The 72,089-nt window shown below is 38.2% G+C and overlaps 2 protein-coding genes across 2 annotated transcripts; both read right to left on the bottom strand.

Annotated features, from left to right (window-relative positions):
- Positions 1 to 4,925: 4,925 nt before the first annotated feature.
- On the bottom strand, positions 4,926 to 9,819 carry ZNF281 (zinc finger protein 281). Its single transcript, XM_059854434.1, has one exon. It carries the CDS (start codon positions 9,721 to 9,723, stop codon positions 7,111 to 7,113), a length of 2,613 nt encoding a protein of 870 aa, XP_059710417.1. The 5' UTR covers positions 9,724 to 9,819; the 3' UTR covers positions 4,926 to 7,110.
- Positions 9,820 to 46,131: 36,312 nt separating this feature from the next.
- KIF14 (kinesin family member 14) lies at positions 46,132 to 70,839 on the bottom strand. Its single transcript, XM_059854433.1, has 30 exons — positions 70,779 to 70,839; positions 67,835 to 69,015; positions 67,237 to 67,491; positions 65,751 to 65,838; positions 65,141 to 65,239; positions 64,143 to 64,195; positions 63,756 to 63,786; positions 63,408 to 63,515; positions 62,154 to 62,270; positions 61,443 to 61,561; positions 60,956 to 61,128; positions 60,467 to 60,614; positions 60,306 to 60,369; positions 59,912 to 60,096; positions 59,094 to 59,196; positions 58,717 to 58,877; positions 57,813 to 57,960; positions 57,027 to 57,179; positions 56,314 to 56,440; positions 55,599 to 55,692; positions 54,956 to 55,094; positions 54,445 to 54,548; positions 53,919 to 54,013; positions 52,971 to 53,192; positions 52,640 to 52,824; positions 51,897 to 52,055; positions 51,235 to 51,354; positions 50,298 to 50,372; positions 49,474 to 49,612; positions 46,132 to 49,352 (listed from the first exon to the last, which is right to left on the bottom strand). The coding sequence occupies exons 2-30, from the start codon at positions 68,926 to 68,928 to the stop codon at positions 48,991 to 48,993; spliced, it is 4,920 nt and encodes a 1,639-aa protein (XP_059710416.1). The 5' UTR covers positions 68,929 to 69,015; positions 70,779 to 70,839; the 3' UTR covers positions 46,132 to 48,990.
- Positions 70,840 to 72,089: the final 1,250 nt, after the last annotated feature.

Genomic DNA, 72,089 nt, shown 5'->3' with positions numbered 1-72,089 from the left:
CCTTTACCAGTCATATGGCCAGTCAAGTAGACTTTCCTTCCTTTCCCAACTCCTTGCCACAAATTGTTCCAGCAGCAGTGTCTATATTGAGAAAGAAGTCAGTGTTATTCCTAGATTTTTGCAAACTGACAAGTTACAACATTTTCTAGTCTTTTGATTTTGTTCACTGATGGGAGAAGGGGGATCCTCTGTTTTATTTGTGTCCTTTCTGGCGGAGAAATAATAAAAAAAAGAACAGCTCTGAGAAGCTTGTGTCAGCTTCATTGTCAAGACAAAGGTCACTGCATTCCTATTCACGATGACCTACAACTGTACCCATTTAAAGACTTCATTATGCTATATTAGAGGCACCTCTTTCTCAGAGATTTTAATTTAGCTTCATTGTGAGAAGAACAAAACATGTAAGCATCAGAATATGGTGTTAAAAATTGTAAAAACTAATGATTTCAGCAGTCTTACTCCCTTTTCCATCGACTCTTAAGATAACACGTGTGAAGTATGATTTCTACAACCACATAAAACAAAATATGAAAATACTTCTACTCTAAAGTGTCTCTCAACTCCAAAATAAATAATCAAATTCAGTATCTCTGCACAAAAATTGCCATCTCTCCAAAAATCCGATTTCCAAGAACACAAAAAGACTAATTAGTTTAACTCTCATGTCCCCAGACTAATATTAAATGACTGGAAGAAGTTTTAATTAAGAATGCTCATGAAGTAAATTTTTTAATCACCTACACATTTCATACAGACTTAACTCTACACTAAGATTATCAAGTGTAAATGTTTAGTTATAAGGCTTGTTGGACCAAGTACATGAACGTGATACAATATGAACTACCTTTCACAGATTTTAAGTTAAACAGGTTAAATAGTTTAAGTGTCACATCTCCATTGATCACTGCTGAATAACACCTGGGGTTATTCAGCCCTATGGCCAAGCCTGAGCTAGCAGACTTTTGGCACAGATCTCTGCATTTCAGTTTCACAAAGTGAATCAGTACTTGGAAACAGCAGGCCTTCCAAAACCCTCAGTGCTGTAAGAAACAGAGCTGGCTGCGCTGTCTCTCCCACTTCCCAGCCCCTGGCCTGAGCCCAGCTGCACAAGGCAGGCCACATCCTCTCTGCCAAGACCCTGGGAGTGCCTTCTGCCCCTGGAGAGAGCGTGGGGCCAGGAGCTGCCACAAGTAAATGTGTTACCACCACCCTGACCGAATTCCAAGCAGATAGCTAACACAACTTGAATGCCCTCTGTGGCTGAAGAAGCTAGTCCTCATTAGTCTCACTTTCCAGTGTTACCAAGCAACTTCCAAGAGAATGTATTTTTCATTCTAGAGATAATTTTCTTTAAGAGGTAAGAAGATCCATTGACATATTTTACCCGCTAGAATTTAAAGCACCTCAGCAAATCATGCAAGATATTTTATTACACATCTATATATTTCCTCATTACTGGAAAGCAAATTAAAGTGATTCTAAACCTTGTCACTCATCAAATGGCACGTGGATTTCTTTGTAAATTCTTCTCTACACAGGTCTCAGCCCAATCTTATTCCCACTCATCTCAGAATATAATACCATCTGGAAACATTCCCACCTGCGAGGTATTGTTCCCCCCTTCAGAAAAAAAACATATTCAGAATCTTTGAGCAGCCTGATCCATCCTCAATATGATTTCTGGCCATATGCCAGCACCCACATACATCATATACCAGTCAAGTCTCCAACCTATCCAGTGGGAACACAGTACATGCACAGAGAGAAGTACACACTGTAAGGAGAAATCTGGGATGAAAAAACAACCAGTGTTTTGGCCTTCGCGACAAAAATCAAAATGAAATATTTTGCCAATAGCACAAAGTAAATGAGCCTTCTGAACAAGACACAGGAATATTCTGAAGGGTAATAACCTAGTTTTATATTAAGCAGGTTTTAGCATCAAAGATGGCACATGAGCTTCTACAGAATACCTGTATGTTCCAGATATCTGCTTATTGCAGATCCTGCATAATGACCACTACATGCCTCATTAGCTCACAGAATGTTTTGCTAACTGTAGCACTAAGTAAGAGACTATTTAAGATACATTTCAGGTAAGACAGAACGTATTAAAATAATAAAAAAATATATTCTTAAATCACTTCTTAATTCTTTCTTCATTTTAATCTGGCTACACAATATTTTTGCAAATTTCAGGCCAGGACAGCTTTCTAGTGTGGCAGCATCCCATTACTAAGGAGATCCTTGGGTTTCAGATAGAGATAATGGATTACCAGATCCATTATCCAATTAATAAAATCAAAATATTGAAAAGGATCAATATGAAAATAAAGCAGTACATTATACACAAAAATTTACATTACTGTAAAGATTATGAGGCATTATAAGTTAAAAAAAGCCAGAGCTGAACTTCTGTTGATTTCGCAATTCGCCCCATCTCGAATGTACAGGAGACTGATTACACGATGACAGAGAATTTCTTCCAAGCAACACTGCCTTGCTGTTTGTATCCACATTGAGCAGGATAACACTCAGAGCATGAAGCAGGACTCTGCAGGATGAGGCTGTGCAAGAAATGTGCTTCAAACAACCCAGATTAAAAGTTTATGAAAGCTGTTCATTCGCTAAGCAGGGTATACATCCTGTGTTTCGAATTATGTGCACAATAGTAAGCCATATTTTCCTAGGTGTTTGTACAAACAAAACAATTGCACAAAAATCACCTGAGAAGAACACTAAAAGTGAACATTGCAGTTTATATACACAGCAAGAAAAGATTCCAGTCTGACAATAAACAACACATTAGAAAAAAGATTGCCACGTGGGCTAACGTACCAAATGACTGAAACAGCCTGATGCATTGTCCTGGAGGGATCATCTTTGAGATACAGCTACCAAACTTTCACATTTCTGAACATTAAAACATTTTTCAGAAAGTTATCAGGTTTCACAAGCAGTGATTCAACAAGGGACATCCATCAACACAGTCTAAAGTCCTAGCTTACTGGGGGGGTGATACTGATTTGGTTTTGAAGAAGCATGGGATGAAAACACCAGTGGAACAAGAAAGTTTTCTTCCTTAATCTAATTTTAGGAAATACATCGGCAATTTTTGCAGAAGTTTCCCAGAGAAAGATAGAGCATGAGACAGACAGACTGGAAAATTACAGCTCAAATGTTTAAAAAGCTGGTAGTCAGCAGGGGCTGTAAACAGGATCTTTGATTTTAAAGTGACCTGATTCTCTTCAACCACTAGAGCATCGAGCTGGTAACTTACACATTCTCACATGTATCTTACCGGGTGTTACAAACATTCCTACAGCCACAACAGCAGCCTCACATGAAAAAGACAGATTTCTAGTTGGTGGGAAAAAAAACAGCAGAAGCATTATTCAGACAAACACACTGTTATCAAGCACGTAATGCTGGGGGCGAGGGGAAGACCAAACAATTGAAACAACAAAAAACCACTAATAGAATACATTGAATTATTCCAGTAGCTTCTCAAGGTCTCCATGAGGCATCAAGCTGCTTTTCTTCATCAGTAGTCCATAAACCTGAAATTGCATACCCTTCACACCATTCTGTTTTTACTTTTTTTTTTAATTCTCCTTTCATTTCAGTTTCTTACTTAATATTTCTCCCACAAGTCTGTATACATTTGAAGTAATTCAGGAACTACAAAAATTTTAGTTAGCTGTTCTAGATCATATGCAAGCAGGTCAGACATGCACTTTCAGTGGCTTGGGACACAGAGGTGTAATCACAATCCAAAGTATCATAGTGCACTAGGTTCCAAGGCATTAATGTTAGGAGAACTATCCTAAGAGGAAGTGTAACAGTTTATGCACCATTTTCTATCATTACATCTATGAATTCTTTACAGTTCTGTTATTGGTAGGCAGCAGGCTATCATCCCCTTTCCGTAACTCCTTTAAAAACAGCAACCTAAACCTTGAAAGAAAGTGGAAAAGAATTCAAGAGCCATTTTGCTTTCCCTTCTCCTTCTCTCATTGACACATCCCTAATTAAAGTTCACATGGGTTAACTGCTACTATGTAGTTTTCAAATGTGTACCAGGTAAAGCCACAGCCCGATTTCCATGCAATTTTAACATACCCCCACCTTCATTACAATAACATTTGAACTCCATATTAAAGTAGAAAAATGTTTTGTTCTTCTCTATTTAGAGACATATTTGAAAGCTGTGCAAAGAGCTTATAAAATCCCACATTTTCCCATCATACTTTTAAATGATTCCTAGCAACATTGTGAATATTAGACATTGAGCATACTCCATATTTACTTTTTGTAAGGTTTTTGTGCTTGCTTTTCAACACGCCAAGGATTTTTCTCATCCAAGTCATTGCCTTGATTCAAATACACATGCAAAGTTGAAGAAAAATACAGACTAGGTAAGTCCAAAACCTACCTTCAGACTACCTAAAAAGCTTTTCAAGTATTTTGCTATAGTACTGCTTTTACACGACTTTCATTAACAGAAGGGTGAGGGGGAAATTACAACCAAATAATATCCCCAAAAAGCAGATACAGGATTTTCTACAATCTTTACCTTGAATTAAGTTACTATATTATGTATTTGTCATTCTGAACTTTCAGCAACTATGAGAAGTCTTTGCAGTTAACAATATGCAATTCAGGTATTTTTAACTAAAATCACAGATTTGAAAAGATGAGGCTGTATAAACATTTTAGCTTCAGAAAATTTGTTAAATTTTGCTAAGGCTAAAGGTATGAACTAGACTCCTGGTTCTAAACCAGCACATTTTGGTTATTTGACTCATAAGGAAACTGAAGAAAACAAACTGAAAACCTTCCAGTAAATTCCTCCTCAAAATTTAATCTCCTAATGTTTCCTTACGAAGTCCTCAAAAGCATGATTGGATAATAGAAGTGATGCCTTTATGATTTTGTGAATAATGGGTTTTATTAAGTTAAAGCAAACAGCCAGAACAATACATATGCAACTTCTACTACACACAATATAAAGAAAGTAAATTATAACCTCTGTAAAACAAAAGAAAAGGTACTAAAAAAGCCAACACAGTGGTTATGGACTATTCCATCCCTGATAACAGGCTGGGTTCTGTGTTTAGAGAACAGTTGTTTGATTATTTAAACTGAAATAGCATGAAATACAGATTCAAGTATAAATAAAAAGTTAATGGAGTTACACAGATTCTATGAGAACAAATTCTAGGTTAGTGGGGGGGGGGGAAGTTTACTAGCAAAAGAGATCACGAATGGGCTCAGGTTTCTATTCATAGTGGTGAGGGACAACAGGAGAAATTACCCAGGATTTTTGTAACAATTCCTTTAATAATACACCACTTTCATAACAGAAGTGTTTTACACTTGCACAATGTTAATAACTTTATTATACATGGAAGCCTGTAATAGGCTGATTACACAATAAGACTGCAAACAACCACTGGTACCTTCCTGACAACAGAAAAGTACATAGGACTGAAACATCACCAAGAGTACATAAAAAACCATCATCATAAACATCACCAAAAATTACATTAAAAAACTAATCAAAAAATTCATTTGCAAAAAGTGGTTTAGAGCAGTGCCACTGCGTTTCAGCAGCTTTGAATGGCCACCAGTATTTCTAGCAGGTTTCCATGGCTCCACAGGCATTAATCAGGATTCACATATAATAAATAATGTACCACAAAATATACATAAAGTAAGGCAATAATTCCAAAGAAAAGTTCTGTTGATATTAACAAGCCACTCAAGTTCTACTTTTGTAGTTGATGCCATCACCAGAATCCTTTGATGGAATTGCAGCCTTAGGCCCTAAAAGCCTGCCATGATGAACTGCTGCAAGCCCCTCTCTCCGTAAAGAGCTCCAGTGACACCACCGGGACACTGCTGGGCACAGGGGTCCGTGGTAGCTGATCCTGATGCAGGATAGGGGCCTCGCTATGTACAGTTGGGAGTAGATTATTTCTTATCGTACATGGAAACCTCGACATCGTTCTAAAACAGGTGGGTGTTCATTGTTCATCACCTGATGTCATAAGACATCAGAAAGCACATCATAAGATATGCACCTTCTGGAATGTAAATCTTTTTAAATGCTAGCTAGCTATTATGTTGGGATGAGAGAGACAAGGGGAAAATGGGGGAAAAAAAGGGGATGGGGAAGGGGAGGTGGGTGGAGGGGGCAGGTAGACAACCAAGATCAAGTCCAGAGGAACCAGGAACACAATAAAATAGAGGGAATCCTTTACACTAAAAGAATGTGAAAAGGGGAAGGGCAGGAAATGGACTTTTTTGAACCGTGTGTAACAAATAACGTATCCCAGAACCCTATCTGGATTAGGACTGTAGTTTCAAGTTGGGGTTCTAATGACATGAACCAGCTGCACACATTCTGCTCTCACGGTTTGTGTCAACAGAATCTCTTTACGGAATTACAGTCTTACACAGAAGTTCTGGGGACATTACTGTTCAGATTAAAGCTACCGTGCTGGGCTCATTGTGCAGACCCGAGAATATTTGCTCCACCTGCCTGGAATGAGCGTCACCTGGAAGAACAGGAGTACTTTAAAAACAACAAGATTTAGGTAGCAAAATTCTTTCAGATCAGCTGACGTAAGAGACAGCAATTTGAAATGTCAAAGATCCCTTCCTCAAAAAGCTGAGATATATTTGTCATCATTTGTAAATTGGAAGTTCCAATACACTTGCAGTGCATAGAATTCCCATGCTTCATTACACTTTCCTGAGAGTAAAGCAATTAGAATAAACTTTAGTCCTAGGAACAAAGTTAATTTTTTGCATTTTAAAATCTTGGGCTATTCCCTGACAATCTACATAATGTAAATTTGATTGCTAAACATTGTCACTTGAACAAAAACGCTATTTTAAAACTATTGATTTTTGATTAAAAACCATAATAAACAGAGCTAAAAAAAATCACGCTAACAAAATAAACTAAATATGAAAAGTTGCATTGAAAGGGCATGTTACATTATTCTTAAAAGGACCGTGTAGAAACATTCCAATGGCAGTGTTGTCAAAGTAAAACAAATTACATTAAGAAGACCCCACAGCCTAGTCACAGTCAGAACCTTACCTGTAACTCTGGCTGGTTGGGGTTTTTACTCGTGTACTACATGGCTCACTTACATCAGACATCATATTTGTATACCCTGAGAAATCTGACACTGAAGTCCTTACTCTATGGTCCACTTCTCCATTAGAGTTAGTGATAAAAGTCATTGGCACCCTGCTGCCCGACTTGAACTGAGAACCAAACGCTTGTGCAAAGTTCTCGATCTGGTAGGTTGCTCTAGGCTCTATGTCCTTCTGAGGATCTATCTGGCTGGTTAACTCCTGAGACGGGATCTGAAAGCTCGTTGAGGATTCTAAGTTTTTCTGTTCCTTCTGACCAGTCAGTTTCTGAGATGTTGACTGGTAGTTCGATGAAGTCTCTAAGTTTTTCTGCGGATCGATGAGATCATCCAGCTCTTGAGAAGGAGTCAACTGTTGATGCGAAGCCTCCAAAGCAGACAAATAAAAGCCTGGCTGAGAGCCAAGCAACATCCCAAATGGAGGTTTTGGCAACGCAGTTGGCAATACTGAGGTAACGGATTGGCTGAAGCCACACTCAAGTGGAGATGTAGTGTATATCTGTTTGTCTGGAAACAGAGTGTGGTTATGGAGAGTTGAAGACAAGCTAACAAACTGGAAACTGGGTCCAAAAGCAAAACCAGTGCTGTTGGTTGTTCTTTCAAAGGCTTGTTGGAGGTATTTTGAGTATTCTTGCAACATGCTTGCCTTATCATTTGAAACTGTTTGAGAGTTAGGGCTCAAGTTTTCTTCCTGAACCATGTCTGAATGTTCTCCTGAGGTGTGCAAGTCCACACGCTGTTCAGTTATACTGAAAGGATCTTCTTTCTGGCCTTCCGATTTGTGAGAGTACTGGTCCAAAAGGCTCTGTAAGACTTCATCAGGAATACCAGACTTGTCGTGGCAAGACTTTATTTCATTATTTAAAGATGCTGAATCGATAAGAGATAAAGGAGCTTCGTTATCCATAACACCTGGAGACTGGATGACGGACTGCTGGGAAGTCATGTGTCCGACATTAAGTGAAAAGGCACTGTTACTGCTTGCAGTTTGTAAGTATCTTCTTTTCTTTGAAAACTGCATGGCATCATCATAATTGCTACTTATTTGACCCGGTTTACCACCTGTACTTTGGAGAAGGCCAATAGATTCTACACCGGTATTGGCTACTAGGCCTAGAGAGCCACTCTGTTTCCCAGACAGTGGTTTTTGCCCCAAAATATCTGGCAGTGGTGATACAAAATTAAGGTAATTTTTGTCTCCTTGTTTTCTGCTCGCTTTTTTCAAGACCAATTTTGGCACCTTTTTCTGAAGTTCTTCTACACCTGTGCCAACTAGACCACCACTGGAAGACACAATAGGAATATCAACTGCATAACTTGGCATGGCAACATTACTTGTAACTTGAGATTCAGCGATTTTGCTGCTACACTTGCTTCCTTTATTTTCAGTGGATGTATTTTTTGTTTTACTTTTTCTCCTTGAGGAACTTGTATTTCCCTGAGACAATGCAGCCAAGCTACCCATGCTATTTGATGATCCGGGCTCCATTCCAGCCCCTGCTTTACCTATGGCTTCACCACATGTTCTTCTGTGCTTTAACAGTCTATCAGTCCTTGAAAAATACTGCTGACAAGTGTCACATTTGTATGGCTTTTCTCCACTATGCGTCCTCTTGTGTCTTTCCATGTGGTACTTCTGGATGAACTTCATACTACACTGGTCACACCCAAAAGGCTTCTCCCTACTGTGGATCTTCTCATGTCTCTGCAGCAAGTACTTCTGGATGAAGCCCATGCTGCACTGGCTGCACTGGAAAGGCCTCTCCCCGGTGTGGATGAGCACGTGCCTGCGCAAGTGATAGGAGCTCCTGAAGGCAGCACTGCAGTGTTCGCAGACGTGAGGTTTCTGGCTGGGGGACGCGACGGCACCTTCCCCATCTCCCACCAGGGGGGGTTTGGATGAAGCGCTCGGCTTCCGCTTGGCTTTGATTCCCTGAGTTTCTGGCTTTGGCCTCTTTGCCTTCTTGACCTGGGCGTCGTGCTTTGGCTCACCCGCGCTCCCTGGAGCGCCCTCGCCTCTGCCAGTCAGCAGCAGGTCTCGGTGGGGATGCTGGTGCAGGTGGTGAAGAAGGCTGAGGTCCTGGATCACGCTCTGGCCGGTTCCTTCGCCGCTGCCCAGGCCGGGGGGTCTCTCCTCCGCCGCTCCCCCGAAAAGCCCCCCGTAGTGGTGATGGTGCTGCGACTGCTGCTCCTCCTCCTGCTCGCTGGGCTTCTCTTGCTTGATGCTCACCAGGGACTGCAGGAAGCCCCAGGGGCTCCTCTGCGAGGAGGGCGCGGAGGGGAAAGCGCCCGCCGGCTCCTTCTTGAAAGTCACGTCCTGCGGGGGCGGAGGCGCCGGGGGCTCGCCCGCCGCCGTGGAGGAAGCGGCGGCGGCGGCCGGAGGTAACACGCACTGCGGGGGGTGCTGGGCCGCCGCGGGGGGCGCGGCCGCCCGGGCGAAGCTGGTGACCGGGGGCAGGCGGTGGTTGAACATCACCATGCCGGGGGGGAACGTTGGCTCCATGGCCGCCGCCCTCTTGCCGCCGCCGAGGAAGCCGCTGCCGAGTTTCATCCCCCGGGAAGGCGGGCCGGAGAGGAGGCGCGGCCCAGAGGGGCTGCGGGACCCGCCGCCCGCCCGCCCGCCAGCCAGCCGGACCGCGCCGGCTCAGCGGGCGGCTCCCTCGGCGGCCCGGCAGCCGCCGCCCGGGCGCATCGCCGCCTCCCGCCCCGCGCCCGCGGCGGCCCCGGCCCGGCTGCACTTACGGCTCCCGCCGCCGCCGCCAGTTACAAATATCGCCGCGTCCGCTCCACAATGGAATTAGCAGCGCCCGCCCCGCCGCACATGCGCGCCGCGCGGCACGCTGGGAGCCTCGGCCGCACGGGCCGCGGGCGCGCAGGCGCGGCGCGGGGGGCGCGGGGTGGGCGCTGCCCGCCGCGGGGCCGGGCCGGGCCGGGCCGGGCGGCATCGGCGGGACGCGCTCCGCGAGCCCCGGGATCCTTGCGGGCAGAGCCCGGCGCGGCTTCAGCCCCCCGCATAGCCCGAATAACGGGACCGGGCACCGCCGCTCGCCCGCGGCGGGACGGGCGCAGCCCGGGAGCAGAGCGCAGGTGCTGCTCCGGAGCGCGCGGCTGGGCCGGTCCCGGGCTGTGCCAAGCTCCGAACGCGGGCAGCGGCTGCGGCTCTCGCGACCCGGGTGGAGAAGCGGCAGATGCAGAAAGGCTAAAATTGAGGGTTTTAACAAAGGCTCGAGGGTGGTGCTGTTTGATCCCAGACTAGTGACATGAGATGCACGTAACGGCCCGGAGATAACGCAGCCGCTCCGCTCCCTGAAACACGGCCGATGTTCCAGTGGGATGGATCCATCGGGCACACCTGACTCGTGCTGCTCCCACGCTCCCCGCCACGTACATGCTGCGGAGCGGGACTGCGGTCCCAGCCTTTAACAGCTGCGACCTGCGAGCGCTGAGTGCAGCCCTGGTTCCCGGCGGGCTGGGACATGTCACCGGCGGCTCAGCTCGCCGGGGCCACGGCCGGGATTCTTTGGCCCACCGGCACAGCAAAACCCGTTCTAATGATGCTCATTGCTTGAGCTGCATGTACGGAAATAATTCATCCTCAAACTAGACATGAGATAAAATTGTTATTTTGAAGTAGTACCTTACACCCCGGTTAAGCAGGAGACCTTTTCCACTATTTTTCTAATAGTCCATGCCCTCCTTGGAGGATAATAAAACATAAATAGAATTTTGCTTAATTTCTGAGTGCTTACTTCAAAAGCTTTTTGTATTTCTGTAAGGTTTTAAAATGCAAGCATCAGAGGGGTACCTTAGCTTAAAAACTTGGAATTTAACATATTAATACTAATTTTTATTATTGATGTAATGGAAGTAACAGAGCAAAGTGGATAGATTCCTTACAATTTTAGGCTTTATCTGTCAAAAATATTTTCCTTTAGGAGCCTATACTATAATATAGCAAGTACTATATAACTCTATAATAGCAAGTACTTTTCATCATCCTGAGTGATACAAAGGCTTGGGTCAGATCTTAAAATCTTAAACATACCTGATTGATGCAAAAAAGTGGAATTTTATGCCATTTCTGTACTTCAGAATTAAGTAAAACTACTTCCTTTTATAATTTTAATATTTTATAGCATGTAGACTAACAGTTAATTTCAAAATGTACATTTGATTACAACAGTTTAGGACTGTCAGGTTTAGCTAAGTGTTAAAAGACAGACCAGGAATTCAAAAAACTTAAAGCAGCAGTAAAATATTAGTCAATGCCTATGAGAAATGAGTCTGTCCCTTTATTCAGGGTGTCTGTGTTTAATGGTAAGCTGGGATGCATATAAGCCAGTCCAAGCATGAAGGGCAGTAGGACACTCGTATGGAAAGCCAACTTTGTCCCTCAGTTATCAAGATAAGAAACCTGTCATTTCTCTCATTCACTCTGTCAGCCTTGAGATACTCCAAGCAGACTTACCTCTGTGTTGTACACCCCATATATCAGGAAGATGAAGAGACCCTGTAAAATAAAATGGAGGGAAAAAGCTGTTAACTCTAATCATTTCAGCAGTAGAAATACCTGAAATAAACTTTCCTGGGAACAGACAAAAGAAGACACACTTCATCAAGGTCAATTTATTTTTCTATTTTTCAACATTATAGGCTGTACCTTGAGCATTTATTTGATAACATGGGAGTGCATCAACTATACTGTGATATTCAACTGTTTGAAAATGAAAAACTTTGCACCAAAAGATCCATTACATTAATTAGAAAATTTAATTTTATATGTGAATGGTCTTTCGGACCAACAAAATAAATTTATTTCAGGAAGTGAAAATAGGAAGATGCTAAGACAAACTGTGGAGTGAACATCTCTACTTCTGATACTTCTTTTCGTAAAACTGAAAGTAAGAAAACATGCTACCAAAGTCTACACTAAAAATACACTCCCACATATGTATTGACAAATGCATACACTTAATTATTTTAGAAACTTAAATAGGAAGAAAGTAAGAAATGTTGGAGGACAGCAAAAAAAAAAAAAAAAAAAATAACCCAAGCAGATAACATGCATGAATCAACAAAGTTATTTTAAGGGCTTGCTTCACATTGGCCTCTTGTTAGACTAAAAAAGCTAAAACCAAACAAAATACTCACTTCAATGAGTTTTCCTAACATTTTCACCTTATTGAAGGGTGTGTGTCCAGGACCTGAGTGAATCGTGCAGTTTGGTACTGATTCTTGCAATCTGCAGGCAGAATCCTGAAAAACACACTCAAATTACTGGGAAGAACAGAATAACAAATGGAAATAAATGCAAAATATCTATGGTTTGCTATGAAAATGCTTCTGTAACTGAGGTTCACTGTGGCTTTATAACTTGTTTTTAAACTTACTTGTAAAATTACCCTGCCTTGTAATATTAGTACTTAAAATTGGCCACTTGAGTTTGTCAGGGAAAAAAGTCTTGATTTTCAAACCAAAAAATACTTTATGGCAAGAAACTGCATTTGAATAGCAAACAAATTGCAACTTTTTAATCCAACATGCAAATTACTTGAAGACATTTGGATTAATTCTGGATTTGCTCATCAGCAAAATCACTATCTTATTAAGCAGGGAGGAGTAGGAGGTACCATTCATATGTAATAATTTCATGGATTACCCAATGCTAGCATAAAACCCTTGGGAGAGAGAACTTCTGCCTAATTTCTTTTGTTTAGTTTTTCAAAGAAGCTAAAATCCAACACTTCCTTTCAGTAATTTTTCTGGTTAAATCAATGAACTCAACAATAAGTAAGAATAGATTCAAAAGGAGCCAGCTGTGGTTTTGAGTGTGCTTTCCTACAAAATATATCACAATTATATCGTGATGCTTATTTACAAACAGAACTGCCACAATCCTGAAGCTTGGCAACTCACATAAGTGATTTACTCACAGGCAAGCTGTTTGTGGAATAAAATCCCAGTTATCTCTCTAAATATAGAGTCAGTGGACCATTCTGAGTCTCCTGACACAGAATCATCTGAAATCTACATTAAAAAAGGAGGAGGTACAAAAGTCTTCACCTTTATTTCCTCCTACTTTCATTTCAAGTTCCCAGGATTTCAGGGATTTTCATCCCAGGCAAGAGGCTGCTATGGGTAGCTGTCATAGAGAGGGAGGCAACAAAAAATCAGCTGTTAAGATGAAAGAAAAAAAAAAATCATCTTTCTCAGGCTGATCCCAGAAGAGAGAGTAAAACCACATGATGCTTGTTATTCAGGTACTTTAATGAATTAAAATTCTTGTCAAAACTCAGTTCCAAACAATACTGGTTGCTCTGATATAAAGAGTAAAAAAAAGTTTAAAAAATATACATTCTAGACTTTCAAGATTAGAATACTCTTTTTAACCTAGGTATGCAAAAATAGTGTGATAATTGCTTCTGAGTCTCTGCTGAAATCTCTGAATCTCATATAATCCAGAAAAACAGACTTGTTAACTACTTAAGTTTGGATGTTCACTAATCTTACAGAAAATTTGAAACAAATCATTCAAGATTCCAGACCTCAAATTGGCATGCCAAGTTTTTGCTTTTCTTTAGCTTGATAACAACTCCTTTGAATATTTAACTGCTAGAAATATGAAATGCTGTGGACTTTGTTATCTTAATTCTTGTAGACTTCTGGGAGCTTTTTGTCTTGCTTTATCTCAGAGTGGGGGTGTCCTCCAACATCAAATTTTTTTAATAGAATCAGCCCAACAAGGATTTTGCTTACTGCCTGCCATGAGTTACGAGGTCTTGGCACCCACAACTGGTAATGAGGGGTCATTTTCCACACAGTGCTGTCATCAGCAATTACCTGTACAGGACAGTGTGTGGTCCATCTGTGGTGAAAATAAAGAGGTGCAGAGCCTCAGGTGGTTTGAAATGTTAATAATGTGGTCTTACATAATTGATAGTTCAGTTTCTTTCGCTCATTAGTTGCAAAAAGAGCTTCTCTGTTTTTTCAGTGAGCCCTGGTGTCAGCAGCAGTGTGGTTCTGTGAGCAGCTGCCTCAGTTGCTCAGATGTTCTTTGACTTTTGGGAATTAAACAGTTTTGTGACCAAACTAGTAATTTTATCCAGAACTGTTTATGATACCTGTTGGGATCAATAAAATAAAATTCCTTCAGGAAGAAGCCTAGAAAGCACATTTGCATTTTTTGTGTTTGATAGCACTTGTGAACCCCCAGGGGAATTGTAGCCCACTGTGCTCAGTAACAAATCCATGCACACCCAGAATGAGCCACTTATGCCGTGAAAAGGTGAAGGTTTCTAGACAGAAAATCTGGCCATGTTGGACAAAAGAGACTGTGCAAGCACATCTGCTATTTTTCCAATCTCGTGCCAAAGTAGGATGTGTTCTTGGTAGACTAAGGAACAGTCAAAAGCCTTCAGCAGGGTTTGAATCCTGCCTTTTGGAATCTGAGAAAAGCCCTGCTTAATTACATCTCTGACTGTCACTCCGGGTAGGGCAGGAATGGATTGCTCTGCTTTGAAATTTGGCAGCTCTTGCCTGAATTGTCCTTGCTATCTTGAATAAATCAGTCTATGGACAGTTCTAATCTCGGGCAAGTTTGTCAGGATCTGTTCCAGTTTGGGTGGTACCACTGAAAGTTGACACTCTTATCACAAGTTCATTCTGCTTTAGGGCAACAGCAATTTGCATGGCAGTCGTTTTTCTCAGAAGTTTCTTTCCATGATTTTAATGCTTGCCTCTCCTTCTGTTACTATTTGACATGTCCTTTGTATGGACATATTTCATTCAAGATTAGACAATAAATTGCAATCATTTTTTGGTGTGTTGAGACTGTTACACTGTTACTTTCAATATTTTCAATTTCAACTTTTTTCATTATACACATTCTTGAGAATGCGGGATTGCTTCATCCTTCTCCTGTTTAAGTATTTGGTCTCTGATTTGCTTGACAACTGAAAAAGATTTTTAAGGAATCACAGCTACTAAAATCCTTATTGTAATACCTCAAAAGATAATTAAATAAAACCATAGTAGCAAAATATGCATGTAAAAACTAGAGAGAACTGTAGAAGAATAAAAATCAATGAAACATATTCTAAATAAATCAATACCTAATAAAAACAATTCAGTATTTTATAATCTCCAGCACTGAAAATGTTTGGATTGCAAGAAATTTTCTGATCTATGGAAGAGACAAAGATCATACGCAGCTATACTGGACTAATACTGCTTTTTTTCATAAATTAAAAAATAACGTTATTGCAGCAACAGAAACTGCAGCCTGCAAATAGAATTCATGTTACTCACAGCAAGGGTAACATTATGCCAGCAAGGAGAGATTAAGGATTTACTTTTTGTTTTAAATCTAGACCAGTGCTAGAAACTGTAAGCCTCGGAAAACTTTTGTCATACAACATCAGTTTTAATGCAAAGAATATCAAATTGCAAAATCTTGAGATTTTTCTACCACAATTATTGAAGAAGCTTGAAATCTTAACTTCAACATTTAAGAAGTCTGAAATTTGAAAGAGCACTGTTGTGAAATTTCAAAGTCACTGTCCCACAGGTAACTATTTCAGCTCTTATGGTTATCACTCAATTGGTACTTGCAGGCTTTGCAAACAGGAGCAAAGTATGTGACTGACTTGGATTTTCTGCCTATAAAAACTAGAAGTAAAACAGAAAAAACCAAAACCAATGGAAATTTTCTAATGCTAATTAACAGATCCACAGAAATTTGGCAGTAATAAACTGTCATAGCAAAGGTCCTGGAGCAAATCAGTAACTTACCCTGGAGCAGAGCCTTTGCTTTGGCCTCAGAGATAAATTGTGCTTTGCCTCATTTGCATCGAGAACCCGACAGTTCATCTCTAGTTCTGAGCCATATCAAAGAGATATTTCTGTTAATGTCAGGTGAAGTGGAAATGGACAGGTTCAGTGTAGCTCTGGATTCCACACTGAGAATCTCTGCAAGGAATGAAGTACAAAACCAGTTTTTATGGAGCCACATAGAAAACGTTAGATGAAATGATATCTAAGTGCCAGTAGAATAACTGGGATCTAGGATATCAAAAGAACAGCTCATTCCCCACAGCCTTAGTAGATTAGCATTCCAAATGTTGGCCTGCCCTAAAGTTTATTTTAGATAAAGCCAGCAATAACCTCTCTGCACAAAGGTATGTTTAGGAAGATAGGAAATACCCATGTTTAAAAAAAAAAAAAAGTTAGAATGGACTTCGAGATGTCAGCTGTCCACCTCTCTGCATAAGCAAAATAGGATATTTAAATATCAGGATAAGCTTTCGTATGCCGGGTACAACAAATTTCCAACATAAATGTGTCATCCAACAGACTTTTTTACCTTTTACCCTTACCAACATCCTGTTGGAGTACCTAGACAAGGCTGTGTTAATCTACTTTTTGAGGTGACCAGGATCCATTTTCTGCCTGTCCTTAAAGAAGAACTCTTTGCAGGAAGTTTATAAGCATTACAGTCAGGGCTACAGGATTCAGGAGTTTTAAAGAAAATTTATCATACTATGAAAAGGTTTCCTGCTTCTGTTTCTTCTTTTCCCAGTTTTACTTTACAAATCAAGATATACTTTCAGAGCATGAAAAAGCCAAGACATGAAGCCAGTTGGGTTTTTTTCCTGAGAAAACTAATTACCATTATCACACAATCATCATATACATCAAAAATGTAAAGAGCACCAGGCACAGAGAGAGGAGACCTTCAGTTCTTTTATTTCACTGCTCTGTTATTCACACACATAGTGGTCTGACAACAACCAGTGTACCCAGACCTTGGTCTTGCTATGCCTTTGCATGATTCCACTGCTGTACAAAACAAGTCTTTCTACACATTTTTGTACTTAGAATATTGGCTGCAGGGAAAGAACTGCAAGTTTCATTCCACCTGCTTTTAGAGGCTTATAACTTTTGCCAACTGCATCCATTCCTTGTACATGTCATCAGCTCAGAGATTACTTTCTCTTGTCACTAACCCCCAGTTTCCCATTTTATAAAACTTTCTCTAAGTACCTTACTGAACTAGGGAACTCACAGGGAAGTGGATTATATTTCTTCTAAAAAATTAATCCGTGCTCTTGGTCTGCTCCACCCAAAATAAGTCAACACACACAAATCAGCACAAAGCCTATTTGCAACATGTATGTGTGGTGCAAAAAAATGTTAATTTATACCACATTGAGCTAAATTCTGTATTCCTTACATTTAATAATACCTCTTAAGGTGGTTAGTGAGTTTGGGCTAGATCACTCGGAGCATTGCAATATTGTTAGAGGTGAGAAAAAAATACCTCTTAGGAAGGGAAATACTTAGAATTACAGTGGTGCAGATTATACTGTAAGAATCACTGTAAAATCTCTCTAGGAAAGCTAGGACACAAAGTGTAATCCCAGTATTACTGCAATTTACAGGTTTGTATCTGTAAGAATTTCTCCAGCTTATATACACAAAAAGAGAAGTGAGTTGCAAAAGATCCCAAGGCTGTTACACATATTGCAAGCTACTGTGTATTGCTCTCTTTCTTTGGTTTATAGTAGTTTAAAGCCTAAAGCCTCTGATTCTAAGCTTCTCTGAAGCTGTAGAATCAGAAGAACTTTAGTGAACTATACTGAATGCAGTATTTGCTTTTCTAATTTTCTTGAGTTCCTTATAAATAAGAGGCAGAGCTCTATAAGCCTATAGAGAAGAGCTAAAAACCACTCCAATGTTGTCCATTTAAATGGGCAGAATATTTTCCACACATGTGAAGCACTTAGAAAAGCTACTCAGACTCCATCCTAAACATTCTTATTTTACTGTAACAAAGACTGTACAATAAAAATTATTTGAGAATAATGACTGAAAGTGTAGGAATTTTTTTAAACTATAATTGTAGACAGAATCTGTATAGCTTAAAATATTCCTTTATGATGAAAAAACCGCATACACTTTCATGCATTCTAGATGGAATGCTATTCATCCTAGACTTCCTTATAAGCCTAAAAAAACCCTCATAAAACCCTTCTATCTAAATTCTCTTCAGGGAGATGAATTCATGATGGACACTATTTCTGGTAGACCTAATCTTCTTATGATGTGACTGGACAGTTTTGGCACATCCTCTCCCCCATTTTTCACAGCAGATCAATTCTGTGGATAAGATGTGGAGAGGCAGTGTAAAATCACCAGAATTTGAAGCCTCATTCCAAATACATCTTTTCCTACTAGTTTAGGCTCCTGGGGCTGCCATCTTCTATGAGCAGAAGCTTTCAAACAGGAGTTGTGCCTGAGTACAGGAAGAGTCTTGGCTCACAACAAGACAGGTATTGGTACAAACTCCTTCTTGAATTATTAGAAAAAGGCATAAAGACAACCCTATGTGCTGGCTCTAGTTTCTCCAGTGCAAGGACAGTGAATCCTTCTCTTGAATAATCCTCACCTTTTATTGTAGGGGGAGATCACTGGATCTGGGGATTTTCAGACATTATTGTTGTCCTGTTGGTGACGCCTTAAAACCTAAAAACATGTTCATAAAAAATGCTGCCCTAAGAAATAATTTGAATGTCATTTCTTACCAGATACAATACATTTCTATTTCTGAATTTCTGGGAGAGACAATAGTCACTTAGGTCCACATTTGCAAAGGTCTTCAAACATCCCAGTTGTACTGATTTCAAAATTAATGTCTCAATGAGTTGGAATCTGACTGCTGTTGCAGATCTGGGAAATAGTTGATGGTCCCATGATAATACACTGGTATATTTAAAATTATGTATTAAATTATTGATGTCTTGGTGTGAATCTGAAACTAACTTACCCAAAATGAGCAACTACCCAGAAACAGACTTGTAAGTTTGGGGTTTTTTACTGCTGCCTGTTTTCTGTCTTTTAATCCTTGCTTGCCAGATGGGCCCTGGTTTTCATGATAATATGAAAAAAGTTACAAATATTAGGGTTTTATATTGTCAAAAGGATGATAATTCAAATGAAAAAGGAAAAAGTCAGATGCTTCCAAAGATCCACATGTCAAATGTACAGTAGATTGTTTTAAGAAACTTATACATTTATTCTAAGTCTCAAAATGTTCACGTGAAAATAGTTTCCAAGAGTCATACTCAGGTTTCACTTTGTTGCACAGCAAACCCGTGCAGTTTACAATTTGAGTTCTTTCATGAGCCAGCCCTGCCACTCGATTGTGAAAGCCTTGATGGGTTCTGATTGCTCGTGCACGATCAAGCTATCTCAGCCATTTACATTTCTATTGCATGGTGGGTTCCAAAGATGCCTTTGAAATTCTGCTGGCAGTCGAGTGTTGTGGCAGTAAAACCCACTGTGCCCTGTGCTTTGAAGGACTCATCGTTTTCATATAGTATGCAATGAATCTTTAAACTGCTCGCTTCAGGATGATAGTTAACCTCAAGAAAAAGATTGAAAAACACTAAAAAAAAAAACAATATCTCGAGTATAATTCATTAAAAAAACTTGCAGTACTTTACCTTACCCCCCCCCCCAAAAAAAAAAAAAATTCAACTGTCTGGCTCTGTAAATAATTGTTTTTTAAAACCCTGTCTCAAAATAGGTGCTGAAATTAATTGATACTTCAGGATTGACCCAAAATGCATATGTTCTCTGTTGTCACATCAAAATAAATAAAAACATATTAACTGGGGAGGGGACCACCATGACAGACCAATAAAAAACACCCCAGAAATTTTAAAGTTTCATTTGGCTCCATTTGGGAGTTTTTAAAGACCTCACAGAAGTATATTTTTAAGAGGTGGATAAATCCAAATTATTTACACCTAAAAACAACTCACACTTTCAAGGTTCATTCTGAGAAAAGCAGTCTGAGAATTCAATGCAAGTTCATACAACATTTCTGTTAAACCAAGTTTTAATTTATGCCCTACATTAAATAATTCATAATCCTGTTAAGCACATTTAAGGTGGTAAGGAAAGAAAATAAGGTCTATTTCCACATTAGCTTGTAAATGAGACAGAATGCTCTAACAATGTATTTTATGCAAAGCAGACATTTAAGTTTCATACCCAAAGAATCATCTCACTTTGCATTGCAGCATCACTTTCAGATCCCAGTGACCACCCAGAACTGTCATGGAGCATTTTCCTGCCAGCCTTGCCACTCCTCACAGAGTGACATCCTTCTCAACATTACCCACATGATTAACAAGGAAAGGAGAGCAGCCACTCCTCAGATAAGACACAGAGCAACACGGGGGCACCACGATCAGCAGGTCTGTGAGGAAAGGAAAGGACAACACGAGACAAGGAAAGAATCAAACAAGAAAAGTATCAGTTAGGAGACTGCATCAGGCTTGCTCAGGCAGCTACAATAAAATTAGATTAGAACAGAAGGACTAAATGCCAGAAATTTTGTCCCAAATGCAGGCAGCAGAATATCTGCTTAAAACTAACTCTGTAAAGAAACAACCATTCTACAGCTTCCAAGGATCAATAAAGGTTTTGAATAGATATGGATACAGTGGCATTAATTGAATGCATCTAGTATTAAATCCTCCTTTCAAAAGCAGAGGTTAGTGTCTGAAATTCAATATATTGTAATTTAACCAGAAAGTGCCCTTAGAAGTTACAGCTCAGAATAGCACATAATGTCTAAAAATTAATGGATCTCTGTGCAGTGTGATTTAAATTGGATCTTTGGTGACCACTTGAGAATGCACTGACAGTGACTGTACTCAGAGAGCCATTCAAAAGAAAAAGGAAGCTAGAGACAGAAATGAGGATGGTTTTTACCAGTGTCTTCCTTTCACAATATTGTTTTACATATTACCAATAATGTTGAATCATTCAGTAGCCATTTGCAGTTGGCTGTACTTGGCACAACTGTCCATTTACCTAACTGGAGTGGAACACAGACTGATTCAGGTTCCTTTAAAAAATATAGCAGAGTCAATAAATACATAAACTCAAGGGTTTACTAAGACCTAAAATATTTTCCCAGTAATTTTAGGGAGAAGAGTGTTCACAGGCTTCTCCTAATAGCAAAGTGGGGAGAGTTTTGGTTTTTTTTTAAAGTCAGGGAAGAAAAGTCAAATCAACAGCAATCCCTTTACATCACATTTAATACTTGAAAATGTCCAGCAGTGCAATGCTGAATGAAAGAGAAGATTTAATATTCTAATTTATTTAATGAGAAAGCAGGGTGAGTTCCCATATATCTCCTCCAAATATTTTACATTTTTCTTGTAGGAATAATTTTTCACCATCAAAGGGTAAATTCCATGAAATTTGAATTAAAGAGATATATTCTAGTAGCAATAAACTATGCCAGGGTGTGCATTACTAGACTTTTTGGCAAGCCTTTCAAGTGATGGAAGGCCCTTGGTGTTCAGGCAGTTCCTTTGCAGCACACCCAGGACATGCACCAATAGCCCACAAGCACACATCTCTGAGGGCCTTCTTACTGCTCCACATTAATCAGCATGGCAGTCTGAGGTTGGTTACCAGTCATTCCCCCACAGCTGGAGAGGACTGGAAAACCAAGATTTTGTTTGCAATTAAAAGATCTTTAGGATCTTGAGAGAAGCACAGGTTTCAGTCCCAAGGGGCAGTACTTTCAGACTTCCAATCAGCATTCAATTTTGCTAACATAAGTGACTTCAGAGAAATATTGTGATTCTGTACTAAAACCTGATCGTGAAATCAAATCTGAGATAAATTGATCCTACAGTGCATCTAAGAAGGGCAATAAAATTATCATTCTTAAGATAAAAAAATCCTTCTTACTGTAACATTTTTTGTGATTTCAGTGCCTCAAGAGCACTTGGTGGACTCCGTTACATTTGCTTTCTCCGTTCACAAATCGGAGCTAACCTAACAAAAAGGTGGCTAAAAGCAAGAGAGCACAATTCTTAGTCTGTATAAATGCACTCATCAGTATGCACACAGCACCTTTTACCTGAATCTTCATGTTTTTGAAGACATTCTCTTGTATTCCTTGCAGAGGAGTGCTAACTCAAACATGTATGCACAATGTGCAACGCTATTTGTATTCATGGCAAAAACCATTTTCTTTGGCTGATGAACTGAATGAAAACAAGAATCCTGACTTACATGATTACTCCATTAAAAAATAATTTGATGGCTAGTTTGTTATGGAGCACATGTAAGAGCTACAGTGCATCTGTTCTGGAACTTCAGGGTTCCTCCAGAATCCTGCGTGGTTTGTTTATGATGTGGTGATGATTGACTGTCAGCTACTAATAAATGGTAAATAAAAAAGTAACGTGTGATATTAAAGTACTACATTAGCTACATTGTGATTAAATTACAGTAACAGCACCAGCTATAAACCTTTATAGAATCTCCTCAGCCATGCAGTAATTCTCCTAACTATACTATTATGTAGAGCACAAATATTTCTTTGTAAGTCCGAAGCAATACATCAGGGAAGCATTTACTGCTAAAGCTAGATTGAGAGTAAATGCATCTTGGGTTGCTATGAATAAAGCTCTAGCTTCTCATTACTTTATGACAAGACACAGAAATTCACTTTACTTTTCATTTAAGCTTTTCTGCTCCAGTTTATAGATGTATGCCTTCACGCTTTTATTCCCTTCTCGCTTCAGCCGTACGTAATAAATGATTATAAATTTTCACATTTGACCACCTCTCTGCTGGTCTCATGCTTAATGCACAAAGTTAGGAAGCTGCAGGTAAAAATTTCACAAACACTTTTATTTATGATGTTGTCCTTGGTAACGGAAATTTCAATGTACTGAAATGAAAAGTATGATTAAAGGGATACGACGTCCTGACAAGGATAGTAGAGGGCAGCCTTCTATTTCCCACTGAAAATATATAATGCTTTTTTGACATCAATTTCATAGAGAATAGACATGGGCTAGTCATGAAAAAAAAAGACACAAACATGTTTCTAACTTCACTGTTGTTCTGCTGTCTTAAATGAAACTTACTCCTGAAATATATTGTCTGGGTTACAAAGCTTTCAAGTTAATGTCAGGCACATAGATAATTAAGCAGAAACAAGATATTGTGCAGTTTAAAAAAAATCAGGCACATAGATAATTATGTATAAACAAGACACTATGCAGTTAAAAAAAAAGTCTTACTGATAATATTTTTCAGAATTAAAAAAAAAAAAAAAACAGACCATGTTAAGAGATATTCCTTTCTCATTTTCTCTTGTCACTTTCCCAAACATTTTACCTCTACAACAGGATTTATTGTGAGTAGCTTTTGTCTGGTTTTGATTCTAAGTTCATTTTAGCTAATTCATACTGCCCTATGCAGCTAAAAAGTTGTGACAGACTCAAAACCTTTTAGAAGTAACACCCTAATAAAGACTGAGTTTGTTTTAAGTGAACCCATTTTGTCTTATCTTTAAGCATTTAACAATAAAACTGACAGCATTGTTCCTATTTATGGGTAAATGGAGAAACTGAAATAACATTAGGGTCATCTTACTAACATTTATAGTTTTAGATTACATGAAAAATAAATTAATCTAAAATCTCAGAAGTGAAATATAACTTCATGAGCAATTTTTTAAATAAATCACTTCAGCTGAGTCTTGTTCTTATTAGTAATATATATAATTTGCAGATGCTATTACCAATTAAAATAATGTTATGACTTAATAATATCAAACCCCTGCTACTCTTTACCATCCAGACAAATATTCTGCCCAATTTCCAATGGCATAGATACAAATATAGAACATTTTTTTGGAAATAAACTATTGAACTACCACATTCCACAAAATAAATTATGTTTCAATTTATTTTTAAAGTATTCAATATAATAAAGCTTCTACATTCAGTCTTCTTAGGAAAAACAGACAAACCATGCTATGGAAAGGGACAGTTAAGAAGTTCTGTACAACAAACACTAAAATGTGCATCCCCAAATGAATGTTTCAAATCCTGCTTGGATCAGTGCAGATCAAACTAGAACTTACTTTTATGCATTAGTTACTCAACAATATAAACACAAAACTCTGAGTTTATATTCACTGTCAGATGTGTCTGTGTACAACTCATAGTGGATGGGGTTTTATGACTAGCATTAACTGGGATAGCTAGAAAGAAATAGTAATGACCAAACTGTTCTTCTAATCCTGTGAATTTTATTGATAATTAACTTGGCTGGGCAAGTTTTATCTTTTCTTTAACAGTGCTAATAATTCAAAGAAAAAAAAAATAGAAAATCATATCAGTATTAAAAAGTTGTGCTTTTTAATCTTCTGAGGCATTGTTTCCCAGACAAGGACTGGGGAGTTATTCTTTGCCTTTTAACAAATTTATAAGCCATTTGTTCTCTTGTAGATACCCAGTCATTGCAAAAACCTCCTGAATGTACAGCCAGAATGTTTTCCAGTCTGTTTGTGTAACAGCATCATACCTTTCTCAATAAAAGAAGCTACAAAGATTTTGTGACAGATTCTGTTTTTTGCCCAGCTATCACAAACCCCTGAAAACCCCATTGTGTTTTATGTCAGTTATTTTAAAAAACCCACAAATTATAATGAAAACAAAATTGCTGAGAATTATAATTTGAATGTCTGTCTTCATCCATTTCAGATTTAATGTTAGTCTGAGGTTTTACACCTTGGTATTTTTTCCTCTTACCTCACCACACAATTACAAGCTACTGTAATTACTCCTTTTGTAACCATTGCCATTATAATACCAACAATCTACATTGCTGAGCATTCTGCATAGTGTCCTTACTGAAGCACACCCTACTCTAAATGCATTCTAATATTTGCAGTTTGAAACCTGACAAAAATGTCCTTAGAGTAAACATGTGGGATCAATTATGCGAAATAAAGCGTGCAGGTTAGAAGTACCACAGCACAGCAGAGCTCACACTTTCTTTTAAACTTGCTAATATCTCTGACCCTTCTCTACAAAAGCACTTTAATCAACATTCACATAGGACTTTTTTTAGCCTTACCATTTAACAAGCTGCAAAAAATGTTTAGCAATCAATTATATACATCAAGTTGATATGATGCAGGACTGAGGGTCATTTAAGCTTAGAGCTACAGCTGAAAGAGTTTGGGAAAGCCATATGGGGAAAAAACTCACTTTTCCCTTTTAAACTTGCAAGCAAAAGGACAGCTTAATTAACCCAATAGAGAGTGTCTCCTCAACCTTTCTGAAGCTCTTTGTGAAAGCACTGACAACTGTTCTTTTGGGCCTTAAGAGCATTTGCTTTACATCTTCAAGTTTCAGCTGTGCATACATACAGCCCCAGTAAGAAATGTCACAATCAAGTGATCATATTAGATAAATTTGATTCTGATCACATGGCCTAATCCCATGCTGGAACAATAACCTAAATCTGGACCTGGCTACTGATCTCTGGTGTGAGATTTGGGTCAGTGAACATAAGTGCTCTATTTGTAATCATAAAAAGAGAGATAATGCATGGGATGCTAAACTATTGCTTTGCCTCCCCTTCATCTTATGGGGAAATTGATGGTCCATATTCTCCAGAAGGATAGGGAGAGGATGTGGCTGATTAGGAGTCAGGGGTTTGCTCTGACTCTGCATCTTTTAAAGAGATTCCTTTCCTCTCTTAGCAGTTCTCAGAAGAATGTGAGTAATAAGAGAAGATTCCCTACTGTTCAATGAGGGCTTTGCTTTTCAGGGAGGGAAGTTAGCTTCATTACTTTATTAATGACCACCCAATTCATTTTAAGTTCTTAGCCCAGCCTGGCTTCTGAGAGAGCTCTGCCCACTCTCCTGCGGGTTCCTGTGCAGGCCAGCTCCTTTGCTTTTGGACAATCTCCAGCATGGCACATTCTCCTTGCAGAGTCTTTGCTCATTGCCTGCCAAACTGGTGTGAACAACTTTAGTTTTTTCTGCCACTGCTTCTGACAAGAACCAGGAAACTTCATTTGACTGTGGATTTACTTTTGCTAATGTTAATCCCATAGCATCTAATTAGAGCAATCACACTTTGTTCAGGACAAACTAAAAACAAGGCCATTTCACTGATGTAGTTATTTTCAAATAAGCACTTACTCGTATGTCAAGTCAACATTTAAATGAGAAGTATCATTTAGAGGCTTAACTTCTTCTTTCTTTGTAGCGGTCTCCAAAAATGGGGTAACCAGAATTCTTCCAGAGCCATATATAAGGTGTGGTGTAAAGGGCACACACAGGACACAGTATGTACCTTAAGAAAATCCCAAGTATTCCTGGAGCCTTGGCACAGGTGCTGCAAAATAAGCAAATGCCCAAACCCTTCAGCTACTACCTAACAGTCATGTAAGCGTTGAAAAGATCCAGAGGAATCTTGGCACAAGATCTGTCCAAAAATCTCTTACTAAGTATGGATGTTCTGCAGGTGTACAGGATAAATACTCAAGTGGGTTTTAGTTTGGTAGCAAGATTATTGCTTTCTTGCCATTTTTTTGGTGGTTCTTAACCTAAACTGGGTATTTGTCTGAATTACTACAGATGCATTGATCTGACTCCAACCTGAAGTTACTAAGGTTTTATAAGACAGCAATAAAGCTCTCTTTGCATTAACCAGCCAAGCACATCAACATTTTAATGAACTGTTTTTACATGGTTCATTGAGTAGCTCCTAGTCTCCTATAATACAAATCACTTCTCCGCCACCGTCGCCCCTCTCGGACAGGCAGCGTGTGAACTGGAAATGGAATAGCAGTTCCATGGATCTCCAGAACCAGGACACTGCAGACAGTGCAGCTCCCAGCAGTACGAGTGTTTAAGCTATTGTGTCATATAAAGGAGATCTCCAGCAGTCACAAGCAGTGAAGCAGCTGCTCTGTGATCACCAAGCAAACTGCTCGGGAGAATCAAGCTCTTGGAGCTACCGCATTGCACCGCAGGGCTCCAGACAATGAACTACAGCCTTGTGTGGTGGGCTGGGGAGCTCAGGTGTCATTAATCACATAACAGCCCATCTCCCAAACAGGTATTTATTTTATATTGACCTAAAGGTTGAAATAAATTATTGAAATCAACGTCAGTGTAGACCAAATCTCCTTGGAATAATTAAATTACATTAATGACAAGCATTTTGGTGTATTCTAGTCAACCTTTAAAAAGCAACATAAAAAGCATAAAATATTTATTGTTATGCTTTCAAATAGCCTTCATGACACATTATGTATTTTTGAGATTAAAGATTAGTTCTAACACATTATTTAATAATGAATGCAAATTATAAATGAATATTTAACAAACCATATCACATTTTATGTCTTAACATATCCTTTGCCATTACTGTAACTGAATGAGAAATGGCTCTGTGATGTATTGTCCTGCTGCCAAAGGCCCTGGTGTTTTCACCTTGATATGGCCTTTAAAATAAATTTATTTGTGAACATTTAAGAATACCGTGCAAGAGTTGGCATAAAACATTTATAAGTCTGTTTATGATTGAAGGAGCCATGCACTAATCAGGTAATATTTATTGCAAAAATTATTTATTTGGCCAATTGTTCCATGAAAAAAAGATTTGGATATGTTTATTTCCAAACTTAGTTTAGGATTAAGTGGTACTAATGGTACCATAAAGATGTTATATAGTGTTAATATAACCTGAGTATTAAAAACATAATGAATTTGCCATTTATGAACCATTAAGTTTTACCTCAACTCTAGAATAAACTTCCAATCATTACAGATCTGTTAATAACTTTTCTGTTGTCTTTTTCCTCTCTTTATTCCCTTCTTTGCTTTCCTCTACACGGTCAGAGTCATATTTTTGATATTTGCAGAATTAATTAAAGTATGTTTTAGAAAGCAGTATTTCATTCTGAGCAATATTTGTTAGTATTCTGTGTGCTTAAGTGACTACACAGACTACTATCACAGAAGGACAAATATTTTTGTTTACTTTTCATTAGTATTTGTAATGCCCTATCTATTCCTATTAAATTTATTCTGATATTGCAGATTTTAAAAAATGAAAGAAATACAGACTTCTCAGTTTCATAATTTTGTTCAAGTGGCCTAGCTTAGACTTTCTGTAGTGAATAAACCACACACAACTTAAACCAAAACGTGGCCATTACACTGGGTGGGAGGTTCACTAAACTCCCCAGCAAGTTTTAGTGATTGAAATAATAAATCTCCTCTCTGGCACTGCTCAGCTGAGCTGATCATGTAGATCACTGTCCTAATTTAATCAGCTAGGAATGAGACTTAGAGTAAGTTATAGTCAGAACTTGGCTAGTAATGTTTTATATTTATATAACATTCTAAATATTTAAACATTAATGAACAACAATTGAAAAAAAATTCTGGCAAGAATTTTCTTCTAGTAGCCCTTTCAATGCAAGATTTCCACACCACTTGTGACCCAAATACAGTGTTTAAAGAAGAGAGTTTCAGATATTTTAGGAAAAATAGAACAATAAATTAAAAATGGAAAAAGGAGGATGGGCCAGAAAATATGAGATTCAGAAGGACACTATGACTAGAGGACAGCAAGAAATAATTAAATTACTACCCATGGCTGAGCAATAAATTAAAGGAAGAAATTTTATAAGAGTTTATTAATTGGCAAGAGAACTTTTGTGATGGCAATCCTTATTCTCTTGTCCTGCTGTCTGCCATGCTTGTCTGAAATGCACAGTCACACAGAGGTTTGGGCACTCAATTGCTTTCTGATTTTTTATCTATATTGTCATGTTTCCCAGACATCCCTACCTCTTCCTGTAATCTTCTCCCAGTCATCTCTCCTTATTAATTTTGCCATTATTTTCTTCACGTTTCAGTCTCCCAATGTTCTTTGTCATTGCTGTTCTCCTGTGTTCACTTTACAGCTATTTCTGACATATCCTATGCAGCCTTATAAGACTTACCTCATGAACAATTTGGGGATCACTCCCTTTTAGGCTGCATCTCAGTTCAGATTCCATTTCTCATCTGCTGCCATTGCCAATTTTCCTTCATTTCATTACCTTTAAAAGAGATCTAGAGTTTGCAGTACTGCATCAAGGACTGAAAATACAGCTGCTGCTTAATAGATTTGGAGAAATCTTATTTTAAATCATTAAAATTTTTCAAGAGTGCCGAATAACTCAGCCCTCACAATTATTGGCATGATAAAGTGAAAGCAAGCAGATCCTGTTAGGATGAAAAACTAGCTGTTCACTGAGGGGCTATTTTTTTATGCCCCTGCTTATACCAAGTTTTCTGACTGATCTGACTAATCCCAAGCTAACCATAGCACAGTAAAATAAAAGCTGAGAAACAAGTGTCTGAGAGTTATGCAACGTTCACCCTTGTTTTCAATTTGAAAAGCTACCATTCACAAGACACAGGGTTGTCCTTGTGTTGATCTCTTCACATGCTGACAAAAACCCAAGCTGAACTGGATGACAGACTAGTTTCACTCAGTAAAACAAAACAACATTTCACTTCTCCACAGTATTATTCATGACCCAGAAAGCTTTTTTCCAGACCTAAATACAAGAGAGATAACAATATTCTCTCTCTTTGCCAATTTTTTTCTCCACACAATTTGAGTTTTCCCTGAAACACAAATTCTGTCAAACACTTTACACCAGTGTCTTTTCCATTTATCAAGTGAACAGCTAATACAGGTGACATAAAGCATCATACCCAAGACAGGGAGAATTTAAAACCAAACCAGCACGCCAGACCCCAATGTGAGAATTAAATTAACCTAGTTTTAACTGTATATGTTCTCCAAGTGTTGATACACTTTCCAAATCTGATTAAAGTTCTTTTTTTGGCTATTTTTTTCTTTCCAATCATAGGACAACAAGCTCTATAATTCCACAGAAGGATTTCCAGGGAAGACACATGGATTTGCCTGCACTACCACCATCTTTTTTCAAATTCTCAACAAGCAGAAAGCCTCCACTGAATACCCTAATAGTCACTCTGGGCCTTACTCAATGCCCCTTAAAGCCAGCTGAAACAATTCAATAGACTTGGGGAACACTTTACAGGAGGCACTGAGGTAGCCAATGACCATAAATCAGCAGTTCTGTGGGTTCTTCTCTCTCACTCAGCTCTCCTGAGCTCTCTTACAAAGCTCATGGCAGGTACAGCCTAATGAGCTACACAGGACACGTTCAAGTGTTACACAGCACTGTACACTAAAGCAAAAATCAGGAAAATCACCTGTGACAACACAAAACTGATTCAAGGCTCACACAAACTAGCATTAGGTTCATGTTTCTATTGCATCCGTTCTGCCTCGTGTCTAGTTACAACTTCTGCTTTAAAAATTAGCAGCTACATTTACAGCCAGAGAAAAGGAAAGCAGCAAAATTTACATATGTGAGAGAGCAGGAAGCTGATAAGGCAGAAATAATGGATTGAAATCAAACAGCTGCTTCAGAAAGTGACAAGGCTCTCAGAATTAGCACCTGAAAACTTAGGAATGAAGAAAACAAAAATAATTCCCAGCTGAAGAAGAGACAAAGAAGATAACCCTCCCATAGGAGCATAGCATGATAAGTAGCCACAGGGAGAATCACTGTGATCAGTCAGAAAGGCAGGAGAGTTATTAGCTTAGCCCTGAACCTCCTACTTAATGTGGGGCCAGTGGTGATAGTTAACAGACCCTGGCTAAGGTGACAAGCTTTGGACCTGCTTGAGGAAATCCAATTGAGAAGCAGCCAAGAGGAACAACAAGCCAGAAACAGATGTTTCAGCTACCAGGATGTGCACACATTTAACCTGAATATGTAGAAAAAAAATATTATTTTCTATAAATAGTGATTTCATCTCCTTCTGCAGCTCAGGTACTGTCAGATCTCATTATCCACAGGTAAAATGCTTCCTTCACATTTTGGAATAGATCTTAAATTCAAGCTGAACGGTTTGAGTTGTGGCTACTGAATAAAGGATCAAAGGCACTGGATTAATATTCTGAAATAATTTTAATATTCAAGCAAAACAAGGCTAAAGTCATGGGAATACAAAAAGTGAAATTTCAACAGCTAAAATAACTACTAATCCCCATTTAACCCAGCATGAGCCATTGGGAAAGCCAAAGCTTTCTTTCAGCTGTCAATTCATATTTAGGCAACTAAATTTGCTCACATGTACGTGTATCAATAAATATCCAGACCACTGCCAAAATGGGACAGGAACAGGTTTGTCAGGAGCTAATTACACTCAAAGGCAATTTTGCCAAATACAACAAACAAAATGTCAGACTTAAGCTGGTCTTTTGTGCATCTCTGGGTTTCATAGCACATGAAGGAGAATACAAAAGCCCTGTGGGATGTTAATATCATATATACAACATATAGTCTGGTGCACATTTCCTTTGCAGTTCTATAAACCACATTAACATTCATGAAAACTAGATATGCACCTCAAGAGGACAAAATGCCCTAATAGGTGGATTTTTACAAGAAACTTACTGTTCTCAACACAACACATGCCTGTCCCAGATTTCAAATACATCCCATTTTAGGGACATACAACATCCCTAAATAGTTACTGCTAAATTTGTTTATGGTCTACACCAAAAAGTAAAATAAATAAAACATGCATAACAGAAATGAATTCCACTGAATGTCTACAAAAGCCTATCTCTGAGCACATATGGAACAGTGAAATATCTTTGCAAACAACATTTTTTTTCTATGCTTCCAAGCTTATATAGCTTCAGAGGGTAAGAGTAACTTAAGCTGCTCTTTCAACCTCTTAATTTTCTGTATTGAAAATAAGTTAAAGTGATATTAATTTATGTTCTCTTTTGCTGCCATTTCCAAAGAAAATAACCTTGGTCATTTCCAAGATAATAAAATAAGAAGTCCTGACAAAAGCTGTTTTGTTTTGGTTTTTTTTCATGGAACCATAGAATCTTTTACTGTTGGAAAAACCTATGAGTGTATTCATTGCTTCTAACTAGAGTATAACAAATTACTCTGATATTTAACAGAAAACAAAACCAGGATGTTTTCAGGTGCCTTTCTCCATTTAAATAATATCATGGGGGCAATGAAGGATTAGTACATAAAATTTAAAACTTCTTTTGAGTTCTAAATTCTCCAAAAATTGCTGGTTTTCCAAATTACAAGCACTAAGGATTGACATAAGGATATACAAATTATTATTAGATATAGCCTAATAGCACATTGTTTCTTGTGAACCCAAAGCAAAACTTTTTTTTAAATATGCCTTATTTTAGATAAGAATAATCTTAAGAACATTTCAAGAAGTTTCTTCATAATGTAGCTTCTACTTCAGAAGAACTCAGTGGTCAGAAGGCCCTGGCTCTTTTGCCTCTACCTCTCTTTTCAGATATACTTAAATATTTTATTTCACCCACTTCAAGAAGCTACAACCTTCCTCATGAACAAGGGGTGAGAGGGTTGATTAGCACACCACCATTGCAAGCTGCCTTGGCATCTCACATGTCTTGCTTATAGCTGGGTCTACATAAGGCAGTTTTTGGCACACTCAATTCCAGCCCATTCAACAGTTCAATTCCTTATTTTGAAAAAAGTTACATTAAATCTAAAGTGCATGAGGGAATCCTCTTCCCAGCACTTTGCTCCAATAGAAGTCTATCACAGCATATACCACAGCACATGTCACAGTTGAGATGGCCACCATACACAGAGTGCCACTGTACAATTTCAGAAAGCTTCAACCCACACAGAGTAACACCTTACTCATCAGAAGGCTTCAGGCATCTACCCATACAGAGTAGCACCCTATCACTTCAGGAGGCTGCAAACTCTGCCCTTCTTGATCTTCAGCCCAGCCTTTTATACCCCTCCTATTGATGCAGTGCACCTGTGTGCCCTCTGCTCCCTTTGGTGGTTGCTCAGTGCCCCTGGGCACTCCATGGCTCGTTGCTGTCAGTGCTGCTCACCTGCCCTGCACAGCTGTGCCCACTGGGGATGAGGCTGGGCCAGCCCCACTCCCCATCACCACACACTGTGTGCCTACAGAAGTCCAGTCACTCCTACACAGGGCAGCTGGAAATCTGCAAGTATAATGGACAATTATCCAAAGTCACAGAGGCAGCCAGGGTTTCCTCTACCCCCAGATTGCAATTCTGTGGGACTTCCAACACCACTAAACTGCTTCACCAGCATGGTGATGAACTCCAAGTAGCCACATACCATACCCATCAACAGGTGGAGAAATTAATGGCAAAGAAAATTACCAAATGTGCAAAAATGGCTGGGACCATTTAAGTACTAATCAATGCATGGCCCTGGTTTTCTTGCCTCCTAGTGACTGGTTTTACACAGCTACCAGATAACTTGCAAGTGATTGTCAGAAAGTTTCTTCTTTAACTGAAAGGGCTGAGATTAGAACAGACACTTGATTTCACTATCTGCCAGACTCTACTCCTGTGTTCCCCATGTCATTTCCATGTTTTTTGCAGGTTCTGTATTAGGCACTAGATTTGGACTGCAAATAATTTTTTTTCTGAAATTCAATGAAATGAAGAGTTATTTCCCAGTTCTTTATTATTTATTCTTTGGCTGTAGCTAATCTGGCTTCTAATTTTCAAACAAATTCTTTTTAATTTCTATTTCAGAAATAGAAATAGAGTGTAATTAGCTCCCAACTTCTAGAAGATTCAGTAAGGATAAGATGATTAGGATCTAAAAAATAATCAGCATTCATATGAAATCTTATATTCCTGCCTCAGGCAGGATCTAAACAATGTATTTTCAGGAAATATTCCAAAGAATAGTTATACAATGGGGTTTTTTTGTCAGATAGTAGATACCAGTCACACACCACATCCAGGATAACAGAATCATCTTTAATGCAGCAGGCAAAGACCTAAAAGAAAATCAAAATATAAAAGTGCAATTGTTTTTTTCTCTTTCATTAATTTGGGAGGATTTAAAAAAAAAAATCACAGAACAAATGCTTGCATTGTAAAGGTAGAGCCTAAAATAGCCTCAAAAATGGAAGGCAATTCCACCTCAACATGATGAGTGTCACTTTGTGGCTCATATACAAGTCCATCTTATTTGGCACTGAAGAGGTGTCATGGGACAGGGTGAAAACCCACAAACCCCCAGTACATAGGTGCCATCATGTCTACTGTGCCTGACACAAAGATCTGAAGTCCACATAGAAGGAAACAAGGAGAAAGTGAATGTCATCTCCAAATGTCCTTGCTTTTGTGTGCTTCAGTCACATTCTATTGTCATTTGTTGGGCAATCAGGCTAAGACCCCTTTGTTTTCAACTCTACTCAAAATATAATTTCCTGATCTAATCCTGTTTGTTACCAGTATGAACATTTGTGACCCTGCAAGGTATCCTGGCGACATTAATGACCCAAACATTAATCCTTAAAAGGCATTATGTCAGTTTACTGATGCAGATTCATTTTTGCCCCCAAATAATCAAACTAAACAGAACCTCCTTCCCTCAAGTAAGAAAGTCATAAACATCAAAATAGGAGAGTGACTTTGGAAATTTATAAAATTACACTTAAACACCTTTTCTTTACACAAGAAAAGGAAGATGAATCTATTATCATCACCCTCCTCTCTTCCCCCTCCAAAAAGAAAATTATATCTACACACGCTCCCAGTAAAGCCTTTCTTAACTTGATGATCTGTTGCTTTGACATCTTTGGGCATTATGTGTTTCATGGAGTATTGTATTAGATAGAACCAACAGAAATAAATTTCAAACCCAAGTAATTTAGATCTGTAGCTGAAATGCAGATGCATGTGTCTCACAAATGAGTGGTGTGTTTAAAGTACAAAGTTGATTGACACATGCTTTCACTTAATGATGGTAATTACGAAGAATAACAACTCCAAGCCACATCTGTTCAATGTAACAATCTTGTTGTGCTATGCAGATTACACTGAGAGCTGTCAGAAATGCCAATTTTACCACAAATCATGCATAAGCACATTTGTAAGACAAGAAACAGATTAATAAGCATCAACACTTTTCTGTAAACACTTGTTGAAGAGAATAAAAGCTGTTAGCACTAAGGAAATGATACAACAGTGGATGCTTTCTCTATCAAGCTTGAAATAAGAAATCACAGGAAGGACAAAAGTGCAGGCTGAATTCCCAAAGAACAAGTCCCCCTGTAGCAGATTTAGATGTGGAAAACTTAACAAATACACTACATGTGAACAACATATAATCAAATTTTTTCTTTCCTTTTAATCAGTTCTCATTTAAAAGATTCAATTTTGGCAGCACTAGATAGTATAGAAACAGGGAATTTTTAAGTTGCACTGAATTAAAATATCTTTTTGTTTTTTTTATTGCAGAACATGCAAATCTAAATTGAAGCAAGACCCACTAAATAAAGAAAACCAAAAGCACTAAGTCATAAACCTATGGGCTTTTTTATCATATCATAATCGTAGGTGCCTTTACTCAAAAGCTGTTTAAGATTCAGGATCATGTTTTTTCTATAGCAAAGGAGCATGGAATTATAGGCAAGCAGTCTCAGACAAGTCATTAATGTAAAATGTATTTGTTTGCTTTTGTATGTCAGAAGACATTACAAAATACAGCTGACATACAATATAATCATAGAATAAATAAATAACATGATTTTACAAAACAGCCTTAGATCTATTCCTCTGTAAAATATAATTTAAAATTGAAATAAGATTTTTTTTAGTCTCATTGAGAAGTAGTTTCCCACAAATATGAATTCGTTTACTCTATATACAACACAGGAACTGTACATGCACTTATAATAGAAATTTAACAAATAATCTTTTTTAGTTGTGAGCATTTTTTTTTTCCCACATAGTCTAAACTTATTCTTGTTCACAGACTGCCACAGGATAAACTGTACACTACCTTGGTGGATCAGTTAAACATCTTGCAGATTTAGCCAGAGATGAGACCTTCTGTGTGCATCATCTCCTTTTCAATTCAGATTTAATTTGCCTGAGTTGGATAAAAACATTTTTTAATATTTATTGATAATGCTGGGATAGCTGCCTCAGGCATTTAAAGCATACAGTGAAGCCAAAAATTATTTACAGCACCCAGAGATTTCATAAAAAGACTATTTAACACCTAAGTATTATAATCTACAAAATGTCCAGAAAGAGTAGTACAGTTATTTTCGTGCTCTAGGCTTATTCTCTTTCCAATAAAATCAACAAAATATTTTTGTAACTAATCAAAGAAATCCAACAGAGCATTAAGTCTCATATCCCAAAAAGCACATAATTCCTGGGCTATCCTCCTCAAATCCATGAAGTTACATAAAAGGTTTGGCTCATTGAATGCCAGCTTAGAAGGGACCTCAGGGTCCCATCTTTTGTATAAAATCCACACACCTGTAATTTTCTGTTAAAACTGCATGATTCCTATCAAACTACCCACATCAGGGATCACACTGGAGATCACAGCTCTCATTAAGGAAACTAGGGAAATACTTTGAAAGCACATTCAGAACTTCTAAAACCTGCATTTAAAAATCTTTTGAAGATTAGAGCAAAAAGGCAGCTAGCAGGATTTTAAGCATGTAACAGCATTGCTTCTCTCAAGCCATTAGCAATAAAATTAACATTCAGGGGTTATTTATTGCAACTGTCAAGCAGCAGCAGTGATATCTCTTAGCCAGCAGGTTTGCAAAGCGTGTTCCTGTTCCAGCCAGCATTGAAAGTTCTTGACTAAGGAGCCCACCTGCCCATCAGAATCATCATTTAACTCTCTCTTCAGGGTATGGCACAGCGTGCTTCCTCCTGCAGGAGGAAAGGATTCTCTAACGTAATATTCTTCATCACAACAAATATGTGAGCCTGAACAAATTTTCTCAGACACAGCTGCTTCTAGGGCATCTTGGCATTTGAGTAGATGATTTGCAGAAATTCCACTGGGAAGGAGGTACTTTAAAGGCTGCCAGGGAGTGTGATAGGGCCAGAAGAAGAGTGAAGAGGCACAGCTGTGACAGCTGAAAGCAGGATAAGCTGCCACTGATCTGTTTCTATGCTTATCACAACACCCATTAATCAATTCCAATCACAGCAGGCCCACCAACTAAACTATACTCCACCTCTCAAAAACTGACTACTCAGCCTTGTAATCTTCCTGAAAAATTGTTCATCTGAAAAAATGTCAGAGGAGTACTGTATTTTTTTTTATTTTCAAAAACCTATTATATTTACTTTTTTTTTTAAATTGAGCAACAGTCAAAACATCCACAGGCCTTGCTTATCAAAACGGTTCAAAATTTTACTTGGATTTTTTTTTTGGTGTGCAATTTTAAATTAAAATAACTTCCCTTATGCTTTCTCTAAGTTATACGATAGATATGAATTTTAGTAAACTTGAGATCAACAGTAGGCCTACCATATTGTATCCTTAAAACAACCTTGAATATAAATAGTTTTTTACCCTATCTTTTAAAAATAATCTCTTTGCATATATAGTTCTTCATGAAAAAAACCAGAATTACATTTAAAACGCAGAATACATAAATACATGGAATATACCAAATTTTACTAACTGAAATATGTAGCAACTGAAGTTGCTATATATTTTGCTATATATTTGCAGTTCTCCAATTTGCTTGCTTGTTCACCCATTTCCTACTCCTTGCTGCATTTAGTTCATGCTTTTGTCAGCCTCAGGCCTGTTCACACCAAAAGGCTGCAGTTTCAGATGTCGTAACACCAGTGAATTAAAAGCAGAACAAGGAAAATTGCAAGTTCCCCGCCATGTTAAAGGATAACAAGGGAACACATTTCCACAGATTTTGGAAATCTACCTTTGAAGGTGCTGATGAGAGCTGTTGGAGGAGGAGTGGCAGTCCCCGAGCGCGTGGCCGCAGCACGCAGTGTCACACAGCACGCAGTGTCACACAGCCCGTGGTGACAAGCTGCAAGTGTTGAACTCAACTGGGCCTCAAAGAAAGCACTTCAGCATGAGCCTGCCTACTGCAAGCTACCACTTGGAAGGATTAAGTGCACTTTGTGTATCTCTTTGCAGTGACAGTTTCAACCTTGCAAGGAGGTGTGCAGAATAAACAAATAGATTTAGAAGCCAGAGTCCCTTTACTATCTAATGGTATTTATGCACCCACAGAACATGGCAGGTTTTGCAAACCCTCCCATTATGATTCACCATTTCAGCAGCTTTCATATTCATGCAGCTGTCACACCATTAAATAACTATTCTCTTATAAAGAGCTGTGTATTTTCATAGTGGTATGAGTTTGCAAGAACTAGATGCCTGTTGTGGCATTTGTAAAATTTTCTAATTTCCATAGAATGGCACTGCTATTTCCAAGATTACATTACAAATGCATGTGGTTTATAGGGCTTCAAAAGGTGTATTTGCCCAGAGTTGCTATTATTTACACAGCATCAACAGTTTTAAAGTTGATCCACAAGCAAAAGAAAGAGCTTAGCATAATTACTGTATTGCAATGCAGAACATGAAACAGCACAATTTATACTACTCATTTAAGCAGTAATTCACAATTACCACTGGCATGGAACTTGCTTAACATTTGAATTCTACCCTTAATTTAATAGGACAGCATCAATGATCTAAATGTCAAGGAAAGTCTTTCATGCCCATTTAAAATCTCTTTTATTACCAGAATTCTGAGAGTTCCTATATGCTGTTCATGTGATGCACGTTATCATGCTATGTCATAAGATCTATTTTTAGGCTTTTTTTTTTTCTGGCAAATAGGTGGCTATGCTGTATTTGCATTACAGAATGGACGCAGTAAACATGCTGTGGAACTTCTGAATAAAGAATCAAATCATGTCAGTCCTACGATACATTTAACTACAATTGCTATTCATTTTAATATGCATTATCTTCCTACCTTTTGTCATATTCATCGTTTTGGAGATTTAAGGATTTTTCCCCCCCCCTTCAAAACAGAACTCATTCTTCTTCTAGATGGCATTTCTAGGAACAACAGCATTATTTAAAAATAGTATAAATGAAAAAATTTTAATTCTCGGACCCTGAAATAGTTTTCAAATTCAATCCCTCCTCTTCTCCCCTATGTTTTCAGTTCTAAAGTCCTTGGGAAATAAATTTCCTCTAAAATGGAAAACTGCCTAACAAATAATGAGCATTTATAAAATCTAAATAATAACAAATGTCTTTACCTAAGCAAATTCCTGAGGCAGCCTTTGCATTAGTGAACTAAAAAAGCTTCACCCTTTTCAAACTACTCTTACAATCTGATTTTGCATTTACGTTATAATGGAAAAGTCAATACATTTCTCATGTAAAAATTAACAAGAAAGTCAATGGGTAAAAATCAGCTTCCAGTGGGCAAAGTACAGGTTAAGAAAGTACAGGCACCATATACTTAGAACTAAGCATCCCATGAAGATGGAATATACTGGTGTGCTCTGGATAGAGTGACATTTAAGAGTACAAAAATAACAGAAAACAAGTATGTACACACCCATAAAAATGTGTTTACTCTTAATTTATAGAAACATACTAGCACAGAAATCCATCACTGGCCATACTTAGAAAAACTGAACAGGAAACTAACAACTTGGTCCTAAACCACTGCTCTTAAATGAATATCATTTTAGTGACTTCTTTTGATCATAACAAGAGCACTGAAACTGTCAAAAGAAATGGACGTGACTCCCAATTTGTGCAAACAAATACTCGAATGTTATAATCAGTACATGTGACTGCCAAAATAAAATTATCTAATTCTACACAAAAGCCAGCTTTGTACATTCAGAGTTATATTTTCAATTCCATAGTGACAAAAGTACACCCTATTGTGACTGTACAGCCCAGAAAGAAATGGGAAATGGACCTGGCACACTGCACTGCCTATGAATTATTAATTTCCTGTTGAAAATCCCTAGCAGATAACTCCCTTCTTACAAAAGACATAGGAAATTAAGACATTTCATAACGGGAATTTCTGCTAAGCAGTAATCACCTCTAGTAACTGTAAAAGATATCAGCATCCTGATACAATACATGGATCCCACATTCTAACATTAAGACAAGGTAGAGAAATATTTCAGTCCCATTACACCTTAATCTCAAAGAAACTTAGCAATTTAAGCCACAAGAATCTCTAGGTTTATCTGTTTATATTCAATGTTTGATGTTGCCAAAATACTGTGATGAATTTCAATACTGTTTACAAACCAGTTTTCTAGATACTGTGAACAACAAATTCTCTCAAGGATTTCTTCTTCCATATTTAGAATCCTATTTTCCTCTGAAAGCCCCAATTATCTGAGAGTTGAGAACTGTTGGCTGTATGCTGTTGGCTAACACACAATGTTTGTGAGGAATGTGTCACTGATGTCTTCACTTCTCTGAGCAGAGAATGCTGTAAATGCCCTCTCAGGACAGCAGCACTGCCTTAAAGCACAGAGCAGAGAATGATCTTTATTCCCTGGACAGCAGAGCCTACAAATAGAGGGTTGCCAGTGCAATGTGTCAGAAATGTGTTTTATGTATTGTATATCTTAGTGAAGCCTCATCTTTCCTGGACCACAGCTGTAAACTAATAGCATGGAAGTCTAGTCTCAAACACAGAGAAAAGGGGCCATTAAATGTCAATTTAAAGGCAGGTCCCACAAGAGTTCTAGGTACTGTAAGAACAGTCACACATGTTCATCTAATGTCAATATTAAAAAGCAGGAAAACTGGGGGCAAAGGGCAGGGCTGACCTAAGGCAGCACTCCTAAGCTCAAGGGATAAAGCCTACTTTCCCTGTTACTTTATACCAGGACGTCTGTCTCTACCCAGGCTGTGGTTCACAAAGTTCCTTTACAGAGCTGTAGCTCTGTATCTATGCCAAGGGTGCACTATGTTAATATTTGAATTCTTAAAACAACTTATACATAGTCTATTCCCTGGAAGTTAAAGAATACCCCCTCAGCTAAGCAGATCCCCACAAAGCTAAGAATCTATTTCTTCAATAAGATCTATTCATAAGCAGATCATTCATTTGCTTTGCAACTGAGCAACGGGAACCACCTAACCTATTCAAATACTTTCTCCTCCATCTGTTGAATGACAAAGAGTCTCTCACTTTTTCAAAGCACTTTGAGATCTACTAGATGAGGAACACTCTAGATTTTTCATGCAGTTTCAGCTGCAGAACAGGAGATAGTTGTAGCATGACTCAATAGCATCAGAAGCGGAGATGTCAAGCTGTAGCTATTATGGTCCAAGTATACTAATACTCTGCTAAGAGAAATCCTCTCTTTAAAATATATCTATTAAGAAAAGTACCTACTTCTGGCTTTCTCAAAATCAAAACCAAACAAAAAAACTCACAAAAAAACTTTTAAAAAATCCCCCCCACAACTTTAGTGCAAGATTTGATATATACATGAGGAGATGCATCCAGTGTTGGTCTTACTGATCTGTCTGCAAAACATAATATTTAATAATGTTCATTATTTGAAAAACAAATTGGGTTTTAGGTTGCTTGGTTTGGGTATCTTTTTAGAGATGAGACAGCTTTAAAACCATTGCTTTAATTCCACATGTACTTGTGGAATGGGCTAATTCCTTTATTCCACTACAATGCCATTAAAATGGCAGAACAAAACAATTCTGGAAGAATTCTATGCTACTAAGACAAAGTTAATAAAATCGTTACTAAACCTGTGGTCTAAGTTTTGTAAGCACAGTAATTGCCAGGTTGGATTGCCCCATACCAATTTTTATGTTTTTATTGAAAAGATGAGATTGCACATAAATGTGGATTGCTCATTAAACAAAGACTCTTTCAAAAAAAAAAAAAATTCCTCCTCTCCATCTGATTTACAACCTCACCCTCATAAAATGCATTGTCAGGGCTGGAGGAAAGACAAGTGTAGTTTATCTCAGATCTTCTTAGACTTGCTAACAAGCACTGGAGATTATTTTAAACAGGGGACAGAAGAGTTACTAAATAAATAATTCTTAAGTATTGAGTTTCTCTGCAGACATTAAGAGGTTTTCCCAATAATACATCTCATACTCAACGCAAACATAAACACCTTGGTTTCACAAACTGAACACATTTACAACAAGCCTATTTACCAACTTTACCTGTTAAAACCAAAAAGATCTTAAGATATTTCTTACCTACCAATTACAACAGGAAATTCTAGGTTAGAATTTCCAAAATTAGAATTTCAGAGTTCCCTTTTGAATTTCATTCTTGACTCATTATGTGACTTGTGGAAGGCACAAGGGGGAATAAAGGAATCACCCAAGTTCCTGTGCAGAAAAACTTTAGTTTATTTACAGGCATTCTGATAATTAGAAGTGGCTTCAGAATGAAGTTAAACTGGCATAACATTTGCTTTACTAGCTATCATCTCTCCCAGCTTTACATATCCCAGTATTAAATCTGAGCTTTTTTTTTTTCTGTGCTGTTCATGTCAACATGACAGAAAAAGCTATTCCTTGAAATTACTTATAGAGTTAGGCACACTATTTTCGAAATTTACTCGTGATTTTGATAAAAAATATTATTATATACTGTATTATGCACAAGCAAAATTAGATTTTTTTTTCTTAATAGAAACTACTAAAAAAATGAAAATTCTAAACTAACCGTGTGAAAAATAAGTGTGAGATAACAGATATTTTGTACATACATTACAGCTATGCTTTAAGCGGTCACATAGTTAATTAAGGGGCTATATAGCAGAAAAGTTGTTCTCGGGAGCACAGGAGCGCTCTGAAGCGCAGGTTTCCCCCCGGGCGCCGGCAGGAGCGGCTGCCCGGGCGCCCTCGCCTTGGGCAGCAGCGCCATCCAGCGGCTTCATCCAGCCTGTGCTCCGCATCCCCGGCACGCGGCTTCATCCCAAAGCGCTCCTACAGCTCCCGACCCGGGCAGGGAAAAACACCGCAGCAAATGCCAAGCTTTCCGGGGAACACACGAGGTATAGGCAGCGGATCTTTGCTAAACTAAGAGGACAAAATCCACAGCTATAAAAATGCACACATTTTCTCTACCATACATGTTTTTCTGAAAATGCTGCTCATGGATGGTGCTGGTGAGTAGGAGAATGAAAACAGCTAAAAGAATTATAAAGTGTTAATAAACAGGAAACGGTTGTGGATAGAGAGTTCCACAACTAGCCCTGGCAGTGAGACTTTCCCCAGTTGCTATGGGACTATTTCATCAGCATCATCATCCTGGCTGGGTGCCCCAGGACAGAATCCCACAAGGACAGAGGTGAGCCACTCTAGCTCACTTTGAAAGATACCTGAAGGAATATTTTTTGTTGTTGTTTGTGGCACTTGCTGTTGATGAAGGATTAGCTCAGAAGATCTCTGTTTTGTCCTGTTTTCACTGTAATAACCAAATCATATGAATATTGATTAGATTACATAAACTGTCTCCTGTCCTAGAAGCCAATGCTACATGAACATAAACATACTAAGACAAAAAGAACAAACAAACAAAAATGGGGCAGGAAAAAATTCAAGAACAACCAAATCTTGTTACATGTACCAATTCCAGGTCATAAAAGAGCATAAAACAAAGAAAAGCTGGCAATAAACTTAACAAAGCAAAAACCTACCTTGAAATCATACAAGCTGCAAAACATACAAAAGTGACAGGACTCATCAAAGCACAGTATTTTCACATAAATGAAGAATGAGAAAAAATTTCCTGTCTGAAGATCACAGGTTGTATTTGCAGAGGTAAATCAGATGCAGTCTCCTCTTCTACCTGCAGATGCCATTACTGGATCAAATTAAATCTAAACTGCAGCTTGCTGTTTTCCTTCATCTCGAATTTTCACTCAAGTACTAGAAGAGTTTATTTATCTTTAATTTCTAAGACTAATACACATTCTTTGAAAAGCATAGCTAGACTGCACTTTCTTCTAAAAGCTCATTTACACACAATGTGTCTCAATAAAGATAGGCTAACACTGGTACTCTTAGAATTATTATGCCTTTTTATTAATTAACATTGTTTTTAAAATAAAGTATGGAACTGAAGAACTATTTCTTACTCATTTCTTGAAGTGACTTCTATTGTAAAGAGAATGTATTTAATTGGTTAGATTTTTCTTAGTTTTATGTTTTCAAATTAAACTAGGGTAGAGCAGTCTGAGTACCCTGTCTCCCCACTTTACATTTCAATTAAAACAAAGCCTCCTTCCTTTTATGTCAGTCATTAAAACCCACAGGTCAAGTACCTATAGTTCCAATTACTTTTTACCTGAAAGCTGACTGAAGAATAATTTCCTGAAGGAAAAAAAGAAGAAAAATCAACCGAAAAGAAAAAAAAGGAAAAAAAAATCAAAAAAGGAACCCCAACAAAACCTCCACACCAACACACCAACCCACAAATCACAGATTACATCAACACATATAACAAAGTAAATTCATCACGACTGCAGAAAACAATACCTCTCAGTTAGGTGTCTAAACATTTCTTCATAGCACTTCCCACTTCTCCCACACGTTCCTGACTGTTCACTCTGTTTCTTTCAGTGTCATGGAGCTGAAGGCTATAGATTTAAGAACCCCAAAGCCTTTGGAGACCAAATTTAGTGCTTTTAGCAGAAGCATGACTTCAGCTGCTGAGTTTCAGCCTGAACCATAAAAGTTCTGTCTGTATAAGTGTGTGTGAATGGTTCTATGGGTACCTGTGGCTGTGGATGAAGAAACAGTAGCTAGGAAACAGTACCCAAAATGAGGCAGTGTACCTGCTGAGGCACATGCTGGCACATCAAAGTCTCATCAAAGCCAATCTGAGCCTCCACCTCAGGGTCAGAAGCTCAGAGTTGTTGCTCCAGCCTTGTAGACATGAGTGATTTTTATGTGTGGCTGCAAGTGTGAAGGAGTAAGTAAGTGAAAGTAGCGTGTGAATAGTTACCTGCTGGAAGTAAACATCTTCATTCCATTAATAACAGCTAATGAAAGGTGTTTTAATAAATGTTGGTTGTGATGCCAGTTCCTTGGCATTGATAGTTTCTAGATACAGTAGCCTATAGTTATAGATATACCTTACCTTATGGTGTGTTGCATTCACAGATGGCTGGGGCCTCATCTAGGTGTGCTGATGTGTGAATGCAGCACTGTGTGAGAGCTCTGGCTCACTGCTGATCTATGGGCACTGTATGGATCCTGAGAATGAGGCCCTTCAGTGATGTATAACTGCAACAAGGGCACCAAGCTGAAGAAAACACTTGCAGAAGTAGGTTTTGTCAACATCTTAGTCTAAAATAGTGCATTAATAATGGGAGTAAGAGAGGGATTGATTAGACACCGTTGGTTAGCACAGAGAAGAAGAAAAAGCAAACAAAAAAAAAAAAAGGCAAAAAAAAAAAAAAACCACAAACACCAAAACAACAAACCCCATCTGACCAGAAGGAAGTTATTGGCACATTTTCCCTTATCCTGCAAAAGCTAAATTTCATTATTAAGATGGCTTTCCAATACCTCAGTTAAAAGTCTATCAAAAACCCACCAATTTGCATGGTCACTCCCTGAGTTTCCAAAATGCTAAAAACTCAAAGTCATTTTGAGCTTTAAGTTTTTCACAAACTTGGCTTTCAGTTATAGAAAAGGGAAAAAAATCTCAACAATAAACAGAGCTACAAATCTTAATGTTTTCTGAGCAATGCTTCTCATTAAATACAAGAAAAAAAGCTAACATGATCAATCATGTGAGTGGGTGGAATATTACTAACACCCAAATGTAATTTTGCAATGAACACTTGACACAACACCATAATCTTGACTAGCAGATATTGAAAGGAATTGACTGTTCTGACATTAATAGGCATAGATTAGCACATGAGCACTCAGTCTGTAGATGTGTGCTGTTAGTTGAGGGAAGTTAATGTGTCTTGGTAGAAGAAAGAAATTTTACCTAAATGAAGAAATTTTCTGATTTGTGTTTTTTGTGAGCTACAGAAAACACCTCTTACTAATATTTAATATTTTGACACTACCATATTTTGAGTGAGAAAGCAATACTCTCAGTGACAAAGGAAGGTCTCAAAATCAACTGAAGAAAATTAACAAGAAATTTACATTTGAAGTTGCAAAAATCAGTGATTTTTACAATGTATGTATCATGATGTAGTTTTACTCTTTACATTTCCCATGCTTAGATACACAATACAGAAGAACCAGATACATTTTAAAAACTTCACGCAAATACAAAATAACACATTTAGACAAGTAGAAATACATCAGGCTTCTCTTCATTTTTAAAGCATAAAAATCTGAACAACTGAATATACTTTCTTAACCCTTGAGCAAACTTGCAAAGGCCTTTACAGTAAGAATGCAATTAAGCATCACACCTCACATGAGAGGGAAATTATTAGCCACAAAAATAGTGCTGTGTGGTTTTAGTGGCAGGACTGCACTGCTACACATTTTTTGGGAAAGTACTACAGTGTACTAGTCTTTAGGAAATACATATGTGAGTTACTGGAGCAGCATAATTTCCTTCCCCATTTTCTCAGCTTCAGAAAAGCACAAAATCACTGAATAACGGCATCAATTATAACTAAAATTTGCAAAAGAAAATGATGATTAATTCTACTGCAGTCTTTTCACATCAAAGAGTTCCAAGAGCCTGACATGTCCTAAAGACTGAAATTCTCAAGATGTTGAATATCTTCCCTCAGAAGGAGAAATTAGAGCCATGAATATCCACCTTGGAAGCTGCACTGGTTTTGGCTTAGATAGGGTTGATTTCTTTCAAGGTAGCTTGTATAGGACAATTGTTTGGATTTGTGCTGAACACAACGATGATAGAGATTTTTTTTTTTAATTGCTGAGCAGAAGTTACAAAAGCCAAGGCCTTTTCTGCTTCTTGTACTGCCATGCTGAGGAAGGAGCTGGAAGTGCTTGGGAAGTGGGGAGGACAGAGCTGTGATATTCCAGACCATGTGACATCATGCTGAGTATACAGAGGGGAAGAAGGAGGAATGGGGGAACATTTGGAGTGATGGCATTTGCCTTCCCAAGTAACCATTACATGTGATGGTGCCCTGCTTTCCTTGGGATGGCTGAACACCTGCCTGGCCAAAGGAAGTAGTGAAATGATTTCTGGTTTTGTTTGGCCTGAATGCACAATTCTTTGGTTTTCCTATTAAACTGTCTTTATCTCAGCCCCTGATTTTTCCCACTTTTACTCTTCCAATTCTCTCCCCAATCTCACTGGGAGGCAGTGGGCATGCAGCTGTGTAGGGCTGAGTTACCAGCTCAGGTTAAACCACAACAGTTCATTCTGATGCCCAACATGGGGCTCAGAAGGTTCAAGATAACAGCTTTGACTGGAAAGTGTTAGATGGAATTTATAGCTGTTATTGCTCTTTGGCTGCTCCTGTGCTTGCCCTGGGCTTGATGCCTTACAGTACATCAGTGCAGTGCTCATCTGTGGCTGCTTTTTGCTTTCCCTCTGTTGTGCTGCTGATCCCCTCACTCTGCTGTGCTTGGGGACATTTTGGGGACAGCCATGGTGATGCACAGGGACTGGCACATGGTTGGGGCATCACTGCTGTTTCTGTGCTGCTGTACTGCACATGCTGGAACCCCAGTGTGAACACAAGTCAGAGAGACTGGGACCTGTGGGTGAGCCCAGGTGGAAGCAGAGATCCACATGCAGCTCATGGAGGAGCCCACACTGGCACAGGTGGGCCTGATGGAGGGCAAGCCAATGATGCCATAGGCTCCTGGCAGGGAACTGTGGACAAGTGGAAAAAGGAGATCATGCTAGAACATGGTCTCCTTTTGTTGGAGGTTTGTTGGCAGGACTTGTAACTCTGAGGGGACCCAAACTAGAGCAGGCTGCTACTGAAGGATTGCACCCTGTGGAAGGCACCCACACTGGAGCAGATCATGAGGAACTGCAGTCTGTGGGAAGGACCCACAACTCCATGCTGAAGTTGGGGAGATGCTCCAGGCATGGGACCAGAGATTCCCGTGCAGCCCACGGGGAAGACCATGGGAAGCAGTGAATTAATTCCTTGTTTTGCTTTGCTTGTGGGTGTGGCTTCTGCTTTCCCTATTAAACTGTTTATATTTCAAGCCAGGAATTTTCTCACTTTTACCCTTCTGAGTCTCTCCCTCTGATGGGGGAGCAAGGAAGTGGCTTTGTGGTGCTTCCAGCTGGGCAGAAACCACAACAAATGCTTTTATGTATAGGAAAAACCTTAGCTTTTACCTTCTGAATTTCTCAACACTGTTGGCTTGTTAAACAATGATAACAAGCACAAGGAAACAGTGGATTGGGAAGCTCTCTACAACCTGGGATCATTTATATGTTATTTAGGAACAGATATGCTTCTACTCCAATATGAATAGTACATAAAATGATTTCAGCACTCAAAGGATAACTGATTAGCAACAAACCCAACAAAAATTTACTTCAGATTACTTTGAACAGCATCATTGATACTTTAAGTGCAGATTCTTCAATGAACTAAAAACCACTTTAAAAAACATTCATCAAATAAGGCTGTAAAGTACTTTTACTAGCTTGTGTTTTTTCCTCTACATAAATAAATACAGTTTTTGCTCTGTTTAAAAAAAGGCATAAAAAACACTTTCAAGTTGCAGTAGCATTACCAGATTATAATGCAGCTGAGGTGAAGCAAAAATTAAAAAAAAAATAAAATTATTTTTATAAACTTAGGTAGTAATAGACTTCTATTAAAACAAAAGGAATTATATTTTGAAGTTTGACAGCCTCTCTAGGAATGTTTTTTTTCCTTTGGTGTAATATAGGGTAGTTATACAAACATGGTATTTTACTTTCCCACCACTCACTCCCTAACAATATTAGCAATAAATTGTAGCTTTTTTTGATATGTTACAATAGGAAAGAGTTCTCTTTAATTTCTTGATAATAACATTTTATACCCATTCTATCCTACCAGGTGAAAGATCTGGATTCTGTGTGCATTCTGGAATCCCATTCTGTTTCCCAGCAAATTCAACCTGACCTGTTTCAACCTGTCCTCCTCGAGTCTCAGCAGTTTCATTACAAATAATTTGAGATTGCAGTGATGGCTGTCTTTGTTCAAGTTCAAAATTCATAATGAGGGAATCAACCAGAGAGTCCAATTCATCCAGGTTCATAAAAGGCACATGCATTTTCTGGATAGGGTTGTTGGCAGAAGATAAGGCAAATAAACTGAAATAGTTGTTAAAATATCCAGCAATGACAGAAATATTTTCTGCAAAGCTCCTGAGAGGGCTGGTGTTTCTGTATAACCCTATGAGAAACACAAACAAAAAGAAAAGAATCAAATGCAGCATTCTGCAGGTACCAAAGAGCCCTCCCCCTTTGCAAGTGTCCCTTAGCCTGTAGGTTACAGATGGTAACTCAGCTAATACCTTGTAACATGGAAGAGACAATTTGACAGACTTCAGTCAGGCACTGCTCCAATTCCAAATACTTCACAGCAATCTTAGTGCTCTTCCTTATTTCTCTATATAGAGACTCTTCTTCTGGCAGCTGAGATTCTGTTTCTTTCTGTATTAATAAAGAGCAATTTCAAGAGAATCAAATACATCACAGTATATTAACTGCTAAACATGCCTATAATGGTTTCAGTCACATAGATCAAGCCAGTGCTGAAACACAAAATCAAATCAATGTCATGTCATGTAAGACAGCACTGAAAAGAATGCACAACTGCTCATAGTTGGCAGGGTTAGGAAAAGAAGAAAAAAGCAAATGACATGAAAACCCAAGAAATGCTTGGCTCTTAGAAGATAAATCACCTATCCTGGGTTTTAATTCAAAATATCAGTAACTATGGAAGCAGTTATAAAACAATAACACTAGCAAAGTTGACCTTTCAACTTAAAAAAACCCACAACAGGTAGATAGGCTGTTCAAGTTGAGTACAAAAAGGAAGATAGAAGTACCTCCAGAAATCCTTTATCTTAAGTAAAATTAAAATAAAAGAGTTTTGAGTAGAAATGCAGTAGCAAGGAAAGATAGCTTTCCACTCACAGGAATGCTGCTGCTGTGACAGGAAGTGTTATCATGCAATCAGAAATATACAGTATATATATATACATATATATATATATATATATATATATACATATATATATATATATATATACACACACATTCCTCTTAGATAAATGCATCCTTAAAATTTAAATATCAGACTCAAGGCACATATTTTGGAAAACATTTCTCTTACCTTTCTGCAGTAAGACATGTTATTTTCAAGGAATCTGGCTAATGCCACCACATTATCCTTTATTCGATTTTGAATCTACAAAGAAACTTTTAATTATATTGTACACTTCATTCCAGTCAAGGTACATTAAAAGAAAAAGAATAAACACTGACATACTAAAGAGAGAAATACCCAAAAGAAATAGCATTTTCTGCAACTAAACATGCAATTTTTCAAAGAAAACATTAACTGGCAGAAAACATTAATTACACCTGCAGGGTTTTAAACCCCTTCTTAGGGGAGGATCAAATGAACATATTTAAAGATTCACTACAGAAAGGTTGTCCTGTAACTTTGTATCACTATCACTCTACGTTGCAGGGGTAGCTCTGGCATTTTCTTTCCATCCTTACAGTAGTTGCACCAGAGACAAGCACGTACAGCAGATACTTCAGAATTAGCTGCAAGTGAACAGCATTATTTGGAAAGCAGAGTGCTCAGTTCCATTTAATTGAAACCCAAAGCATTTGGAAGTTAAGCAAAAGACATTGAAATAAAGTATTTTGGATGGTTTCACTGCTATCTGTAGGATTAAGAATGACAACAGTGAAAACCAGAGCAGGAAGAAATTTTTGCTTTCCTTGAGAGGAACAATTTATGACTCAGAAGATTTCAGTCTTTCCCAAGTATGGTGTTGGAATTCAGCCAGGCTCTCTGTCAAAAGGGCTTACCCACTAAAAAAGTGGTGTGCTTCCAAGGGGTACCCTAACTTCCCTACTGTAATTTTCAAACAGCTGCAGAAATATTTTTAATGGTGCTTATTCCTTATACTTTATTTTCTACTTGTGTAACTCCCCAGAGCATCATCTTTATGATTTAAAATACGAGCACAAGAAACAAAACATCATCAAGTGCCTCCAAGATATAGTAGCAGTTTTTAATCTTCATTTCATCTCACCTCATTTTGTGGACATTGTTTCACAAGTTCCTTCTGTACTATTCTTGCTTTCTCCTGTACAGCATTAATGAGACACTCCAGTCCTGAGCATACTCCATCATAAATGGCAAGTACAAATTCCTTTTAAAACAAAGGTTCCAAATGCAATGGTTAAAGAAACTGATGTGGTCTTGAATTAAAACAGTTTTTCTACAGTAGACTAGAACTAAGTTTGTTTTGACTAAATTATTCAGTGCAGGTCTATTCAGACACACATCTTCCTTGGACCACAGGAGCTCAGGTCAGATTTTTGTATATTCAATGTGGTACTTAGATACTTTAGATTACTAAAATATAAGTAGCAAATTTCAGTGAAACAGACAGACTTGTATCATCTCAGTGCATGTACAGTCCTAAAAGCACTATACACTTCTTTCTCTTCATAGGTTTAATTTACACAGATTTAAAGGATGTGGTTTTTAAGAAAAAAAAAAGTCAAGGATATTAATATATCCATTTTCAGCCTAAATTTGAAGTATTAGATAAACTCTAAATATACTTAATTTGTGTGATGACATTGCTATATGGAACAATTTGCTCCTGAGTACAGTTACTGATAGTCAGTGTGAACTCAACACGAGAATTACTATTCATAATCAGTATTCTAAGAAGCATTTCTTCACCTGTAAACTAGAGGCAGGAATGTTCTCCTCTTCAGGAAATGAAACACCAGTTGTTGTGACTAGTGCCAAGTGTCCTATGTATTTCATTGTTTGTTTTACTGTTTGGTTTACTTTGCTCCATGCTTCTGTTACCATCGAGGATATATCTGAAGAACACCCCTGGGAAACAAAGGCACATCTTTCACTGATGGCAGAAAGCACCTCGGGTTGAAGAATACACACTTTCTATACAGCAAGAGTTCCTAGCACACAATACTTAGGCATTTTCACCTTTCCATCTTCCTAATTCCAATGACTTATCTATCACAGCTAAAAAATCATGCCTTGAAACCACAGAGCAGCCATACCATTCTACTACATAGTTTCAAAAGAACAATAGATTCACAAGACTGTAGTGTGCACAAAAATAATATTCACTGGTCACTGGTTTATGAGTTTATAAACAGCAACATTTCATAGTCTAAACTATCATTTTCTCTTATTGCATGTTTAATTTTACCATTTTATAAGTAAGAACCAATGGTTCAGGGCCTGGGCACAGGAAGGTCTGCATTACTCTCCACTAGCACAGGGAACTACCAGCTTAGCCAGTAAATGCAACCTTGGCTATTTATCTTCCTTTGGTGCATTGTTCTGTCATTACACACACTGGACATTTAAAAGCTTTTTGCAAGTCTATAATAAATACTGCATTAATGCAGAGAAGTTTTCTATACACAGATGAATTCTTTAATATGCTTTACCTGCAACAGCAACTGTAAATATCCTCCCAAGTTCTTTATTTCCTGTTTCATTTCATCGTCAACTTTTCTAGATCCGGGACACTTTTGGACATTATTAAGCCAGAGTTTACTTATAACCACAATCTGGTCAAAAGCAGAGACAATTCTGATGCTGTAGGACTGAGCAGCACGATCAAGAGAGAAAACTACAAGAGAAAGAGATCTATCAGATCCATCTCCTTTGCAAATGAACACAGGAACATTAATTCTTGTGACTGACAAACATAAATGCTTGTGCATCTGAAAAACAAGTCATTAGAAATGTTTAAACCACTATGAAAATGAGACTTACAGTTTTCCTGACATTCTTCATCTTGCTGTTCATAGGCTTTGGAAATGGCAGATGCTCCAGAAAAAACTATAAACAAATTAGTTAGGAGCCTATCTGCTATGCTTTTCCCTCCTTCGTGATTCTGTTCCAGCAAATCTAAAGCTGAACTTATAGATTCCTTGCAAATTCCAGGAAGAAACAATTCAGAAATGCTTGAGCATATGCTGGACTTGTTCAGTGAACCTGTACAAGGAAAAAGCAAAACAAACATGCATGAAACTCTTCATAGGAGTGAGCAGTCCATGTGCCTTTTTAATGACTTCTATATGGACATTCACCTATTCAAGGCAGTCATTCAAAAAAAATGTGTAAAATGCTCTAAATAGTTTCTAAGTTCTGTTAGTACAAAGAGAAATTCCATAGTGAAATTCTTTAACATGAATACATTTGTTTCAACAATCAAAGCTACAGAGAAATAAAAAATAAAATCCAACCAATCTAAAATAACTGAATGCATTCAAATATTTGTAAGCAAAAGCATCCTATACTTCAGGGGGAAAAAAGGTTGTAAAACCTGGCCAAAAGCTTGGGGAAAACCACAGTAATTTAATTAATAACAACAATTCAAGCAAATGAAGTCTCTATATTACTGTTTTAGGATTCAGCCTCTTTCTCCAATTAACCCACATAGTTAAGAAGAGTAATGTTTTAGATAATTTTTTTTAAATTAGGCTCATAAAGTAATGGTCAGGAAGTTTTTGCCCTAAGAAAAGATAATCAAAAATACAGAAACCCCTACTGTTAACAGCTTGACATTATCAATTTGAAGGTATCATAAACAGGACATTTTTTATTTTGCTTTCCAACCCCCAGTTTTCAAACAACCATCAGAAGCACCCACGTTTTATGCATGTAGTAGGTTCAAATTCTCAGTATGAAATGAATGGTGTTCTGCCATTTAGAAAGTACCTGATATATAGGAAGTCTGTTTATTCTGACCAGATTGCAATTTTATCTCAGACAAACATCCAGAAATTCTCTTGTTCTTCATGAAGCTTCTACTTCTAAGAAAGGATGATAAAAGAATATGAAAGACCTTGAAAAGAAAAGCATTTCTCCTCATCAAGCATTTCCTTGATGGGCTACAGCTTGCACAAATATGTGAGCCAGTTATTATTACAAGGCTAAAACTTCAAATGCAAGATCCCAGACCACATGCAATTTACTCCTTAAAAACAATGCTTTGACAGTATAGAAGCGGGAAGGAAACATTAAAAACTACACATTTCACTCTGCACTGATGCTTTGGAAAGCTCTACATGCAACATTTGTTCCTTTTATTTGTCCATGGAGGAAATCCAAGAGAATGAGTGAATACAAAAGAAGACTCACCAGGTGACACAGTGTATGAGAGTGGAACAAAAGTATATTTAGATAGCTACAAAATTTTTTGCTTTGTTCTAAACATAGGAAACTAGCTACAAATTACTTTTACCTTCTTCTGGAAAGCAAGGAAATAGAACTATCTGAAAGGTCAGGTTCCCACTCATCAGCAGGATCATAAAACACATCAACAACAGCTTTATTTCTGTCATTACTCTGAAAAAATAAAGGAAACACAGGGGAGGAGAAGAGTTAAACAGAAAAAGCGTGATAAAGTAGTCAACATATGGATAAACAGAACATAATAATGAAAACTCTATTTATAAATTCAAGGTCTTTTACAGTATAAAACAACCAAAAGAATCACAAAGCAGTCCCTGCTTTACTGCTTCTTACTCTCTATACAAAATGACCTGAAAAAAGTCATTTGTTTCTATTGCATTCTTTTTGTTTGATGGATAAACGCATCTGCATGTTTTTAGTGAAAAGTAGTCATGTGTCTTGCTGTTTAAGATACACAACCCAAAAAATCACCAATATTTTCCTCCTGTATGCATTACCAAAACCTTATCTTTGACAAAATATTACTGATTGCTAGTGGCTCTTCTTCAGTTGTTACTGACCTCATAGAGTTCTTTCATTGCTGCTAGTTTACATTCAAATTTCTCCAGGCTCCAAAAAGTTGTTATTCCCAGTTTGATGTTACGAACCTGCACCTGAATAGAAGACACTGTTCCTGTTTTATCACCAATTTTGTCATGCCTAAGAATTGGAGAAAGTTTAAAAAAAAGACGACAAAAATCAAGACCAAAAAACACATTAATACTGCAAAAATAAATGAGATACTTGTAGGTAGGATTATACAGGGACTAAAAATGTGACCCACAGACAAGAATTTCTTCAGACATCGTGCATCTCAGTTACTGTGCTTTAGGACCACTTTAAGTGAACCAAAGTAAGATGGACATGGGCATCAGAAGATCCACCTCCAAAGCACACAAAATTCAAAATCCATTTTCTATAGCATACCTTTAAAGTTTTGATCTACAATTCAAATTAGAAATTCCCATTTTAAAATACCAAGGCTCAGCTACATACTTAACTAACAATTGTTTGGAAAATAAATTTATCATGTTCAATTGCACAAGACTGTTAAAAGAAACACCAACAGCTCACTGCACATCCTGAATCCACCCCCAAATATATACATAAATATTATATAACTATTACATATAGACATTATAATTAAGTAACTCAGATACTGACCTGCAGAAAACAGTGTTTTTCCCTAGTGCAGTGCTAATGGCATTAGCCTCTTTAATCATCACAGACAGCTTCAGAGACTTCCAGTTCAGTGGAACTAATAAAGAATATAGAACATACTGATTTAGTGAACTAAACAAGGTGATGCAACAACTTTAGGCTTTAAAAAATAAAGGTCAGAAAAGAAACTACAACCTAAAAGCAAAAAAGTAATTTAGCAAACAATAGCTCCAAGAATTCCCAACACTGGGAAAACATTGGGGAAACATTACCCTTCTAGACAAGATAACCCTTTTAAATGGTTGGGTAAAGGGTATTTCAGAAACAGAGGCATAAGACTAGATAGTATATTATTATTATTATTATTAATCCAAGATAAACTGAAAAAATGAATTCTGTTACTCCAGTTTCCCCAATGAGTTAATGCCTGACCAGTGGAGACAGACAGGGAAGGACTTTTAAGTAACTAGAATAAATTAGGACTACAGGTATGTCCAGGTAACCACCCTGAGTGTGATTAAACAGAGCTTTTAAAGCAGTCCAATACATACAGCTGATGAATAGAAAGGATTGTATCAACCAGAAGGCTCTTCTTGTTCAGGATCACTAGAGAAGTATTAGTGGAACAGAAAAAGTTCCTGTATCAATACCCATCACCCATGCCCACTGAGAAAAAGAGAAGCCAGCATTGCCTTTGTAACACCATGCATATACATACCCATCACTGATTTATTCCCACTGCCATGATTCTTCTGAAGGGCATGTATTTCCTCAGCAATCTTCTGCTTCTCAGCTTCCAGAGCTTCCACTATCTTTGCATGACGAATAGTATGGTCTTCTAGAGCCTGGAGGAAAATGGGCAGTGGTAAAAAAACAAATCTAAAACTCTTAATGCTGTTTGTTGAAGCTAAATTTTTTGTTCCTGGCACTTTAAAGACTCACAAAAATAATTTTATACTGGACAGCTGCTATGCTAATATAAAATAATTCATTTTCAAACTGACAGTTCTCTGGGTTTGCATACGTATTACAATGCTCAAAAAAAGCACTGGAATTACAAAGGAGCAGCTTTTTTTAAAAGTTGTATTTGTTGCAGCAGTCAGATATATATAAACACCAGCCAAGACTCAGTCATTACTTAAATTAATGTCTGGAGTAATAACTTTTGCCAAAGGCAACATCATGCTAAATTTTGGTGCAGGAACAAAACCATCCACATTATTTAAGAAATAAGGTCAGCATTAGCTAATCCCCAACAGTAATACATTAACATACTCAAGTTGCAAACAAAACATCAGTTCTTCTGCATAAAATCACATAGAAGTCCTTTAAATAATTTCCTTTACAATAACTGATTTCCAAAAAAATAATTTCAAAAAGCTCCCCAACCAAACCAGAGTTGATTGCCTTAAAAGGTTTTTTTTCAATTACCTGCTTGGTAGCTAAGGTCTCCATTTCTAAACGCTTCTTATTGAAGTGGAGTTCTAGCTCAAGGCTTTTCTTTGCCTTCTCCAGCTCCTGTATTTTGGTTGTGGCTTTTTGGTTATTCAGTTCTTGGATTTGCTTCTTACGAGATTCTTCTCTCTAATATCAAAAAGGAAAAGTGAGAGGAGGAATACTCCTACAGAATTTCTGACCCGTCCTTCAGGCAGATATTCCATACATATAAAATGTGCAGCCTCTGACCTGCACAGCCCAACACCAGCAATGGTTTTGACCCAGCTCACAAGCATCACTTTAGGTCTTCTATAGAATATGCAAGATATGAGATATATCATTATTTTTTTACCACAATGTACAATTCTATGTCAACTTATGCATGTTGCAACTGCACTGAATAAAAACCAATTACAAAGCAGCATGCAAGCTTGGAAAGACAAAATAAAACTGCATTAATCAATCCAGTATAGTGAAATAAAAGCCTCATACAATAAGGCAGATTCTGTAGGTATTTTTCTTTGCTTACAAGTTACAATTCATGGAGTAACTCCGAAGAGGATAACTACTTTACAACTTCTTCTGTTACTAAGGGTGACTTTTTTTTCCAAGAATGAGGCTTTGTATTCTCTAACATGCTGCTATAACATGCAAGAGAAAAAGAAAACTAAAACTACACAAACCAAGGCCAATCAAGCACCGAAAAAACAGATACTACATACTACAGCTTCTGGTTTACTTTATTGATATAGTTCATGTAATGATGCAATGACAACTTACCACCTCTGCTTCTAGGGATTTTATTTTACTCTCATATGCTTCTTTTTGTGAGGTCAGTTCTTGCTGAACCATCTCTTTTGCTATTTGGACACTTTGCATCATTTCTTCCTTGGCTTTGAGTCGTGCCTCTTCAATTTCTGATTCAAGCCTACAAGTGTTGTACATTTAGATTGCTGCTGTTTGTCTCTTTTAAGATGCATACAGATTATTTTTTATTCTTTCATGAGGGTTTAATTTTTTTTAACAAAAAAACTTATATACTTTACATGGTTTTGACTTCACAGACAAAATGTAGACACTTCCAATGTAAATATGAAAGACATTCCAGAATTTCAAATCCACTCAATTTCCATTTTTATTTTATTACATCATTTTCACAAATGTAAAGACTGCGATGAAAACTCACTAAATCACATTAAGACACAAAATTAAATTTTAAATCAATGAGTCTTGTGGTTTAATAACACCCCATAATGAAGTAAGTACAAATAACAATTCACTGTCTCTCAAATTCTCCATCACAGAAGACCTAAGGTTAGTATGCTGGGTTCTTCTCATTTTCTTAAGACTTCAAATCGCTTTAAAACATCAAAAGTCATTTTCAGACTCATCACACACTTGGAGAGAAACATAATTAAAGAGATACACTACTCTGAGGACCCCTGGAGCTCAGTGTTTCTCTAATAGTGGTCTACATTGCTGGTATCTAGATTAGCTTGTGGTGATTGAACCTTAGAGGTGTACATCATTTCAGCCAAGTCTGACTTCCATTATAAATGGAGTTGCTATTTTTCAACTCTCCCCTTTGTGAAATAATAAATAATCTTCAGTTACTTCTAAAACTAATTGCACAGTTGAATTAACAACTGAGCTTATTTTCAGAACAAGAAAAATCAATACTTACTGTGTTTGCTGTGCAATAAGGAGCTCATTCTTTGCAAATTCAAAATCTTTTGGACCATCATGCAAAGACGAAGTGCCACAAGAAGGTGTTTTAACTTTCTGAACCTCTGCTGGATGATTAAACCTGAAATAATGGTCTCCCCCAAGAATCACTCGATCACCCTATTGGGAGAAAAAAAAATTCTGCTGAAACTTTCAGATTTATAAGCAAATTTTCAGTTCTTAAAATATGCAGGTGAATCTAGAAATCAAAGAGGAAGAGACAAATATTTATGGTTACAGAGCATTCTCAGAAAACCTGCAGTCTGAAGCTGAGATATTAACAAAACAAAGAAACCCACACATGCACAAATCACTATTACCAGATCAATTACTTACATGATGCAGAATTGTTGGGTCCAAAATGCATTTCCCATTTACGTATGTCTTGGCTTCTCTAAGTGGAATAATACTTACTTTGCCAACAGTATTTTTAATAACACTGAAACCAAGAAACATTTGCAGTATTAGCAGCTCATGATAATTGCAAGTGATGCTTCTTAATAGACTAAAATTCAAGCTTTAGATGCTATTGTTTTCCTAGATGTGTATTGTCTTTATACTATTTAAGTGCAACACCCATAACTACTGAATGACAACCTATATTTTGGTAGAGAACCTATATTTATATCTAGGAATCCATTGCTAGAAAATTACTGCAATACCCTGCCATCTGAGAATTTCTTTGATAATGTGACTCTAATGTTTTCAGTAACTGATTAGTTAAATTTCTTACTGCATTTTTTCGGGGATCAGTTGCAGGGAATGCACTTTGAGCAATATTTCGGCAGTACAGCCAAGCTGCTGTCTATTTTTATATAATTAAGAACTGTCAAGGCATTTCACTTTTCCACTGAACTTAATGTAACATTTATCTATCACAGCATCATTTGATCAGATTTTATTCATGTAGAAATGCTGCAGAAGAAACCTTTGCTACATGAACATAATGAACAAAGAAACTAAACTACTTGAGTTAACAGATTTCTAGAGGGAACAGAAGGTAGTTGCCCTAACCATTGAGCAGTACAAAAATATCCCTACATAGTATTGTCTTGGCTAGATGACTATATTTTGTTACTGCCAGAAGGAAGAGTGACTCCAAAAGAAAAGGAAGGGTAAGAAGCAATTGAAAATATAAAAACAACACTACAAACCAATGGTCATCAGCAATCAGCACTCCAGAAAGCTGGATATCATGTTTTGAATTTGGTGTACACCTTCCAACTGTAGTTTCTCCTTCTTTGATCATATATAACAGCACCTCAGAAAGCTGAGGATCTTCATTGAGATTGACAAGGTTTGGTAAATGATTGTCCATTTTGAATGCAATTCCAGCTTTCTAGATAAAAAAGAGCTCTTCATTAAAAAACCAATTTACATTATGTGTTCATAAAGCAATGAATATCTACATTAAATTTTTCAAAGCAGTCACAGCAATCTGTTGCAAAGTGAGTATTAAGGAAACAAAATCTTACAGCTATTCTCATTCTTCTGCAAGGTTTGCTGAGGTTATATTTTCTCTATTATGTGCTATAGAAAAAAATGTACCTGCAATTCTTTTATATCTTCCAATTTCCTTTTTTCTGCTTGTTCAAGTTTTTCTTTCCAGGCCCTTAATATATGGAGAAAATAACATAACATATTAGAAAATTCCAGCATCTAAATTTTACCGTTTCCATTTTAAATTAAGACATTAACGAGTGCCTGACCTTTGCATTTCTGCCATGTTTCTCTCCTGCTGGTGCAATTCTACCCTCAGAGATGTTATCTCCTGCAAATAACGCCTGTATTTTTCACGATCAGTGTTCAGAGCACTTTTCTGAGCTGCCCTCAGTTTTTCAATTTCAGCTTTTAATTCTACATGAGACAAACCAGACATACAGTACACATAAAAAATGAAGGCAAAATACACTTTCAGTACAGCAGTACAAAATTAATCCTGTTATTTATTTAAAAACTAAACACCTTTCTCTATTTCTGGTTCTCAAGTGTAGCCTACGATATCACTTGCATTTTGGAAAATAAAAAAGCTCACAAGGAACAATAACATTAAAAGGAAGACATCCCAGGCTGTATTAGTCCAGTTGTCAAGAGGTCAGTCAACACAACAGAATATTAGTAGTAACAACTCTTACAAGAAATAAGCTAAAGCACATGCAAATGACAACCCTGAAAGACTGCTGAAAGGTCAAGCTCACCTCTGATTAGTTTGACATTCATATCTTCATTTACTTTAGCAATGTTGATAATTGAACAAGCCTGCTTGGCATAGCGAAGGGTGCTGAGCGTCTCCTCCGTGCTGCTGGCAGCTGGGCTCACTGTGGCTATCATGGTCGTTTGGGAATTGCCACCAAGACTTTCCTTTAGCAGCCTTCATTGGACAGGAGAATACCAGTCAATCCCTGGCCCTCACAATGACAGAAAAATTCAAAACTTCCCAGTTGGAACAGATTAAATACAAAATACCAAGGGGTTTGCTACTTAGTTGAGAGGGACTGCTAGCTGCTTAAAACACAAACCATGCTCCTGTTTGGTCTTTATCTAATGCAACAGGCAAATTTCTGCCCTCCACAGGTCATCAGAGAGAGAGAGAGAGAGAGAGAGAAAGGATGGGAAGAGGTGCCTCATGAATAGATGAGAAAACCACAACCTCAGAAAGCCTCAATCACTATGTAATGTACGTACCAAGTAAGGACAGATTCCCGGTAAGGAATGAAAGTTTTCTTTCCATTTTGAGACTGTTTAGACAGTGCAGAAATGACCCTTCCAAGGGTCAACAGTGATTTATTGATACTCACACCTTCCTACACAAAGCAAAAATAAAAATATTTATAATATAGTTGCAGTTTCTTGTGTGATGTTATCAACTGTACTGTTGATTAAGTTTGTTCAATGTGTGCTACAGCTGTAACACATTAAATGTCCCCAGTTATTAAAAAACCAATAAGATGGAAGAGCATCTTCATTTAGAAAGAACAATGACCCTGCCTTTAAAATAAGTAGTGTTAAGAGCCATCAAACTTACAAAAGCAGCTTGAAATAAAGTCTCTTATTAGAAAAATCTAAAAAGGGGCAAACCTCAACTTCATGTGATATTGGATTCATGATTTCCAAAGTCACATGAACAGTTTCCCCTCCCTCCTTCTGCAGGATCATTAGACCTACATAACATGAGGAGAGGTATTCTAAGCAAGATCTGCCACAGTGCACAGTTCAAACAGCTTCTTCAGGCCACCCACTCTCACTGGCAAAATGTGATGTAATACTGGTAGACATAAGGGCTATATAGATACTTTTATAGCTACAGTTCCTGCCCAAAAGTCCTGTTAGGTGAGCATGCTCTAAGGGTGTTCTTAGGAGTCAAGCCTTTTCCACAGATTTCCACTCTTCATTTACCTTAAGCCTTTCTCCAGTGGTCTGAGCCTTTGTACAGCACTCACTGCCAGCTAGATCAATTAGATTTATGTGACTGGTGAGCCTACGATCACATTGCTCTTCATTCACAAATTCTACCTGGAAAGAAAGGGAGATGCTGGCATTCAAACCAAAATTAAAAGCCTGAGGATAAGCAGAAATCAGACAAACTGTTCACATTAAATACATAAAAATTTCATGCTGCCATTTAATTTTCACAGGATACTCTTGTGTATCATTGAAGGAGACTAAGCTCAGATTTATAACCATAGTATCAGTTAGTTGTGGCTGAATAACTGCACAAGCATAAACTGCAAACCCCACAGATTACTAAACTAGGGGTTTGGGTCTGAAGTTTGATGACTGCAGTCAATCCAACTGCAGTTACCCAATAAACATGCAAATCAGTAAGCTGTTACTGACTTAGACCAATGAAGATGAGTTAAGGAGTCAATGGAAAAACTCAGAACCAGCTATGACAGAGAAAAATCAGTAATCTGGGGGTGAGAATGGCAAGGGGATGAAAAAAGGAGAAAATCCAGGAAACTGACAAAAAAATTAAACCAATCAAGAACAAAGAGCCCCAAACCAACAAGTCATTTGTCAATGGAGAGAACTGACAGTCTGTAGACTCCTGAGGAGCTCTACCTATTCCATTTCTGTCGTCAGGCTCACATCACTAAGTCAGGTTTTGTCTTTTAAGCATCTGTAAATCAGATGAGCAGTTGTAGTCCCTATATCCTGGAGACACTTGGGGAAGAGGCATCCTGAAGCAAGAAAACATTTATTCAGTGAAGTGTGTTGAAACTGAGCAGAAATTGCATCTCCTACCACTGCCCCAGTTTGCTGCCTGCAGGAACTCATCACAGCCACACACCTCACACAGCCTAACCTTCTTAGAAGCTAAGATGTGTTGGCAGCAGTGTGAAATTCAATCTAGCCTCAATTAGGATTCCTGTTACATCTCAAAACTCACACTGAGAAGCTTGGAACTACTCCTAGATCTGTCAGCCTAGACATATTTATACTGCTGCTATAAATATACTTAGCACAAAGACATCAGAACCTACTCAAAGCATGTAAAATAAAACAAGTTCTGTGGTGTAGAAAGCCATGTTAAAATGCCCTGTGCCTTATTCAAAGATCTCCAAGTATATTCTCACAACTTTGTAGGCAGCACACAGACGAACTTTTTACTACCAGATTTGAACAGATACAAAAAACCTCCAGCAATACCTTGGTCTGTGTCATAACAAGGGTGAAGACAGAATGAGATCTAGAGCTCTTGTCATTCATTACTGTAGCAGCTGTTGCTCTCTGCTTATTTCCTAGTTCAAGCCAACTCTGTAAAACACAAAAGTCAGGACATGAAACCAAACCCTACTTTGGATGGTTAACTCAAGATTAAAATGTTTGCAAATACATTTATTAAGACAAATTATGACTATAAGAGAGGACTTAAACTTTAGAAATAACAATGTGAACAGTGACACTTGACTGTACAAATCTACTCAGCTCCATTATACAGGACTAGTCTAGACCACTCTTTCACAAAATCAAACCAAAGTAACCAAACACTCTTACCTGAATATCAGAGTAAGAACGGACAACATTCCTAGAGTGGGGGAAAAATTAGAAAGTTTGGGTTCAGTTTTCTTTCTATAGATTTCCCTGCTGCCTGAGTTCTGAAACATTTTCTCAGTTACAAACAGAACACAAATACATAATGAAAGCTGCAGTTGTCTTGAGACTTCCACACTTTTAAATTTCACTAAGGCAATTAAGAAAATGTATCAAGCTAGTCATGGATATGCATTTTTCTAAAACTACATAACACTGGGATCTTGCTTAATTTAATGGGGAGTACACAAGCTTTCATAGAGCCTCAAGATATCCTTTTTCAGGATTACACCATACAGCTGTTAAAATAAGTACAGATGAGAAACAGTTAACAAATAAGTTAAGACTTACACTGTCAGGCCTTCCACATATGGTCCTAACACTGGATGTTCTCTTACACGAAGCTGATGAGAATTAAAAAAAAAAATTATTAGGAGTGCATTAGTTGGATCTAGTACTCAGGAATATCTTAAAAAAAGATTCTACAACATAAATCTATTATGTTTCTAAATAGCTTACCCCAAAATCACTGACAAAAGCCAGAGTGAAAGCACTCCTGCTTTAGACAAGACAGTAGAGTCTTAACTTCTTTATAAGAAGTCCACCTAAGCTTACTTCAACAGCAAGTTGGATGTTGCATATCAACTTTTGCATACCATCTGTTGCATCTATCATAAACTAATATTTAATTTACACACAAGTGGCCAAGATAGTGCTCAGCGTCAAAGCACAGAAAGTACTTTTTTTGATAAATAAGACATAATAAATTCCTTCCTTACATACACTACTTAAGACAAATTTCTTTCATTTACAGTTTTACATATTCTAATACCCAACCACTAAATACTAGCTAAACTGGTTTAACTAGTGATACTTAATTACTTAATCAGTCCAATCTTGTTTCTTTCCCTCTCCTCCAGCTCCTTAAGAGACAACCAGGTAACAAAAAAAAAAACCCAACTCCATCTAAATTACAAGATTTTATCTTAAGTTATATTGTACAGAAGATTCTTATTATAAGCTGAACATTTAGATATATCCTAGGAGACTTCTTACAAAGGCTCATAAGATCATCCCCATTTTGTAGATAAGGGGAGATTTTAACTTTTTTGATAGATTCTACTGAATCATTTTGTTTCTATTTCAGTATTGCTCAGCGTTTGTCCAGTGACAAGCGTTTTGCTTTAAGCCATGTGGTGATATTTTGAGATTTTTATTTGTTTTTTACTTTTCACAACTAATGTACTTATATTAAAAACAATGATCACTTGTCATTAGCGCATTTTTGTTTCAGAATAAATGCCACTCCTTAAAGGTTATGCAGATACTTGATTCTGTGAGCAACTTACTTGTTGTTTCTTCTGTCCATTTTCAGCTTTAAAGACAAGCAAATCATGAATTTTCTCATTGTATACTTCAAAGAAGCTCATTTCAAGATGATACAAAACCTAATAAAATTAATAATAGTCAGTCATTACAGACACAACCAACCACACCAAAAAAAAAAAAATACAAAGGAAGTGATGGTAGTTATTTTTTGTTTCAGCTAGAATACGGAGATGGAATACTATTACAGTGCATTTTGCTTTGATACGTGATGTTTAACAACAAATTCATATTTTTTAGGCTCTATTTTACTGCCTTCACTGAAAGTATGGAGCCCACTGGGATTTTTTTTTTTTTTGCCTTTCCTTACACATATCTGAAAATGTAAGACATGCAATACAGAGGAAAGAATCCTAGTCTAGTGATGCAACAAAAATATCATGCCCATATTTCTTCCTCACATTACTGCAATTAAGGAAGCAAAACAATGTTAATTTTGACTGTTAAGGGAACCCCATGAATCAGAGCTATCAACACAAGTAAGATTTGAATCAGGAGAAGAATATGAACACTAATAAAGGGATCAGCACTAAATATCACTCTCCCCATAGTCCAATGGCATAGGCATATCACCTGTTCCTTGTCCATTTGTGCTATTTGATTGAAAAGATCTTCACAAAGTCTTGGAATTATTCCTCGGTCTTCATCAAACCCCATCATCCTGCAGTCACAAAAATCCTGCTGGTTTAGCTTTGTAACTCTCCAGAGGCAGTTTTAATATTAACTGTACAGTTCTACAGTTTCCATGCCACACATGTCTAAGTTACAGAACAATAAGCAACAGAAATTAACCTGATCTAAAATTGGTGCTTGTCTAAGCCTGGAGTTGGACAAGGTGATATCCAGAGGTATTTTCTATTTCATTCATTGAGAAATACGTTGAAAACCCAAGTAAAACTGAGACTCTACAGCAGCTGAGGAGTCTAAACCTATAGATGTTCAGTACTCTACCACACCTGCATTTTATATTCTCTGCACACCTCCAGTGCAACCTAAGCCTGTCTCCAGCTCTGGTGCAGATTTTTCCTGTTGAGTTCTGCCACAGCAGCACAGAAGTGCACTGGACTAATTCCCCTGCAGTCTGGAGACACACACAGTTTCACAGCACAAATTTGTTGTGTAAACTTGACCAGAGGACCCTGATACTAATTTCAGTCTTGTTCAAAACACAAAGGGCTGAAGGGAAGTTATTGTTTAAGTGAAAGTAAAAGAAAAAAATCCAGACACAAACCCAACAAACTTACAAATAGGATAACAGCAGCAATCCTGAGTTTATATTTCTTTTAGGCCAAGGTAAAAAGAGCAGTGGAAATAAGAACTGAGTTCATCCACTTCAAATGGAAGTTCATCCACTTGAGGGAACTTACTTCTGTGTAAGTTCTATATTTATTGTAAATTGAACAGAAACATTTCTGGCCCTCAGCTACCTTTATTAAAAGTCTATAGCACCTGATAGGAACTATAAAACTCAAACTAATTTTAATAGACACATGTTTGGAAACCAAACAACTCACTAGGCATTCTATTTCAAAAATATAAATAAGGTATACACAATTGGCTATAAACCCTAAACATGTTACTTATCTGGAATTATTTTGTGCAAGAATTTATTTCAAATAAGCAGTGCCACAAACAACTGAATTTATTTAAAGTTCTGAAGCATAAGGACCCTAATTATGATGATCTCTCAAATGTCTTCTCCAAAAAACATGCTATACTTTACTACATTACTTCATGCACAAAATAACAAACACTGGTGAAAAACACCACTGGGAGAGTCTGACAAGCTCTCTGCATTATAAAGGGTTTTTTCACTAAAATCTCAGGGAAGTTTTTATTTTCTCCATTAAAAGTTGAAAGAAGTCGGGGTCACATACATAAAAATATTCTCAAGTTAACTTTTGCTTAATTGCTATAAATACTAATGTAATTATTTTTAAAATACACAATAACCTTTTTACACAATTCATTCACTCTGAAATCTATCATTCAATCTCTTTCATGACTTAACACTGCATAACAATTGGCAGAATTTTAACTATTATTATTAGCAACTTACGTGTACGATTTTCCAGAGCCAGTCTGCCCATAAGCAAAAAGACAAGCGTTGTATCCCTCAAAAGCTCTTTCAAGGAGTGGCAGTGCCAAAGTTTTATAAATCATTGCTTGGCTTGCAAAATTAGGATGACTCTTGTCAAAAGACCAGAAGGAGAAGTCATAACTGAAACTGTAAACTTGGTTTGTGGATGGATTTTGCACAATTGTCTCTGAACCACTCATGGAGACCACAGGGAATGAGTTTTCAGTTTTCTCTCTGAATGGAAAAGGTGGGAAAATAAAAAAAATATAAGCTGCATGCTTTAAGTTACTAATTTCACTGTCTAATGGAAAATAAAAAAATCAAATGATCATAGCTAAAAATACCTGCTAGATGAACATACAGAGTATTAAGGTTCAAAACACTTTTGTTAATGAATACGTAAAAAACAGTCAATTCAGTTTCTTAATAAAATCTTTCTTGGTGTTGCATGAAATATCAGCTAATTTCCAAGTATGTATTATGTCCTTATTGGATCAATGATGGAATAACTCAACAAGAACAAAGCAGAACTCACCACACACACTGTTAGCACCAGAAATAAGTCCAGGATACAAACCTGTTGCTGAAGGGCCGCACCCGCACAGCTACAATCACTTTGCTGTTTTTCACTTTGAAAACATCTTCCCCAGCACTGCTGCTCTCAGCTAAACTTTCTGTGTTCACTTTTGTTTCTGAACTTGTGGTCACAAGAAGAGAGCTGGAGACACTGGGGAGTTTCTTGGCTAAAATTTGTAGGTGAGGTGTTCGTTCATTTGAGGCCAGCTTGAGAGATGGTTGGCCTTGAGAAGTGCTGTTCTTTGGTGTAAGTGCAAATCTTTCTGTTGAAACTTCTGCTGGTGTCCTTGGTCTTTCCAAGCTGCTGTGTTTTATCACCAAGTGCTGTACCTTTTCCTTTCCAGCTAGTTTATTTATATTGCCTTTTTCATTCAGTTGTTCTCCTGACAGCCTATTAGCACATTTTGAGGTAATGAACCGCTCTGATTTAGGAACTTCAGTTTGAACCTTTATGTCAGCAGCACTTGTCTTATCTTTTAAACACATGTTGATAGCATTTTCACAAACACCACCAACTAAACCAAAGGCATCCTTGCTGTTCAGATTGTGCTGCAACTTGGTACTTGAGTGACTCTCAGTTAACTTCAGGTTTGGTTTAACACCATCTGTACCTTTATTATTCTGAGGAAGTGCAATCTTGTCATTTCCTTGTGCATCAAAATCATCATTTTCTTTTCTAGGCACAATATTCTGATTAATTTTACTCCTCTCTGCAGAGCCAGTCCTCACACGCCTCCGCAGAGTAAGTCTTTTCTCTGTTTGGAGCTCTTCTGTACTCTGTGCCGTGTCACTACCAGACACTGATTTTTTGCTTGCTCCAGTTCTCCTCTGGAGTGTTAATCTGCCTTCCAGTTTAAAAGAAGTTGACACATCAGTCACTTTTGCACAAGCTGAAATCACATAGGTCCTATTTACTTCCTCAGTCTTACTCTGAGGACATGAAGGCAGACCATCCTTTTCTCCCAACACTTGTGACCTCAGCTGCTGCCCAGATGCTTTACTGTTGGCCAGGGCATTGTGTGAGGAAGGCTTCTGCAAAGTGGCTGTGCATCGTGGCCCAGCAGGGCTCCTGGCAGGAACTGTGTAAATAGGCATCTTGTCTTCCAGCCAATTAAAACCCAAATGTTGAAAAGTACAGCACTTTCCTAAAGGATTATTTCTAGTTGCTGCTTCATGAGGAATCTGGGGAGACAAAGCAAATAATTTTTTATGATGTTGATGTGCAGTGTGAGTTATGTTTTGCTGCATGGGGAACTCCTTACATATACCACAGTACATGTTCCTAAACATTAAGAACAACCAGTATTCTGTTTCATCTCTGGTATTTTAAAAAAATAATTCTTTTATATCTGAATGACTGCTTCCAACAAAAAGCTATTTGACTTGATTTATTGAGTTCTATGATTTGTTTCAGAAAGAAAACCAAGCATCACAAAGAAGCACCAGTTAGTAAAAAGAACAATCTAACTATTTAGCAACAAAGATGACCATGGATATTTCTTCCAAATTATCTACCATGATTTCCAGACTGAGGACATTCCAGATCATGTCTCCAGTCGCTCACACCTACTTACACTCTTTGTGTTTCACAGCTAACAGACTCCAACAGAACAAGAAAGTTAACCTTGAATAGGAAGTCTGTGAACATGGAAAGAAGATTTATTTTTTCCAAGATTTTGATATGCAATATATAACCCAGTATTAGAACGGGACAGTTAATAAAGATGAGATGACTATTAGTAGTAACTTTGAATGTTATTTTAGTTCACTCTTGTACATAGACACACTACAAAACAAAAGATACCTGGCCTAGGGGACAAAAGAAAACTGTTAAGTATACTCTCTGTCCTTTCTACATGTAAATATTTTGAAAGCTCTATATATACAATCTGTATAGGAAAGCATGTTTTCCCTGCTGCATCTGCATCATAGTTATTGGGTTGTATCGGGTTTGATATCAATACTCACTGCAGACTTGTCAATTGCATTTAATTCATGGTTACAAGCTCACAAGAAGTCACCTGCCTTTGATCCTTTAAAAGCTGCAGTATCATTAGCAACAGCAGTACATGGTCGGGGAAAAAAAAGGAAAGCAAGATGAGAGCAAGTGATGTAGAAGAAATCATTTAGTCACTGCTCCAACAGAAGTTGCCTTTAATGTTACACTTTTAAGTAGCAGCTTTCAGAGTACTCTCACACTTTATGCAATTACATCCACTTACACACGTCATGACTGTACAGTTTTCATAGCTCACAACTTGTGAGAAAAATATCAAAATTTCAGAGCAGTGTATTTATTGCTCAGTCCAGTTTCAGACAGGAAATTATGTTACGTGACTATAAAATACAAACTTTGAGGTTCCCTCTAGCAGTCAGTAAATAGAGAAACAGGGATGTAAGCTATGAATGGTGTGTTTTCTGGAAAGTCCATCCTTTCCATGCAGCTTTAACATAATTCTTGTAAGTTTTCCCCTTCTCTCGCCACAGCTGTGCCCTACAAATAATAACAAAGTCTTTCTGGAGAAAAGTTAAATTCCCCATTAAAGGCTCCTTCGTTCTACAATAAGGAATGAGGTTCAGTTCTTGAGAACTGAACTCAGAATGAGAAATACGCTCATTCCTCGTTTTTAAAGAATTACAACCACTAGCTAGATACGAAACGCAAGCGCTCGAGGCTGGAGCAACCAGCAGCTCCGTTGTTACCCCTCAGCGAAGCTCCCCTCCCTCCCTGGCCGAGCCCCGGCAGACCCCGCCCGGCTACTGGCCCGCCCTCAGGGAGAGGGCGAGGAGGCAGCGGCAGCAGCACCTCCAGACGCGCCGCCGCCCCCCATGACCCACAGCCCCGCGGCTTCCCAGAGCACGGCCGCGGAGAGGAAGCCCCGCCAGGACGCGGAAGGGTCGGTCTGTCCGTCCGGGTCGGTCTGTCCGTCCGGGCCGGCTCTCACCTGAGCGCGCCCCTCCTCAACCGCCGCCCCGCTGCGCTCCGCTCCGCTCGGGCCGCGGCGCCGCCCCCGCCCCGTTTGAACTCACCGGGCGCGCCCGATTGGCTGCGCGAGGCTCCGCCCAAGCCCGGCCCCCGGCAGCGGCCGCGCCGCCAGGGGGCGCTCCGGCGGGCCGGCTGTGAGGGCTGAGGCGCAGGGCTGTGACCGAGCACAGCCCCGGCGGGCCGGCTGTGAGGGCTGGGGCGCAGGGCTGTGACCGAGCACAGCCCCGGAGGGCCGGGTGTGAGGGCTGAGGCGCAGGGCTGTGACCGAGCACTGCCCCGGCGGGCCGGGTGTGAGGGCTGGGGCGCAGGGCTGTGACCGAGCACAGCCCCGGCGGGCCGGGGGTGAGGGCTGGGGCGCAGGGCTGTGACCGAGCACAGCCCCGGCGGGCCGGCTGTGAGGGCTGAGGCGCAGGGCTGTGACCGAGCACAGCCCTGGCCGGCCGGGTGTGAGGGCTGAGGCGCAGGGCGGTGACCGAGCACAGCCCCGGCGGGCCGGGTGTGAGGGCAGGGGCGCAGGGCTATGACCGAGCACAGCCCCGGCGGGCCGGGAGCGCTGCGGGCCCCTCCGCACCCCAGCCAGGGCCCTGCCCGATCCGTACGGGCAGCCTCACACTGGGTACTGCGCCTACACGGCACTGCCGTGTGTAGCCAAAGCATCAGTGAAAAGGGGAGGAAAAATGAGTGCGAAAGGAATTAAAAGAACACACGATGGCTGTGACACTTACGTAACTTTGACACTCCAAGCAGCGCCAGGGGAAGAAATAAAAACAGAGTGTTGGAATCAATGGATATATATGCCCATGAAAGACACACTGATAATAAAATATATATTATACGAAACCATCTAAACCCAGTAACAATGAGAAAGCTTGCTTGAGAAAGCTTGCTACAAGATAACTGAACCGGGTTGCTGATACAATTTTCCTTTTACGCGACCTGTACCTGCACTTAGTTCCTAAGACAAACGTGGTGTAGAACTGTTGCTTGATTTCATGATTGTTGAACACAATTTGTGGGAGCTTGGTACAGCAGGAGTGCCCATGCTTCTGAACATACTAATGCCTAAATTAGTCTGCAGGAAAGTTACACAAAAACATTTTATAGGCAGGAGTGGATTATTTCAAATGAGACAGAAGAATTAACAAATTCCATCTCTACAGAAGACATAATTTTGATTAAATAAAATTATAGGTTGTATCTTATTTCTCTTCCATAAAGTTACACTAATAACAAACTATTTCTGGTATTGCAAAGTCCTTCAACAGAACTT

The sequence above is a fragment of the Haemorhous mexicanus genome, chromosome 9, assembly GCF_027477595.1.
Source record: "Haemorhous mexicanus isolate bHaeMex1 chromosome 9, bHaeMex1.pri, whole genome shotgun sequence".
In the NCBI taxonomy this organism is placed as follows: domain Eukaryota; kingdom Metazoa; phylum Chordata; class Aves; order Passeriformes; family Fringillidae; genus Haemorhous; species Haemorhous mexicanus.
The sequence above is the reverse complement of the archived record's forward strand: the minus strand, read 5'-3'. Positions and strand labels throughout refer to the sequence as shown.

Excerpts from the sequence above, each read along its gene's own strand:
- ZNF281 (XM_059854434.1), bottom strand. The coding sequence starts at position 9,723 with ATGAAACTCGGCAGCGGCTTCCTCGGCGGCGGCAAGAGGGCGGCGGCC.
- KIF14 (XM_059854433.1), bottom strand. The coding sequence starts at position 68,928 with ATGCCTATTTACACAGTTCCTGCCAGGAGCCCTGCTGGGCCACGATGC. Across the intron at positions 54,549-54,955 it reads CAATGAAAGAACTCTATGAG|AGTAATGACAGAAATAAAGC; the intron begins GTCAGTAACAAC and ends TTATTTTTTCAG. Across the intron at positions 50,373-51,234 it reads AACAATGTCCACAAAATGAG|ATTCAAAATCGAATAAAGGA; the intron begins GTGAGATGAAAT and ends GTTTCTTTGTAG.